Genomic DNA, 70,794 nt, shown 5'->3' with positions numbered 1-70,794 from the left:
TTTTTCTGGCCATAACCCTCCAGCACAGGTGAGCCTTCCTTTCTTCCTGTTTTCCATACAGAGATTGAGAAGGAATGGAAGAGGCCGTTTTTTCCTCACGCATCCATTGATTCCAGCATACGAGTTATGCCAACATCGAGACGATGCGCGGAAGCGGTTATGAGAAGATGCCCCTATAGAGAGACGCTGGCCAGCTATCTCTCTATGGGTGAGATGTCCTCTTTTAAGACTTCCTCCTTGACATCTCGCTCTAATGCCAGGGCATGCGCAGCAGCAACAGGTCGGGCTGTCGCTTCATTGCACACGATGGTGATGCTCCAAGCATATCAGGCTGACATGCTGAAAGACCTGGATAAAGGAGGTCCAGGTCTGAGCCCGAACAACCCAGGGGTCCTGACCCGTCTCGATTTGAGGATCAGAGACGGGCACAGAAGGCTAGTGTCGCAGCTCACGCTCCTCCCCCGCCCGTTTGAGGATCAGAGACTGGCTCAGAAGGCTAGTGTCGCGGCTCGCGCTCCTCCCCCGCCCGTGGGTAGGGGTAGGAAGAATCGCGGGTCAAAGGAAGGTACTGTAGGTAAAAGACCTAAGGGATGTGATCCAGACAGGGCTTCAGCGCTTTTGTCTGGATCAGAGTGAAACCTCAGTATCCACTCATTTCCTTCGGGGGTGTATAACCCTTCTGCTAGCTTCCTTTGCAGTGTTTCCCGGGACCTGTGTGTTTCTGTCCCTTTCTATGGTAGGTCCTCGGTGAGCACCCCCTCTGCTGGATTCAGAAACCGGGTGCTCGACTTGCAGTGTTTATCTCACTCGTCGATATATGTCCAGACGGTACAATAAGCCGGGTTTTCGGCTTCATACTTCCTGGATCATGCGGCCAGATCACAGGCTTCTGCGGGAGCCATCTTGATCATCAGGCCACGGCAGTTGGTTTAGACCCCGGTACCTTGGGCTCCACTCATCTAGTGTGTCTCTTTCGACACACTCTGGAAGCATCGCTCCCCTCACCATTGAGGGTTATTGTGAGCATGGTGCTTTCTTTCGAGCATTTAATTATCTCTGAAGAGTTGGATTCCTCGCTCCATGGGCTGTTCTCGTGGTAGTGTTGAGCAGTTCTCCCCTTTTATCAAAGGGTTACCTGGAATGAGAACACTATTTCTCTGAATTCGGAGTTCTCTCATGTGAAGTTGAGGTCTCTGTTTTCCAGAGCACCTGGAACCAGCAACATCAGGTGAATTAGGCCCTTCCTCTGCCTCTCTGATGCGCTGAGTGTTTGGCTAGCTTGCAGTCTGCTTACTCTTCTGATTCTCAATCGTGCTGTAGGTCGAGCCCCCTGTAAGAAATTATAGTCTGCCTCGACCCAGCTTCCACTCCAAATTGTGTATTAAACTATGCTCCTTTCTCTACAAAGAGCTTAATTATCATATAGATAGTTCTTTCCGATCTTAATCATATGTAAATAGTACCTCCGGAGCGATAATTTGTCACTTATAGCGTGGGAGCAGCAGCAGGCCGTCAAGAACCATCTGCTGACCAAAAGGGTACATGAAATAACTGCTATGGATTCTGTTTAATCTTATCACCTTAACATTTGGTTGTTCCCACTTGAGTCCACCGAAGATGTGGGAACGGAAGGCTATCACTTTCATTGTCATCCGCAATTTACATTTAAAACGAAACTTAATTTACATGTTGAGCGGGAAGATGAATGTAATACAGTATAAAATTATTGAGCTTAGCATGTTCGGGGTTCATTCTGACTCTGCTGAATCCGAAGTGCTGCCTGTACTTTGTCACTACTATTCTGTAATAAAAGTTATTCTTCATCAAGATCTTCGACGTCTTTTTCTTACACCCCTCTCATTGAGAGCTGGGCTTGTGCTCCCTCAGCTAAGGTAAACTACTGCTAGCCATTCCAGCATTGGAACATGCTGTAGGTAGAGCTCCATTCTCGACTGAGAACTGGGTTTGTTGCTCCCTCAGCTAAGTAAATTATTGCTAGCTGTTCCAGCTTTGGAACATGCTGCAGGTTGAGCCTCCTCTCGTTTGAGAACTAGGGGTGTTGCTCCCTCAGCTAAGTAACTGCTAGCTGTTCAACCTTTGGAACATGCTGTAGGTTGAGATCCCTCTCGATTGAGAGCTGGATGTTTGCTCCCTCAGCTACAGATTTACTGCTAGCCACTCCAGCATTATAAGTCTTAAGATCGAGTTGATGACTTCTCAAACATAGCGTTTTGGGATGCACCATTTCCATCTATGGGCTGCTCTTTCAGAGTGCCACAAGAACCCCTTAGAACGGTATTGTTTAAAATCCATGTTATGGTAAGTGTGCATGTGAAGTCTTTGTACACTTTCTAAAATCCTGTATGGTAAGAGCTACACGCAGCAGCTTCATGCTCTTTCTGAGTGGTTTAAATCCCCGGTTCCGCCTTGGGCACCACTCCACCTATGTATCCTCTGGATACCTACTTTAACAGGGAGTTGCTACTAGGGGTCTGTTGAGACAGTTCCTTCAGCATATACAGAGAAACGTGCGGTAGCCCCTGTGTGACAGGCCAAGACTAGTATGATTCTAGACTCTTGGTCGTATTCCCTTAAAGGAACCTATTCCTGATTCCAAGCCTTGAGCTCTACCCCGGGCCCAGGAGTTCTGGCCCTAACAGGTACGTTTTTTGGGGTATTTAGCCTAGGCCTTTGGCCGTAGGGAATAATGTCACTGACAGCCGTCTAACGGTCCAGGGGTAACTCCCATGGCAATATGGTAGAGTTGGTACTTTGTGCTTGTCATGGTTTCTTGCATGCACTCCCCTCAGCATGGCGGTGTGGGTATACCGTTCCCCATAGCGACCCCTAGAGGATGCAGTTCGAAGTTCCCATGAAAGGGAAAGTCTCAGGTTACGTATGTAACCATGGCTCCCTGAATAGGGAACGAGACACTGCGTCCTCTAGGTTTCCTGCCATGCTGCAGACGCAAGCTTCAAACGAAGAAGTGGATGATGTGTTCTCCCGGCGCCTATTTATACTATAGTCGCACCGGTAGTGACGTCATGGCTGTTGCCGGCCAACGTGTTGTTGGTGTTTTTTCAATGTATGCTTCAGACACGGGTCACGACGAGGCGTTCCCCATAGCGACCCCTAGGGGACGCAGTGTCTCGTTCCCTACTCGGGGAACTATGGTTACATAAGTAACCTGAGACCTTAGCCATCAGTCTCCTTGCTTACATTGAGCATACCAGCTTATTTCTGGTTCAAACACATATGGCTTAATTAAACCAATATTTCCACTTGCCATTGCCATTGTATCGCGTTTACTACAGTTCAGTTAGTATATCAGGAGGCGCTGGCTCATGGCTGGCTGGTGTGTGACTGAGTGGAGGCGGGGCTAATTTGCATATTAATAGATCCGCGTATAGTAAATGAGGCAAGGGTGTATAGTTACATTCAAGCTATTTTAAGGCATGAGAAAATTATTTACACAAGAAAAAACATTTAAATATGTCATTTAGATGATGAAAGATGAGTTTTAAAGGATAACATTTTTGACTACATGGGGACTTTAAAATAAAAATCTATGCAGCTTTATATCGTAAATTATGAAAGTGCGTATCAATACCACAAGTTTCTGTTTCTATTTGGCGTTCTATTTATATGCATAAATTGACTTTGGTGTGCATATGATACGCAATGGTTAGGATTAGGGGTGTGGGGTTTTTCCGTTAATGATGACTATGTGGACGGCTCAAAGGAATAAGTGCGGACCTCAGTGCTAGAGCCCCAGTGCCCCACCGACGGAAATGAAAAAACACGATTTTCTCCATTCAGTTAACTAATTAAAAAATCGATTGCAGTTTTCAGACACCAATTTCTTCTCGTTTTAATAGTTCGTTTGAGGCGGTTTCTATCGAGTTATTTTAATGACAAATGTCCAGAGCGCATATTGCCTATGCGAGCGCGCATCAAATGCGTGAGCGCAAATCTTTCTGCTTGTAGGTGGATTCCCATTCATTCACTCTCACAGAAAACGGACACGCTTTCTATCGATCAGACATTACATGTGTGCGCTCAAAAAATATCTCCTCTCCTGAGTTTAATAAACGCAACCTGGAGTGCATCCACTGGCAGAAACATACATTGAGGCATATACCAACTAATGTAAATCAGTATTTACATAGCATAACAGCAGTAGTCTAAATGTATCTGTTTCGCACGTCTCAACAATACATTATGAAAATAAAAAGAAGCAGTTTTTTTGTGATCAGATCAACTGGTAAACTCCTGGAAAGTCTAAGGATCCAGTAAACAAAAAAAAAAAAAAAAAATATATATATATATATATATATATATATATCCGCAAGCTATTTGTCTTAAAATCATGAGTGTTTTATACTGGATGCTGGCTGTAGGTGTTTTAGATTATGCAGTAGTCAGTGGTTTAGTAAATCTGCATCAGTCAGGTCAAGGTAGCTCATTTAGTGGTCTTTTGGCATCCCCCTGTGTTCCTGTTTGGTATTGCAGATTGACTTGTTAAATTTTTTTTTATTAAAAGTGCTGTAAACTACTAAATGTAATGTAGAAATGTTCGTTTTCTGTGAAGCTGCTTCGCAGCAGTGTATCATGAAAAGTGCTACACAAATAAATGTGAATTGAATTGCAAACAGTTATTAATTAATTTATTTATTTATTTTGGCACTATATACATTCATTGCAAATTATGAAAATTAAAAAGTACTTCTTTTTTTTGTAGTTTGTATTTATTTATTTTTGGGTGGGGGCGTGGGGTTGAGTACCACCACTTCTTTTTTTCTACTACAAGCATTGACTGTGTATCATATGCACGCCAAACACGTGCGTATCATATGCATGCCAAAGTCAATTTCTGCGAATAAATCGCATGCCAAATAGAAACAGAAAATCGTGCTATACACACTTTCATGAGATTGGGCTTATTTGTTTTTTTTTTAATGTCATATCTGTCACACGTTCTTAGCAGCTCACAATTATTTGTTGTACCATAAATGTAACAAAAAGTTTTTAACAAAGGTAATCAAATGACCTGTGTTTGATGATACTTGTCTTTATTTACTTTGATTTATGGAGTAATTTGGATTTCTTAACCTAATAAATTAAAAGGATTTATGTTAAAATAACACAGAGCAATAACATATATTTTTACATCTATGCAAATGCATATGCAATATTTGTAACTTAAATAAGTAATAATAAAATAAACAGACAGTTATTTAACAATATGTTAAGGAGTATTAATATTTGTACAGTCTTACAGTTACAACTGGCCCTTTGATGGCAGCCATAATGTTGAAGTGGCCCTCAGTGAAAATGAGTTTGACACTCCTGAAGGATCCAGTACAAGGTTTACAGTATTAAAGATTTTTATTAGAGGTAAGTTTTGCATAGACAGTATAATGATAATAGTTACAATGAAATCATTGTTATTATTATTTTAGAGACAATTGTCATTCTGCTATGACATCTAGCTCAAAGGTTTGCAGTATTATATTAGAAATTATTATTATAATTCTGACAGGAAATATTATAGTGATTATAAGCGTAATGAAATTATAATAATCTGCATAAAACATCACTCAAAATAGGTTCCCTCAAAAATGTTTGCGAAGTGTAATCGTTCAGTGAGGCTTTATTTTGAAGCAACCCCTGCCTGCTTTTGTTATTATTAATGAAACAACTGAAATGTTCTTCCATAAAGGTATTCCAACTCTTCCTCTAAATCAGCCACACTCATGTACTCAATATTGGAGTTATTGTCATTGATTCCAATGGCTCCCTGTGAGTCTGAACATCTGTTATTGTTGTCTAAGCAGCAGTATGCAGTCCAGAAATGACTAGGAATATTCACTCTATTGTTTATGTTATTAGTGCCTGGTACCACCCCTGTCACAATGTATACTGGTTGTAAATGGCATTTCCTTTCCAGATGTTGTGCCATCAATTTTTCTACATTCCACCATAAAACACTGTTAAAATTATCAGCTTGTGGAGCAGCATTGGTGAGAGTGAAGGTGGCATAAGCACAGCTCTGTGAGTTTGCCAGGTAGACTGGTGCCAGATGACCTCTGTGGTATCCAGAGCGGTAATAGTCTCTATTAAGAGCTTGACGGTTTCCACGTACTTGTATATCCACAGACCCCTTAGATGCCATGTTTGGTCCTCCATTATTATCATCAATCTGCAATATTATATCAAGAGAAAGATATGTTTGAGAATGCTAAAAATAAGAAAAGGAAAAAGCAAAAAAACAAAAGTACATTCCAGTTCATAGGCAGCATTCATCCTTCAGCTTTTCTTGCTACACAACATACTTGTGTTAACACAAACATGCTACACCAGCAAACTCTTTTACTTTGGAATCATTCATCTATCTACGTTATTTAATTCTCTGTTTATTAAACGAAGTGCTTATGTGTATGGTTTTCTAAATTAAGCCATGTCTTTTTTCGTCAAGCCTTCAAATGTCGATTTGACTTACAGCACTTCACTCAAGAAATTCACTGCAATACAGACTCTTCTTGATTTTATTACTAAAGCTCTACTCTAGTATTGTCATGGTATTATTAGGATGGATTGTGTGTTTCAGTAATGGATGGTAAAATACTTTCACTATGTACTATAAATTTTGTATTGGTGTAAACTAGAGTGTAAACAGAATTAATTTAGATAATAATATAATAATGTTTATTATTAAATAATAATGTTTCACTTACTTGAGGTTCAATGTACCAACTAGCTTGTCTTTTACAGTGCATTATTCCTTCAAACTTGTAGGCTGAGTACACAGGGATCTTGTTGTCAGTGTCATAAAATGTGGCATAATAATCAACATTATTTTGCATTTGGCAGATCTGTCTGTACTGTAGTCCAGGAAATCTTGTAGGTGATCTTCCATTTGCAAAAAAAGGGCCACATTCACTCTCAAAATTCTGCACAACCCTGGCAGAACCACCGGAGAGAAGCGACAGCATCAGCACACGAAGAAGCAGCAGCATGATGAAGAGGAGGAGATGATGAATTATCAAGTTCTCTGCAGGTACAACAAGCACATGTGATACTTTTTATTTTTTGTAATTGCGAAGCTTATATATATTATATGATTTATATTATAAAATATTACTCAAATATTTTTTTATAATATATAAATCACATATAAACACTTACCTAAAATGTATAGCAGTGCAAGTCCAAGATCCAAGTCCAAGATATTAACCTATTCAAGAAACAATGATGTGTGAATGTAAGAAACTGTTATGATATCTTCTATGTAAGTAAATGTCTACTATTAATTACTCAACAAATAATAAAGAATAAAATCTAAAAGACCAAAGGCAGCTCTATAAATATTACAGTACATACCGACACCAAAGGCAAAGAAACACTGGTGTTGTAGTGAGATGGGCAAGTATTTCTAACCTCCCGGTATCATTCAATATATGAACACTTTTAAAATAATGAGGCACACAAACTTGATCCACAGTGTATCTCCCAATAGCTACAATACATATTTAAACTAATTTCCTTATGTCCACTTAACAAGTGTGTTTGATTAGGAAAATAAACATTTAAAGTAAACAATATATGACTTTTGTTACAGGATACAGAATATCACAATCAATTGTGGCCCTCTTCACCCAAATCCACTTGACATTTTTTTGCCAGGTGAATGATCATGGTCTCTATTTTGCCAGAATGACTCACTGGCACCCAAGTCAGTCCACATGGTGACCATTTTCTAGTCATATAGATCCTGTTAACTTGAATGAGGAAAATAATTATCTTAAGGTGTTTTCCAAGCTTAAGTTTTGATAGCATAGGACACTAAGCAAACTCTTCCTGTTCTTCCTGTATCACATTTTCTAAGTTGAATTTGTGCCTAAATTTGTTTTACAGTCCAGTAAGATCTCACAACTACTGGTAATTTTCTTAAAGGAGTGAATACAAACAAATGCAGAAAGTGTTTAACATTTCTCTCTATTGTGTTGCAGTTTTCTGTCACCTTACTGGGAAAATCAACATCAAGCTTTTTAGTATGTGATACAATGTTTCCAGCAATGGTTTTTTTCAGTGTAAATACATTTATGTTGCAATAATATTACAGTGATTGAATGTAGAACAAGTTTCTGAACATCTAATGTGTCTCAATAAACACAGAAAAGCCCCCAAAAACTTTATAACGTACTTAATAAATAATGAATTGTTAGGTACAACGTATCTATTTTTTTCATGTTGAATTTTGCTGTTAATAAGGTGGGTGCAGGTTTGGTGGTATGGTTAGGTTTAAGGGGTATAGGTAGGGTCAACAGTGTAATTCTAGATGTCACTACAGAAATTAATTACAGATGTAATTACAGGACGGTATTTTCAAATATAAATGTATATATTTATATTTACATAAATACAACATGTATGTACACAAGTGCACTGTATCAAATGATTCATTTAATATCTCAGTGAACCCATCAGGCTAAAAGTTAGTCCAGAAAATGTGCATAAACAACATTTTTGAGCAAAAAGATCAGATGATGCTCCTGACAACTTTCCTACAGCTGCCATATATTGAGCATTATGTTTTTTTTTCTTTTCATCGAGATATTTGTCTAATCTTTATACTGTATCTGGACATATATGCCCTTGATGATTCTCATGAAGTAATAAAAAATAAAATCAATCTTTATTTCATATTAGTGGAATATTTGATGCACTTAATTTATACACTTCATAATTGCATAATTATTACAGTCAAATATATTTTACTGATTTAATTCAGCTGATAATTACAATCATTAACTCAAAAATAATATTAATAATTAAAATGTGAGATAATGTTTTTGCTTTTGTTGGATTTGTAGAGCTATCAAACAACTGAAAAGATGAATTATAAAGGTTTGTCAAATCTCTTATCTCATGTTCAGTTTTTCTTCGGGAGCAATGTCCTCATTCGTTCTTGTCAGGATGTCTACTGTGAGGTGCGAGGAACGCAGAGACATAGGAGTAGCAGGAATAACAGTCTTTAATGAACAAACCAAGGGGTAACACAAGGCAGGCAGCAGACACACCTAGCACCAATAGATGTATAACACCGGACAAAGGAATCATGGGGCAGACAACACTATAAATACTAGCCTAAACGAGGGGTAATTAACGGGACACAGGTTAATCAAATGACTAATCAACGAGAGGGAGAAATTGGGTCATGGGGAGCACATGGGGAGAACACAGACAGTCCATGGGCGTGACATATCGCCCCCCTCACGGAAGGTGCGTCCTCGCGCCGCAGGAACAACATAGGGAGGGACGGGTAGGACCTTAAATTTGATAATAGAAAATGGATCACTTGACAGCCCTAAATAAAATGTAAAAGGCCAAAGAAAAAATTACTCCGACGAATAAATAAACAAACAAACAAACAATCTGTTATTGCCCAGAGAGAAAAAAACATTAATTGAACATAAACGGAGAGCCGTGGGAACGGAGCGAGGCCGGTGGAGTAATTGATAATGAGCGACACCTGCACCACTCACGGGCCTCGAGTCCTACGGAGGAGCTCCGGAAGGATAAAAGGAGGAGCTACGACTGGATTGTGTTTTGTGTGCGGCAGTCGTCCGCGAGGGGCTGCCGCTTTACTTTCATTTTGTGTTGGTTTATTTTATTAAAGTGTTTAAATGTTCGCCGGTTCCCGCCTCCTTCTTCCTGAACTACGAACTGTGTTACGGGGGCCAAAAAACTTAATTTTTTCAATCAAAAAACAAAAACAAAACAAAAAACATCTTTATTTAATATATTATGCACTCCATTTATACATATTATAATTGTTTCAATTATTACAGTCGAACATCTAAGAATTTAAAGAATTCTTGAAAAACTGGACTTCATGTTAGTACACCTTTTCAAAGCATGAGCATGATTTTCTTCATGATTCCGCTAACAATTATAATAATTGAGTCAGAAGTAACAATAACAACAAAGAAAACATTTGATAAAGTTTCTCTTTCAGACAATAGCTCACTGATGCTTTATTTTGAAAGAGCTTATTTTCATTTTCTAATTCACTTTGTTTCTTCGGTGGGAGTTTTGTAGAGTTATCAAACAACTCAAATGAATCAACATTATAAAGCGTTGCCAACTCTGTCTCTAAATCCTTCACAGTTTTGTTTTTGGGAGTATCTTTCTTGTTCTCTCCAATAAACCCGCTTGAGATCTGACATCTGTTATTGTTGTCTAAGCAGCAGAATGCAGTCCAGAAATGACTAGGCACTTTCACTCTATTGTTTATGTTATCAGTACCAGGTACCACCCCTGTCACAATGTAAACAGAATACTTCTTCGGTAGACATTGATCGGACAGTTCTTCTGCAATTTTTTTTTCTAGTACCCTCCACTGACCTCGGTTAAAAGAGGGGTTTTGTGGAGCAGCATTGGTGAGAGTGAAGGTGGCATAAGCACAGCTCTGTGACTGTGCCTGGTAGACTGGTGCCAGATGACCTTTGTCGTAACGAGAATTCTCATAGTCTCCATTGAGAGCTTGATAGTCTCCAAGTCCTTGTATTTTCACATCTTTCTCGAATTTCATGTTTGGTGATGCATTATTGTCAGCACACGAAGAAGCAGCAGCATGATGAAGAGGATGGATCAAGTTCTCTGCAAGATCAAGAGCCACAATACATATTTTACATATAGCAATAGCATATATTTTGTAATATTTAAAATCACATATAAATAGCATAACTGTACTTACCTCAAAATTTAGAGCAAGAGCAAGTAGCTATTAACCTATTCAATGAAGAGAAAATAATGTGATAATGTAAATAACATAACACCTTCAGTTTAGTAATTAAACACAGGATCTAATATAATACTGGAAACTAATATTAAACAATAAAAAACAAAATACCTGGTCATGCAGGTTTGCACTTAACAACAGAAAAATCCGGTACTTATCTCATTTGAAGGCTGGACAACAGCAGTGCTCTTCTGGCCAGCATTCAGCCAGCATGACTAGGCTTCTGCACACAGCCACAACGTAGCACTGCGTCTGGTCTTCAACCAATGAGCAGGTCTATGTTCATGGTCTCACTTTAAGCATTAAACAACATCCAATATTTATCAGAGTTACGGTCTTGTAATTAGAAGAAAACCTTTTCCCACCATTTTCACTTAGTATAAATATGTGCATCAAACGTGCATCGAGGACTGACACGGAAGAGAAGAAATTTTTGAATAGTCTTTTTTTTTTTTTTCTTTGCGCACAAAAAGTATTGTCATAGCTTCATAAAATTACGGTTGAACCACTGATGTCACATGGACTATTTTAACGATGTACTTACTACCTTTCTGTGCCTTGAACGTGGTAGTTGTGTTGCTGTCTATGCATGGTCAGAAAGCTCTCAGATTTCATCAAAAATATTTTAATTTGTGTTCTGAAGATGAACGAAGGTCTTAAAGGTTTGAAACGACATGAGGGTGAGTAATTAATGACATTTTGCGATATAAAATTTCACAATATTTAACTATATTAATCTGTGAATGCTTTATTTGTAAGACTTAAAGGCTTTATATAAAAACTCATGCATGTCTTTTCCTTGATGTTGAACTGATTGAACCCAGTTTTGTGAACCATATTAACCTATTCACTGTAAAGATGACTCAAAAGAACATTATGCTCACCAATCAGACATCTCAAATGATCTAATGAACTCTCACTCTTCTATTACCTGTGAGAAAACAACAGATGTCTGATCATCTAAAGGTCCAACAAAGTGGTTGTAAAAGCTGAACTGCTCATTAGGTTCAGACGGCCTGTGCCTAAACTCTGGCTATAGCATCTCAAACTAAGAGATAGAGAATATTTTAGTGAACACAAAGCATGAAGATATGAACAAGGTTTTATTTTGGCACATTTCATCCTGGTAAAGAGTTTGTTTACACCACCTTTTTACTGGGAAACGATGACCTTATTAAAAGTTGTGATTGTCCATTTAGCTCAATGATCTTTTAAGTCCAAACACATGGTTTTCCTGGAATCCTTTCACCAGATTGTTAATTTTTTTTTTTATTAAATAAACAAAAGGAGAACCCCTACAATGCATAATTCTGACCTCTCTCTCTCTCACAAAGTAGCACAGGTCAAGCATTACCCAGGTTAATCCAACACATGATTTCCATTTTCTGATGTGATTTTGTTTTTCCAACACGTGATTTTCATGTCACTGTTTCATGGGCTCTTCAGCGACACGGCTTTTGAACAGTGTGATCTCGTCCAGATGGCAAAGTGGCATACCTCTGATAACATGAGCCAGATCCTCGTGCAGTAAAGGGTAAATCACCACACTGAGGGCTGGACGAGATATTGAAAAACTGCAGGAGGAAGAGAAAGGACAGGTAAATATTTGACATACACCAGGTTACAGGAAATTATTCACTCACTAAGAAAGTCTTTATTATTAAGAATTCATTAAAGCAACTAACCTGTCTAGCAGGGTTTTCTGCAGTGTTTTACAGGCCACCAGGGTACCACCCATGAACATGTGGCACATGATGACGTCAGCGCAGCTCTGCATGAAGGACGCCACAGCGGCGGGCTGGAAGGTCCCATGTCGAGAAACTAAACACAGACGCCGCAGCTGGTGACACTGACTGAGTGCTTCAAAAAACGCAGCATTCGCATTAAAGTAGGGCTGCTCCAGCCTGCAGTTTTACACATATACAAACAGTAAATAAAAGCATGAGTTATAGGGCTAAAATAGTCTGCTAAAAATTATTATTAATAAATGTATTATTATTATTACTTACACTACCAGTCAAACGTTTTTGAACAGTAATGTTTTTAATGTTTTTAAAGAATTCTCTTTTGCTCACCAAGCCTGCATTTATTTGATCCAAAATACAGCCAAAGCAGTAATACTGTGAAATATGTTTACTATTTAAAATAACTGCTTTCTGTTTGAATACATTTTAAAATGTTATTTATTCCAGTGATCAAAACAAAATGTTCAGCATCATTACTCCAGTCTTCAGTGTTACATGATCCTTCAGAAATCATTCTAATATGCTGATTTGCTGTTCAAGAAACATTATTATCATCAATAATTACATATACAATTATTACAAATATTACAATAACAGTCGAGTACATTTTTTCAGGATTGAATTCAGATTGAATTGAATTTTCAGGACAGAATTTGATAACTAGAAAGATCCAAAAATCAGCATTTATCTGAAATAAAAAAGCTTATTTTTTATTAAAGCAGGATGTACAGCAATTCTGTCATTATGATGCTGCCCCCTACTGGTGAGTTACAGTTTTAACATGAAATTATTTGTGGCATGGTTAGTGATTTAAAAAAATAAATAAATAAATAAATATATATATATATATAGATTGTTAACTACATTTTGTGCATGGAGTGTGCAGTGGCGTGTGCGTTCACCTTATGTCCATGAGTTGTGTACAGTAGGAAAGAGCCTCCAGCAGAGCCTGTGTGTAGTTCATGGTCTTTAAAGATCCAAGATTTGCCAGCGATAACGAACGAAGGTCCTTGCACCCCTGAACCAGCTCAATCAGTCCTGTCCCCTTCAGAACTCCCGGTAAGTGAGCGAGGGTGAGCTTGCGCAAAAATTTCATCCCTCCCAAAGCAGCTAACTCACCATCTCCGACATTGTAGGACCAGGGACACGCGGCAGGGTCTTTGCGGATGGCTGGCTCATTCCGCGGCATTGCAGAGGAAAACCCTGCGCCAATCAGCTCCAGCTCCACTAGATGCGGGCAACCTTGAAGCAGAGGCTGAATGCACAAGCCTCTATCCTGCCGCTCTTCTCCCTGACCCACAGTGACCTCGGTTGTTGGTCGATATGTGGGCACACCAATGCGGCTGCTCTTTTTAAGCCCGAGGAGTAGTGATCTTGAGAAGAGGTCTGTGTGGGGGTCTTGAATGTTCACAGGTGCTGGAGGGGACTGTGCCAAGGCACACACCGGAAGTGCCAAAGAGCACAATGCAGCAAGATGCCCTAAAGTGTCACACAAGTGTCCATCCTGCCCAGCGGGAAGAGCATGGTGGTAGTGCGTGGCAGATAAATTAAGGTGAATAAGATGCGGGCAACATTCAGTAAGTGCTTTGACGCTCTCTGCATCCATCTCCTCCTCACCCTTCCCACAGTTTTCGGCGAGAGGTCCTCGGCCACAGCCGCGCAAGTTGAGACTCCGTAAGGGTGTGAGGTCACGACCCGCACTAAGGAGCACATGTAGAGGGTTGAACCCTGGAGATGAACAGCGTGAGACATTTAGGTAAGAGGGGCAGCCATGCGCCAAGACCCGCCCAAGTATAGCACCATCCAACCACGTACGTGGAAGCTGGAGAGCGCTAACGGTGTTTCCCACCGTCGACGCCATGCTCTCCATTAACGCCGTCATTGCAACCGGCCTTGGAGGCGCGGGGCCCGGCACAGACAGTACCAGTCCCGTAAGACCCTCTGGGACTCTCATACTGAAAACAGCTAAGTAGAGAGACAACAGAGTGCGATTGACTTCACCAGGCGCCAGGCGTGCGGAGAACCAACGCAGGTTCTGATAATGCGGCACGCTGCTCTGGCCCACCATCAGCTGCGCGCAACCGCCCGCTTCCCTCCAGCCCTCGCTGGCCTCTAGATAGAGGTGCAGGCAGCATAGGGCACTGCAGCACGGCACCACGCCATACGAGGGAGTCAACAATGTCTGCTTGAGCTCCTGCAGTCGTGCCAAAGCAGACTTACCCTCGGCGCTCAGCTGATGGAGGTCAAACCCCGGCCCCACATCCAATGCCAGTGAGCGTAGAGAACGAAGAGAGGTCAGCAGATGCGAGAGGCGAACTGAAGTCAATCGACAGCCTGAAAGGTCTAGGCTGACCAGAGCCTTACAGCGGGTGACCTGATCCACCATAGAGCCGGCCAACCAGTAGCAGCCGCTCAGGTTTAAAGTCTGGACGTCGCCGGAAAGGTTCTTCAAGAGCTGCTTCACAGCATTGTCGTTTGCCTGTGAATAGGAAGCAATGCAAAGGTAAGATTTTCAGATCTTGGTTCCCAATTCTGTTTGTCAGCCTTTCAAAACAGGTAAAATTATCCATCTAGCTGCGTGGTAGCTCTAACTCAGTGGTAGAGCATTGCGTTAGCAGCGCAAAAGGTTGTGGGTTCAATTCCCAGGGAACACACATACTGGTAAAATATGTATAGACTGAATGCACTGTAAAATGCATAAATTACTATTAATTAATTAAATTAAATGCCAGGTATGCCATCATTTTCCAGCAAAAGTGTTTATGAACTTATGGTGTCTTAATTATACTCTCCTATATAATTATAAAATTATAATATATGATAACAGTATAATTCCTAGTAATTATTGGATTTTTTTCGATGTACATTTGTTGTACATGGAAAAAAATGTAATTATGTGTGGAAAAATTTACAAAAATAATTAACATGTTTATTAATTGTATAGTAAATGCTATTAATTGTATAATAACTAATAACTTTTTCATTATTATAATATATTAATTGTTGAAATATATATTAAATAAACATACAAATTATACATTTAAAAATCAGCAAAGCAATATTATAAATGTAAAAATAAATGTTCACAAATTCACAAAAAAATTACATTTATGATTCAATCAATGTATGATTTTGATTTAACAATGAAAATGCTGGCAGGACAAGCTGAAAAATACTGGCCCAAACATGCAAGAACTGTTGAACCCTGATCAGGCATCAAAACATTTTAATGCACAATAGACAAGATAGATAACTGTTCAGAAGTTCTGGAAACTCAAAAGGAATATAATGTTTTAGGGAAAAATGTATCCCTTCACCCTAATCAAACCGTTGTTTGTCAGAAATACTTTTAAGTTCATGAGAGACCGTGAGTGAGTGCGTGTGAGTGAGTGTGTGCGTGCGTGCGAGTGTGTGAGTGAGCGAGTGAGCGAGCGAGTGAGTGTGTGTGAGTGTGAGAGTGTGTGTGCGTGTGTGCGTGCGTGCGAGCGTGCGAGCGTGCGAGTGAGCGAGTGAGTGTGTGAGTGAGTGAGTGAGTGAGTGAGTGAGCGAGTGAGCGAGTGTGAGTGAGTGTGAGTGAGTGAGTGAGTGAGTGAGTGTGAGTGAGTGTGTGCGTGTGTGCGTGCGTGCGAGCGTGTGAGTGTGCGAGTGAGTGAGTGTGAGTGAGTTGAGTGAGTGAGTGAGTGAGTGAGTGAGTGAGTGAGTGAGTGTGTGCTTACTGTGTATTCTTTATGAAGGTGTACATGGGCTCTCAAGCTCTTGTCCAGACAGAGAGTTCGAAGTTTCCGGCACACTTGACTCACATTGAGCATCAAGTCATGGCTTGGAATGAACCGCAGAATATTCAGTAAAATCTCATCTGAGAAGTCTGAGATAGTGACAGAGGTCTGGGAAATGCTGTCTGAGCAGCACAGAGCCTGGAGAGCAGCAAGAAGAAACAGTTATTCATACATAGCACTAATTTGACTGGATTGGATTTTTTTTCACCAACAGTTCATTAACCAGGGTGTTCATTGTTTACTAAACATGAAGGTGAAGTCCTACATCCTCAGCTTCTAAGTAATGTTATTACAATACAGATGTGGTAATCATCACTACTGTCAAAACAAATGCCAAAAATGACAGAAAGCTTTCTGAACGCTAGTCAGTTTATTCTACGATCTATACGCTTGCTAGCAGTATGTACATTATTTTAAACTATTTTACAGAAGTAAAAACGACAGTAATATAGTATTAGGACAGGAATTATAAATATCATGTTCTGCTAATCTGTTCTTTACGAAGACTGAATATCTTCGTGTTCAAATTTTAAAAATAAATGTATCCTAATCGTTTCAAAACGTTGTTTGCTAAATAAAATAATCTTTGCAGGCAACAAAATGTAGAAGCTAACTAGCATGAATGATCAGCTCTCAGATGTAACTTACCGTTTCAATTTGATTATCCATGACGCTTTAGGGAAATCTGTTTGGATATGTACTGCAATGATATACAAAAACAAATGGTTGCCATCTTAACAAATATATAATAATTTATCCATTGAAAGTGTGACTGCCACTGTAGGCAGACACATAGCGGCAGCAAGATGGAGCACCAACGGAACGTTTGATAGACGTACCTACTTCCGGGACGATGCATCTAGTAAAAAGGTCCCCGGGTGTGGCCTTTTTTTATTTTTATTTATTTAACTTTCAGAGAACATTAAATGCCATTTAACATCAAATAAGTCAAACAGAAGTGAGGGATCCCCGAGTGTGTCTAAACATGAAACACCGAATAGACAAAAATACATTTATATCATTTTAGTATTCAATCTTATAACGATAATTATGAAGATAAATTAAATTCATAGAGCTGATTAGAACGAAATATATGAATAATGAGAGTATATATGAGTATATAGACTCGGTATCATACAAATAGGACATTCACAAATTGACTTGAGTTGGAAACAGTTTAGTAATGCATAATAGTTCACATCAACGTGTGGATGTACATTTTTGTCCATATGCAGCAAAATAAAAAATTTGCTCTCACTTCAGGTTTCATGGACACTGCTCTACAAGCTTTTCTGAGAGTATAGCTGTCTATAGTTAGTACATAGGATGTTATTTGTCCTTCACCTCAAAGAAAAGAAAAACTCACTTTATAAAATCTAATTTTTAACTTACGATTTGCTACAATGTGGTGTACCTTTAGAAAGGCAAAACATTAAACCAGATAAAGGCATACAAATTTAACTCCATGAAACATGTCCAAGACCACTTGGTTCAAACCATTTGTAAATGTTTAACTTAAGACAATACAAGCAACATTAAAGTCATTTGACTTTCATTTAAATCCTACGAAAACTAAAGGACTTGAATGTTTATTTGTAGCATCCCGGACCATCCCTCAAGTTTCTAATAGTCTTGTTATAAAAAGTACTTGCAATGTGGCATTAACTGCAGAACAAGATGCTACTAAATAGAGGCTTTTGACACTGCTGTATCCAGGCTTGAACAAAGGCCATCTTATTGTCAGTTTGGTCCAATAGACACCAGCTGGTAACAGAGGCAAAAACTATAGCATATTGCCTTATTAAAGGGATCATATGATGCGATTTCAAGTGTTCCTTTCTCTTTGGAGTGTTACAAGCAGTTTGTGAATGGAGAAGATCCCTAAAGTTGCAAAGACTAAAGTCTCAAAGCCAAAGAGATGCTTTACTCGTCCACGCCTTCCTAAAATGCCCCATTTAAACATGCCCCCACATGTCTAAGTAACTGTGTGGGAAGATTTGCATAACACTGCCCAAATGTTCACACAAAGAAAGGTGTAACTTTGAGTCTCGCTGTAGTATTGTTGCCGCTGCCATGTCGTGGAGACGCTGTGATTCGTTGTGAAAGCTAAACTACTTTGGTTGGCCTGCCAAGAGGAAACAACTAGAAATCAGTGGTTAAGTTGTATTTACAACACTTTCCCAGAAGTTCAAACCAAATATTCAGATGTGTGCAATGCATTTTACGGAGGACTGGACTGTTTCCTGGGAAAGTAGTCAGCAAATAATAATGCTGACTCACAGCCTGTAAGTAGCGTTCATATTTAAAGGATTTACCACTGATGATTCAAACAGGAGTTGAGCAGTGTAGAGTAGCAGCTTGTTTGTCATTTCTCAGATCACAAATACAGACATTTACGCACCGAGAAAGTGCTTCGACAACTGAAGACAGAGACAGTGTGTGGTTTTACATGTGCACGTTTTATTTGGGTTTACTTGTCAGTGTACAGAGACACCCTGGCTTACATACGCAAGGGATGTCCCTCATTCACATACCCTAGGGGAGTCCAGCAAGATCTTCACGTTTAAAAGGTAAAGCTTTCCCCGTCATTGCAACAATAACAAACTGGGCCAAGTTTAAGGCTGAAGTACAAAAAAAAAAAAAAAAACTGAGTACATAATTTATAAACACTATAACAAAGGTCATGTATGCCCACAGTGATGAGGGCGAAGTGGTAGAAGCTTCTTGAATGACTAAAAGAAGAAATGTACATTGAAGTCCTCTCGGGGAAAGCTCTTCCCCCTGTAAGACAACTACCTCCCTTTCCAGTTTTCGCATCCTGAGTCAATGCGCCATACAGAGCAGAAGCCATGCTGATGTCATCTTGTTCGAGAGGTTTAGATTGGTCGTTCGATTGAATCCTACTGCATGGCCATTTATGGTGGCAACAGTTTGGTTTAGAAGCACTTCCTGTGGACGATGGAAGGGCCAGACTCATCGTACTCCTGCTTGCTGATCCACATCTGCTGGAAGGTGGACAGGGAGGCCAGGATGGAGCCACCAATCCAGACAGAGTATTTGCGCTCAGGGGGAGCAATGATCTACAAGAGAAGAGACATGTTAGCTCACCTTAATAACTGCAAGCTACTAGAAGCAACAACAACAACAACAACAAAAAACCCTAAAGGTGCATCACCTTGATCTTCATGGTGGAAGGAGCAAGGGAGGTGATCTCCTTCTGCATACGGTCAGCAATGCCAGGGTACATGGTGGTACCTCCAGACAGCACGGTGTTGGCATACAGGTCTTTACGGATGTCCACATCACACTTCATGATGGAGTTGAAGGTAGTTTCATGGATACCGCAAGATTCCATACCTGTATGAAGGAAACAAAAGGTTAATCTCAGTGAATTCCGCAATACGGAGCACAAAACCCTTTGCATTTTAATGCACAGCATAACTCACCCAGGAAGGAAGGCTGGAAGAGAGCCTCAGGGCAACGGAAACGCTCATTGCCGATGGTGATGACCTGCCCATCAGGCAGCTCGTAGCTCTTCTCCAGGGAGGAAGAGGAGGCAGCGGTTCCCATCTCCTGCTCAAAGTCGAGGGCCACGTAGCACAGCTTCTCCTTGATGTCACGGACAATTTCTCTCTCGGCCGTGGTGGTGAAGCTGTAGCCACGCTCGGTCAGGATCTTCATCAGGTAGTCTGTCAAGTCACGACCAGCCAGATCCAAACGCAGGATGGCGTGGGGAAGAGCATAACCCTCGTAGATGGGCACGGTGTGGGTCACACCATCACCGGAATCCATCACGATACCGGTTGTACGACCAGAAGCGTACAGGGAGAGCACAGCCTGGATGGCCACATACATGGCAGGGGTGTTGAAGGTCTCAAACATGATCTGTAGAAACAAATTCATAGAATCAGATATCTCTTGAAGTTTCCAGAGAACACACATTTAAACTAAAAGGCACTGCATGGTTAAGGGAGCAAAGCCTCCTTGGCACACCATGCTAGAACTTCTCACACTCAAGATGGGGTTAGAAAAGTAAAGTGTTAGAGAAGCTACCATGCAGGAAATACATTTCAAAAAGGGATAAACCTTTTGAACCTCCTATCAGGATATCATGGCAGAGGACAGAGAGCCTGAGAGGAAAGGGACAGAAAGGAAGTGAATAAAGAGGAAAGGGACAAGAGCAGTAGGATTCATATGATGATTTGACAAACGCACCTGTGTCATCTTCTCCCTGTTGGCTTTGGGATTGAGGGGAGCCTCTGTCAGCAGGACAGGGTGCTCCTCAGGGGCAACACGCAGCTCATTGTAGAAAGTGTGGTGCCAGATCTTCTCCATATCATCCCAGTTGGTCACAATACCGTGCTCAATAGGATATTTAAGGGTCAGGATACCCCTCTTGCTCTGAGCCTCATCTCCCACATAGGAGTCCTTCTGTCCCATGCCAACCATCACTCCCTGGACGAAAGAGTTTAAAAAGATTAGGCACCAAGCCACTCAGCAATGAGGATATACAAAGAACAAGTAATACTCAGAATCTATATGTAAAATGGTTTTAAAAGACCATTAGGATTCAGAAAACTTCAATTAGCCCTGCATTAACAGTAGCCGATAAACTTACTGAATGGTGATGCTACGGTCTTTTGTAGAGCTCGCTTTAAAAGCAACTTCATAATTGATGAACTTGCCAAACTGACACTTATTGAACCGAATTAAAATCAACATTGAACTACATTTAGCTGTAGAGTTGCTGTACACCTGAAGTGGTGGTTTAAGTTCTTCAAAATTAACACTTTGCGGTATATTATGGTGAAGCTGCTTTGCAAATCTGTTTTGTAATAAATACCATGCAAGTATAACTTCACATTCAAAAGAATAAACGGTAACGTTAATATTAATAACAATATCTTCTAGGCTTTTGATGACAGACGTTTAATAAACTCGTCAGGGAATTAAAAAGTTACTAAGTTATATACCTGATGCCTGGGTCGGCCAACAATGGAGGGGAAGACAGCACGAGGGGCATCATCTCCAGCAAAACCGGCTTTGCACATACCGGAGCCGTTGTCAACGACCAGGGCAGCGATTTCCTCATCCATGGCTGTAAAAAAAAATAAAAACAAAAACTGATAATGCAATCGGTAGTATCCCTCTTGTGGTGGCTGACGCTTTTGACGACTGGCCAGTAGGCGGCGCAAAGGCGCAGGGATGAAACCAAGCGGTTTGAGACAAAGGAAGTGGTCCGGCAGTTTCACTATTGCCTTATATGGCAATAAGTTCGAGCAGCTCGATGCCGCCGATTCAGCGCGTGGAATCAGACCAACGGACGCGACCACTCCCCGTTTCAAAGGCCGAGATAAGCGCTTTACCAGACGAACACCGTCATGATCCCAATGCTTGCAAAATTAACCTTTATGAGGCGCAGGCGTTTCAGCACATGTGTGCTGCAATCCTATTTAGTGACTGAACGACAAGCCGGTTAAATTCCATTACAGCTTAACTTCACAGTCTTGAATAAGAAACGTTAAGACTTCTCTTGAACGGATCAAACGGCTCAGATGGAAGAGATGCCGATCACGGTGTTATAGTGGCCACACCCACCATTCAAACTGCGAACACCGAGGACACTAACGTTACTCCAATAAATCCACAATTAACTGCATTATATCAACCAATTAAAGCACTTCACACCCAAAAGAATAGATTAAGCCCCTCGGTTTACAGAAGAAAAAAAAAAGCTTTAACGTTAAATTCGTCCAGCTAAGAAAGCTAAAGGTTGATACCACCGAGAGGTTAAAAAAAAAAAAAAAAAAAAAAAAAGAAAAGAAAAACGTGTAACTCAACGTCAGCCTTCAAAATTAGAGCTGTAAAACCCACAGTAAAATTACACTGTTTACTCCAATTGCATTCAGAATTAAAACTCAAGTCGCATACCAATATATAAATTCTTCGTAACTTCAGCAATAATAAACTAACTTTCAACCAGCGTCATTTGAAATACCAATATAATACTGAATACCATTTATTAGTAATATAAAGCCAGTCTCACCTGTGTATTAGTAGGTTATTGTGAACAAGGGGTATGAAGATCTTCTCAGTGTGCACTGGAAACTCACAATACTGTGCGTGAGGTGGGTCACAGTTATATACCCGGCGCTGCGGCCGGCTCCTTCCATATAAGGTAAACTTTCGGCATCGCGCAATCTGATTGGCCAGCCGTCGTCCACTTGGCGAGTTCCAAGCTAGTTGCTTGAAATTCAAGTTCTGAATTGAAATAATGTATGGCAAGGCTAATCAAGCAGGCAAATTTATTTGAAAAAGAAAGACAGGAAAATTAATTTAATTCCACATAGCCATATATATGTATTACTGAGTAAAAATATTTTAATTTAGCATGGGACGCAGTGACATTATCTTGCGATTCAGTGTAGAATGCTGGACTGCTAAGGTTGTGGCTTTTTCCTTTGCTATACATTTTACACAGCGACTGAATAGATCGCTTACTAGTTCACTGGACCTCTAGCAATGGATCAAATACATTTAAATAAGCCTTTGATCAGGTTGCAGAAACGACAGAGAACACTGCAGCCTACTGCGACATACTGTTCTCGTTTTAATACGTTTTTAAAAATCATTATACATGATTTGTATTTTAATGTATGTCATGCGCTATAAATGACCATAATGCATTAGTCTATAAGCGAGTCATCATTATTGGTAAAACAGAGCATTATTTGATCATATAGACTGAGCTGCTTACTTTCCAATTTATTTTTGACAATCTAGTTCAAAGCGATTCTTTCAGCATTAGTTCATAAAAGGACATTTATTGTTCTATGCAAGTAACTCATTTTATTTGGACAGTTTATATTAGATGAACTACGTGGGCGTGGCTCCCATTTAAAGTACAGATATTTCTCATGACCGTTGTAAATTCAACTGTAAAACAGTATTAAATCGTATTAATCTGTCATCTGTTGCACGTAATCTCAGGTCGCTTTCGTGCACAATGCTTTGGATCAGTTTGCAATGCTGTGAATGTAAAAAGCTTGCAGGCTACGGATGCTTCAGGAGTCATTCAGAAATGAATGAAATGTTGACGATTTCTTATTCAGACCTATGTGTCCTGTATACATCGTGGCTCGGAAGTGTATAAGATCAACTAATTTATTTAATATTTTAGCTTATCGGGTTGTCTGCAAAGCAAGGGATACAAAACAATGGCATGCTGCTAGCCTGAACCGGACACTTCCTGTCAACCCGGCGTTTGCGTAATACGTCATAACCGATTACGTGTCACGCTGCTGCATTAGACCATGCATGCATTAGAGTAGAACAATCTTGTGGTTGGGAGTGCTCACATGTTACATGCTTTGTTACTTTGCATTAAAAAAAAGTATATTCATATTTCAAATAGCAGTATGCATCTTAAGTGTTTTCTAAATGTTAAATGCGGCCGTTTTGAAACCCAAATTTCCCTGGGTAGCTATAGTTAACATTCAGCATTTAAAGTAAAACTGTGATAACGTGGTATTAGCCTCAAATGTAATCAAAAATATATATTTTTATCATTCTGAAATCTTCTTATACTACTTAAATGAGACCCCATATTCATTTACTATGATGTTACAGTGGAATCTTTGTGAGTTTATAGGCTAGGCTATATTTAGTTCCATAAGTGATAATCACTATTATATGTGTGCTGCCTTCAGCATGGGCAATCTGAGACAGGTGGCAACATGTCTTGACTGGGGTGCTTTGCATTGACTTATAAATGTGGAATTGAAAAGACAACAAAATTGTGTTTTATGTTTTTGAACTATTCAGGAGCCAGTTATATTGAAGCATCGGTGTGTCACTGCAGTGAAGCATTTGGTCAACAGTCTAGAGTGTGATTTATCAAGTGACGAAAGTGGCTTGTCATTAAGAGATGGCTGGAATGATTCTTCTAACAGTAGTGGCACCCATACACCCCCCCAACCCAACCAAGCATATGCCTATAGGCATGCAACTTTATTAATATTGAGTTTTGACTATGTACCGGTTTCCACAGTGAACTCAACAGTGTAATCTTAATATTATACTATAGCTCAATGAGCCATAAAGGATAGATAAGCTTAGTCAGAGAGGTGAATGAGTCATTGTTATAGTCTATTGCTACATCATTTTTCACGAAGTGCTTCAAATTCCTAATGTATGGAATAGGTACATCATTCAGTCTCTACGGGGTGTGTGAGTATCAGCTTGATGTTTAGGGTGTGAGAGTCTGTGACTCCACTGGTTGTAACATATGTGCGTGTTTATGGTGTTTTATCTGTTTTGAAATCCGCATTGTTTCTCTCATCAGCAGAATACTGTAGCCCTTATAAGGATGTTTCAAACAGAAAGAGGAAGAGGAAGAGAGTTAGACGACTTAAAGTCTTACACCCACAGCACATTGTGACAATTCTGAGAGGAAGTCGCAGGAGCCTATATCAGAAAGGAAATATAAAGTAAGTCATTGACCCCCCCCCCCCAGTCTTTGAAGCATATTTCCTACATTATTTATTTGATTAATTTAGGCTACTCTTGGAAATAAGTGTAGCGTATAAACTGTGTGGTAAGCTTGTAAAGGGCGATTGTTCATTCATTTATTAGTTTAAGCAGCTGTTTTGACATATGTCCATGTTTATTGTGATGGAGTGTACCAACACACACACAGCAACCAGAAATGAAATGTTTTCTTCCATATTACCATTTACAGAGTTCAAACATGTCACACTGCCCAATATAAAGGAAATGAAATAACCTTTGTGTTGTGTATTGTTTACAGAGGCACTATGTTCAGGGCCCCTTTAAGAGATATTCAGCCAATCTCCTTATAAGGCAATCTCTGGATGCGTCACATGGTATAGTACTTTGGGCCAAGGCGAAGTCACATGACTCCTTAAAGTGGAAATTAGAACTTGTGATTGGGATTCTCTGCTTCTCTTCTCCTGTCATTGCATTTGTTCAGAAAGATTATTTTTCTTTTTAAAGCATTGTTGTGCCTCTTTACTGTATTTAACATAGGAGAATGGAAGTACACAATAAGATTAAATACAAAAACACTATAATTGGCCTATTGACTGTCTCCACCCATCAGACCTAAAGTACCCTATATGGAAACACTGCAGGTAACACACACTCACGCTAAAGATCTGATGGGATGGACTTGTGGATGCTGGGGACAGGTAGACTCCCAATATGGAAATATAATCAAAATGACTAAGGTTGACAGAAAGGATCTATGCATGTTTGGTTGTGTGAGTAAACTACATGACATATGCCGTGATGTAGCCTAACCCCAATGTTTGTTTTCCACAGGTACAAACCTTTCCCAGGTGTTTTCCGTGTATGGCAATGGGTCAGTCCTGCTTAATCCTTCTCAGAGCAGTTCAGAGTTCAGTGCTTTGCATTTAGTTGAGATTCGTGGTAGAAGCCAACTTTATGTTACCTAATTAGGATGCTACTGGAGAGTGTAACAAGCAAGGAAGTCTCATACGGAACTCTCATGAAATGCAATATGATTTATACTCAGAATAAGTTCTCTTATTGTACATACTAAATAAGGAAAAGAGGGTGGTAGCTCAAGTGGTTGTCATTTCAGGAATGTATATGTGTTCGAACATGCACAAACTCAGGCACATTTAAAAAAAAAAAAGATTCAATTTCTCTTTTCACATGGCTGCAGTGGAAATTCTCCATTTGAGCACTTACACTTAAAAATAAAGGTGCTTCACGATGCCATAGAAGAACCTTTTTGTCTAAATGGTTCCATAAAGAACCTTTAACATCTGAAGAACCTTTCTGTTTCATAAAAGGTTCTTTGTGGCGAAATAAGGTTCTTCAGATTATAAAAAGGTAAGAAATAGATGGTTCTTTGACTTTGACTGAACGGTTCTTTGTGAAACCAAAAATGGTTCTTCTATGGCATCGCTGTGAAGAACCTTTTAAGCACCTTTATTTTTAAGAGTGTATAAGTATGTTATGTATACCGTTTTTTTTTAGCAGAACAGAATTTTATTTAAATAATTCATAATTATTCATTATTTTAATTTAAAAAAACGATTTATTCAGCAAGGACATTAAATTGGTGAAATGTGACAGTAAGGACATTATGTTAAAAGATTTATCTTTCAACACTGTTCTTTTGAACTTTCTGTTTATCAAAAGACTTTTGAAAAAATTCCAATTCCATTTTTGTTTCCACGAACATTTTAAGCAGCACAACTATTTTTCAATAATAATCTGAGATTATGGGTATTTTGAATTGTAATAATATTTCACAGGTTTTTTGATTAAATAAATGCAGACTTCACCTAAAATCTCACCAAACCAAACCTTATAAATTCATAAAAAGTATGTTTTTCATGTGCAAATGAAAATAATCTTTAATCATATTTTCTAGGGACAAACTGCAAAAAGAGTTTCAACAACTACAAAATCAGCATAGAGAGCTGTTGAGTCTGAGCAACACTCATAGATCATGCACAATTTTATGCAAGATGTAATACTTTCATGACACACAGATGGGTTCTGTTTTTAAGTGTTCGAGATGCCTTGACTTTTTGGAATACCTGCCTTATCATGGGCACAAATCCCCAACAGACAACAGGATGGAGCAGTCCAGATGTTACCATGTTTTTGGCTTTCAATCTTTCAGGTCTTTGGACAAAGAAGGAGATGCAACATGTGTCACGCGAGCTGATAAATGTTAAGCCGACAATAGCAGTCTTAACCTCAAAGTGAGAAATATCAGGAAATATGCCATGTACATCAACAATATTTCAACTGATATCTTCTGCTACTTATTTTTGAGGTAATTGGGGAGAAAAAACTAAATCTAGCTTGCAGCATTATATATTTTAGGATGTTATTTTCACTTAATGGTTTCATTAGTTGGGTTTGACAGATGAACCTCATTAAATCCAGAGATTTGCACATTGTACATCATTTACGCTACTTCATTAGCACACAGTGATTATGAGTGTATCTCCGTCAATGCTGATTTTCAACTGACAGAGCAGTCTGGAAGCCCGGAAGGAGGTTGACAATGTGTAGCTCTGGGACACAGAGGAGTTTAGCTCATTAAGACAGTAAATGAAGCTTGATTAATCCCTTGTATATGAATGCAACCTCATAGCTAAACATATAGTGTTATTTATCAGTGTATTTTTACATTTTACATTTCATGTTGATTTTATTTGTAACTTGAATTTTAACTCTGGAATTATAACTCATGTGATATAATTATATATCTCTTGATTACTCACTATGTGTGTGCATGTGCAAAAATGAAAATGAGAGCATATGAGTAGAGATTTAATTTCCATCAAACAGTCAGCAGAAAAGGACTTGATCAATATCCTGTCCTTTACAAGAGGAAGAGGAAAGCTGCTGTTTGCCCTGAAAATAACCTGAGCAAGTTCCTGCTTCCTTCATCATTTCCTTATTTCAGCTGAGCAGAGGATTTGTTTGGGGAACATCTACACTCTTAAAAATAAAGGTGCTTCAAAAGGTTCTTCACAGCGATGCCATAGAACCATTTTTGGCTCCACAAAGAACCATTCAGTCAAAGGTTCTTTAAAGAACCATCTCTTTCTTACCGTTTTATAATCTGAAGAACCTTTTTTCACCACAAAGAACCTTTTGTGAAACAGAAAGGTTCTTCAGATGTTAAAGGTCCTTTATGGAACCATTTAGATAAAAAGGTTCTTCTATGGCATCGTGAAGCACCTTTATTTTTAAGAGTGTATGTGCATTATTTGATGGTATAAATCCAAAGCATGAGCAGTCTGTTCTCAAGCAGACACAAAATACACAGATCCATGACATATAGTACTCTACATTAAAAGTAACTGCTGATAGATTTCCTGTGTGTAGGTACTTATTTTATACTCTTGTATTTTCTATATTCTTATGGTAATAAAATAATTACTTGTGAGGCTCCTAAACAAGTAATTTCAAAAATGTAAATGCACTGAAGTTGCTGATTTGTCATATTATTTGTGATTTTGTCTACACAACAATACTATGTTTCTCTTCTAAACTTAATTTCTTTGATTTTGATTATTGCAATTCTCTAAAATGTGCAGTATATATTAAATTATGTTTTAGATGAATGTGAAGCAATCAGCAATCAGCAATCAAAAATTATTTTTCAGCTCGTTCAGTTGATGCCTAAAACTGCCTAAAACTATAGGCAGGGATTTGTAGTTTTCAGTATACTTTGCATGGGAGCTGATTGGGACTAAATCAGCCAATTTAATCACTGAGAAAACTTATTACAGAGTTGCCTTTTACGTATTCCCATATAATATTATCATCACTTTACTGGGGGCATTTGAACCTGCACAGAGCACATGATGAGCGCCCCCTTCTGGCCTTCATCCTGCAGCAACCTTAGCTTAGCTTTCCCAGAAGGATTCTCATACTGACCATGCTCACGCCTTCAGTGGAAAGCTACAGGTTGATAGCTGTTGCAGAAGGTCTCTTCAGTGTCCCTTTCACCCCGATCTTACAGTTTTAAACTTCAAAGACCACACTTTACATGCAGGGCTGCGTTTCCCAAAAGCTTCGTAAGCCTAAGAAGTTCGTAAAACGATCGTACGACTGATCTTAATAGATCAGGGCTGCGTTTCTCGATAACGATTGATCTTAGCACTTAAGAGCGTTTTCTACGAGTCATTTTACGATCGTTCGTTATTGTTTCACGTGCGTTTCCCAAGAATGCACTAAACACAATCGCAAGTAGTCGTGCTTTAAGTGCTGCTTAGGAGTCGCTATCCGTTTGTCAAGTGCTGAAATGTCACCTTATAGAATGGCTCGTAATTGTAGTACACGCGCGTTTATTGAAATGTTAACCTAATGCTGCGTTCCAGACAACTCGGATATAATAATAATTATATTATATTATATATTAACAATTATATATTATATTAAATTTATACGTATAATATTATACATTACATAATAATATACAATATACTTTATACAAAAATATATATTATAGTATATAATATCCATATAGAGACGTTATTTCCGGGTCCAATACATTGGTTTTCGTGCAGGTCAGTAAAGTCATTGACAGTATTCAGTTACAGTGTTGGGAAGGTTACTTTTGAAATGTAATAGGTTATAGATTACAAGTTACCCTATTTAAAATGTAATAAATTGTAACTATTTCAATTACTTTATTAAAGTAATGTAACTACATTCCATGTGATTACTTTTTGATACTTTTCTAAATTTAAATTTCTAATTTTCTCTAAATGTTTCTATATTGTTAATCATTTTAAAACATCTAAAGCAGGCAGGGTTAACAGTAGCCTACTCAACACTGATTACTGTCAAAATCCTTCATCACTCATAAGTAACTGTAATGTAATTACACATTTTTCTTAGTAACTGTACAGATTTACATTTATTTTGTAATTTAATAATGTAACAACCCTTCAATTACATATAAATATAGGCTACTTAAGTGCTGCAAGTTGCTCAAAAACACTCTTAAGTTCAATTTGTATTTATAATATATATATATATATATATATATATATATATATATATATATATATATTGAAACTATAACAGATTTCCATTCTAATGCACATTACAAGTGTCCTAAGATATTACATTGTTCATATTTAATAACATAAATGTGTACTTCTTTTCACAAGGGAAGGCACTTTAATTTAGGATATCGCTCTACTCTTCCCATAGCAACAGCAGCGAGATGACGTGGGAAGGTAGCGGTTCAAAATCTTTGCATTTTATTAGGATAGAAATCAAGTGTTGCGAACAGCTATCAAGATCAATGATGCTCCTGAGAGTGAAATAAACAGCAAGACGCCTAAAAAGTTTACATACAACCTACATATCAGCATCACACACACACACTCTCTCTCTCTCTCTCTCTCACACACACACACACACACACACACGCTCTCTCTCTCTCTCTCTCTCTCTCTCACACACACACACACACACACACACGCTCTCTCTCTCTCTCTCTCTCTCTCTCACACACACACACACACACACACACGCTCTCTCTCTCTCTCTCTCTCTCTCTCACACACACACACACACACACACACGCTCTCTCTCTCTCTCTCTCTCTCTCTCACACACACACACACACACACACACGCTCTCTCTCTCTCTCTCTCTCTCTCTCACACACACACACACACACACACACGCTCTCTCTCTCTCTCTCTCTCTCTCTCACACACACACACACACACACACACGCTCTCTCTCTCTCTCTCTCTCTCTCTCACACACACACACACACACACACACGCTCTCTCTCTCTCTCTCTCTCTCTCTCACACACACACACACACACACACACGCTCTCTCTCTCTCTCTCTCTCTCTCTCACACACACACACACACACACACACGCTCTCTCTCTCTCTCTCTCTCTCTCTCACACACACACACACACACACACACGCTCTCTCTCTCTCTCTCTCTCTCTCTCACACACACACACACACACACACACGCTCTCTCTCTCTCTCTCTCTCTCTCTCACACACACACACACACACACACACGCTCTCTCTCTCTCTCTCTCTCTCTCTCACACACACACACACACACACACACGCTCTCTCTCTCTCTCTCTCTCTCTCTCACACACACACACACACACACACACGCTCTCTCTCTCTCTCTCTCTCTCTCTCACACACACACACACACACACACACGCTCTCTCTCTCTCTCTCTCTCTCTCTCACACACACACACACACACACACACGCTCTCTCTCTCTCTCTCTCTCTCTCTCACACACACACACACACACACACACGCTCTCTCTCTCTCTCTCTCTCTCTCTCACACACACACACACACACACACACGCTCTCTCTCTCTCTCTCTCTCTCTCTCACACACACACACACACACACACACGCTCTCTCTCTCTCTCTCTCTCTCTCTCACACACACACACACACACACACACGCTCTCTCTCTCTCTCTCTCTCTCTCTCACACACACACACACACACACACACGCTCTCTCTCTCTCTCTCTCTCTCTCTCACACACACACACACACACACACACGCTCTCTCTCTCTCTCTCTCTCTCTCTCACACACACACACACACACACACACACTCAAGCCATCACACTCGTCACACCCGCTCCTCGGAACCGCTGCTCACCGATTCTCACCGAACCGTAACATCCAAACAGCTCCAGCATGTCTTCGGAAGGATTGGGCGAGACTTTGGTGATTCGCTTCGGGCTGATAAACGCCGACAACAAATACCTGACAGCGGAGACGTTCGGTTTTAAAATCAACGCCTCTGCGAGCTCCATGAAGAAAAAGCAGGTGTGGACCCTGGAGCAGTCCGGTGACCACGGAGACTCCAACGCCGTGTTCATCAAAAGCCACCTGGGTCGCTACCTCGCCACCGACAAGGACGGCAACGTGACGGCGGACAGCGAGCCGCCCGGCCCGGACTGTCGGTTCCTCGTGATCGCCCACGACGACGGCCGGTGGTCCCTGCAGTCCGAGCCCCACTCGCGCTACCTGGGCGGGACCGAGGACCGGATCGCGTGCTTTGCGCAAAGCATCTCGCCTGCGGAGAAATGGAACGTGCACCTAGCCGTCCATCCTCAGGTGAACGTGTACAGCATCGCGCGCAAGCGGTACGCGCACCTGTGTGCCGACAAGAGCGAGCTCGCCGTGGACCGCGACGTGCCGTGGGGCGTGGACTCGCTGCTCACGCTCGTCTACCTGGATCACCGGTATCACCTGCAGACCGCCGACAACCGCTTCCTCACGTGCAGCGGTGCCCTGACGGCCAAACCGGGCACGGGCACCGGGTTCACGCTGGAATTTCGCGCGGGGAAGGTGGCTTTCCGGGACGCCACGGGCAAATACATCGCGCCCACGGGCCCCACCGGGACCATGAAGTCTGGCAAGAGCGCGCGCGTCGGCAAATTTGAGCTGTTTGTCCTCGAGCAAAGTCACGGGCAAGTGGTGCTTACCGCCAGCAACGAGAGAAACATCTCCATGCGCCAGGGTGAGATGTGTGACTGCAGCATGCTGATTAATAAATAACGCTGTTAATAACGGTTATGCACCACATTTGGGCGAAAATAGGGTGAGTTTAAGTGAAATGGGCCACTTTTGGATTTGGTAAATCATTTTGAGTTTAGTAGCCACTAAATGAAAGAAATTAATTTATTTAAAAAAAAAAACCCTTTACCCCAAACTTTTGAGTGGTAGTGTATATTGTGTATATTGCTACAAAAGATATGAATAAATGCTGTTCTAATATTAAGCAGCACAACTGTTTTTAATATTCATAATAAATCAGCATATTAGAATGATTTCTGAAATTCAGTTTTGCCACCACTGAAATAAATTATATTTCAAAATATATTAAAATGGAAAACATTATTTTGAATTCTAATTTGAATATTTCACAATATTACTGTTTTTACTGTATTTTTGATCAAATAAATGCAGCCTTGATGAGCGAAATAGACCTTTAAAAAACATCAAAAGTTTTTCTAATCCCAAATTTATGAAGGGTAATGTTGTTTAAGGGACCAAATAAATTAAGAGCTCCTGAATGTAACAGATGCACATTTCACTTTTGTAGTACAGCTTTATGAAGAAAAACAGTACATGTTCACAATATATTTTGTTTAACTTCACTCACTAGTCTTTTGGCTGAAAACAAACTCTGATTGAATTACTATTTTTTAGGGGTTGATTTATCAGCCAATCAGGATGAGGAGTCTGATCAGGAGGTGTTTCAGATGGAGATGGACAGGGAGACAAAGCGCTGTACCTTCCGATCTTGCAATGGGAAGTATTGGAGTCTCACCCCAAGTGGAGCGATCCAATGCTCTGCCTCCACTAAGTAAGAACAATTAACTGTACTTAACTAAGTTAGGAAAATGTCACATAGACGTAATAGGCACAGGGTAGAAAAGTAGATTAGCCAGTTTGAAAGATATTTGTGGAGTGAACCATATGGCAAGAGGAATGAATAAAGGCAATAGGGAATACAAATATAACAGCTCACCTTGGATAGATGTTTGTTTGCATGGTCATCTGTTTACTCAGGTTGTTCGACAATTATATATCTATAAAGACTGTACATATAGTACACAAAAAGTACACAAGCTCAATTGTGCTCAATAAGACCAGAAATGTACATTACTAAATGTGATTAGTTTTCATGTTGATTCTTAAGAAACTGACTGTTTATCCCAGATCCCCCAGTTGTTTCTTTGACCTTGAGTGGAAAGGGTCCAAAGTCGCACTGAAGGCCAGTAATGGTAAATACGTGGCAGCCAAAAAGAACGGACAGCTGGCGGCTGCTGTGGACTCCGCAGGTTTGTGTCTGAATGGCTAATTACAATTTTTGTCGTGCTTGTGTAAATCAATAGCACCACACCTATCTTTCACATGTACAGTGTGCTGTAGCCGGTGTTGCTTTGTTTAACAGGTGAGCAGGAGGAGTTTGTGTTGAAGCTTATCAACAGGCCATTGATTGTGCTGCGTGGGGAACACGGCTTTATTGGTTGCCGCAAACAAGGAACTGGAACACTTGATTCCAACCGCTCATCCTATGATGTCTTCCAGTTAGAGTACAACAGCAATGCTTACAGCCTCAGAGGTGAGTGATAGTGCTACTACAATTCATGAAGATTTACTAACAGTTTTGATAGGATGTAAATAATTACTTAGGGTCCTACGAAATCTGTTGACACTTTTTTTCCTGTTTTATTTTTCCCAAATTCGGATTTTCCATTTACATTTTTCTGGATTTTATTTTAATGTTTAAATGATAAACAATAAAATAAAATGTAAATTATTTTAATGTTTAAATGTATTCACAAATTCTGTTTTCTCATGTCATTGAAACCTGTATGACTTCTGTGGAGCATAAATGACAAAATTTTGAAGAATATTGGAGCCATTCAGTTTTTACTGAATGGAAAAAGAAAACTTTAAGAAAACTTTATTTTTTCATATATCTTTTCTAAAGATTTTTTTTCTTAAATACATTTTTAGGTCCCTGTTTAATTTTTTATTTTACATTTTTTAAGAATCTGTTTAATTTTTTCCCCTAATTTCTGTTATAATTTTTCTGGATTCCTTTTTTTTGTCTGGAATTTATTTTAATGTTTAAATTACATTTTTTGTAATCAAAAAGCCTATAATATCTGTTTTAAATTTTCCCAAATTCTGGGCCATTAAGATTTTAATCCTAGAAATGTTTTAAATATCTTTTCTAAGATACATAAATAAATTAATATAAATAAATAAATACTTTTTTAGGGCCCTATGAAATCTGTTTAGTTTTTTTATCCTTTTTTTCATTTTCGTGCAATCCAATTTAATGGTTTATTAAAATGTTAATAATCAAAATGCATGTGTAATCACGTAAATGTATAAAACTTTAACAACATAATGATTTATTAACATTTATTCAATAATACAGCCCTAAAAATGTTTTTTTCTCTCTCTCAGAAATTCTGTGTTGTCTGTTACTTTCTATTTCTCTCATTTCTCTGGTCAGACTCAGTGGGGAAGTACTGGACGGTGGAGGCAGATGGCTCTGTGATCAGCAGCAGTGACACACCTGTCTATTTCCTCTTTGAGTTCTGTGATTATAATAAAGTGGCCATTAAGACAAAGGAGGGCAAGTATCTTAAGGGAGACCATGCTGGGGTGCTCAAAGCCAGCGGTCAGGGGATTGCTGATGCAACATTGTGGGAATACTGAGAAACATTCAGCAGTCTACACACACAAACAAACATGTGTGTTCTCTAAACCTATACTTAAACATAACACATTCTCTACAGCATAAGCACATGATAACATACAGTCCATATCACACAACATACAAAAATATCTCAACATAATCTAATGGATCAAGGCACAAAAACACATTTGAATGTATAAGTATAAGCAAATGCACAAATTAGCTTAAACTTTAAAACTCATTAAATTAAATAGTTCAGACAAAATTATGAATTCTGGCATGATTTACTCATCCTCATATTATTGAAACCTGTACGACGTTTTTTCTGTGCCGCATAAAAGACAATATTTTGAAGAACACTGGGGTGCAAACCCCCAAAAAAGCATTGGACCCTTTTGATTCTCATTTTATGAACAAAAATACAATTGAAGTCAAAGGGAGCCAAAACTGTTTGGTTATCAGCGCTCTACAAAATATCTTCTTTTGTGTTCATCAGAAGAAAGAAATGGATACAGGTTTGGAACAACGTAAGGGAGAATAAATGATGACAGAATTTTCATTTTTGGCTGAACTGTCCCTTTAAGAGAAGCACAAGTTGATGGTGTACTGATAAAATATTTGTAAAAACTGGATAATTGTCACACAAACTGTTGATGTTCTTTGCTCAAACTCAAGATAGCAGTAACACTTTACAATAAGCTTTCATTTGTTAACATATAGTTAACATGAACTACAACACTTCTACAGTATTTATTAATCTTAGTTAGTTAATTTTAACATTTACTAATGCATTTTTAAAATCATAATATGTATGTATTAACATTAGTTAATGCACTGTGAACTAACAAACGAACAGTAACTGTAATAACTTTTTAATGACTAACATTAACATTGATTAATAAATGTTAAATAAACATTATTTCATGTTATTTAATACATCAACTAATGTTAATAAATGTGACCTTATGTAAAGTGTTACCAAGATAACTGTTTAATGGAATGAAATCTTGCAAAAATATGTTAACCAATTTAATGCACATCATGTAGGCTCATTCAAGTCACTGTCATTGCCTCTCAAATGCTTTCATGGCCTTATTTCGCTCCTTATACCTGTTTCAAGGAAATTTAGAATCTAAATGTGCTATTACATAATGGTCAATAATTTGCTTATGCAAAATGGGCATACAGCCGTGTCTCATAAGCCGAGCCTTCGGCCATAGGGTTTGTTTCTGCTCCCAAAAACATTTTTAGAGTGAACTGGCTTCTGTAATGAGGCCAGGTTTTAAATAGCTACACTGGAGAAAGATGCTTGTTCACATCAGAGAGATTCAGATTTCCTTACACGCACATACACAGGCACACAAAGTCATTTGTTTGTCAAATTGTTACTTGTGGGGTTTGTGGCTATTTTGGGTAACATGACTTGTATTCAGCATTATTCTGACTTCTGGAACAACAGTGTGTTTTAGCTTATTGATGATAACATGTTGATTTGCACTTTTTCGGCTAAAGCTTTTTCATGTGAATGTGTTGAAAGAAAAAGACAAAGTGTTTGTGCCTTCCTTAGTGGGATAATATCTCCTAAGGTGTGAAAATGCAGTTTTTTGAAATTCATTTTTGAAATTCTCATTATGTGCCATTTGCAACTGGACATGACAATGAAATAAACAGAAAATGTCATAAAGTAAAAAGTGTGCTTTCAGTTTTTCTAAGAGAAGCAGGTTCATCTCACGTAGTAGCCTAAGTTAACCGATGATAAAAAAATTTTTAACTAGAATTTGACATTTTCTAAGTAAATGTGAGTAGATTTTGTTTCTTCTTGCTGGCTCTTTGTCTCTCTTCTCTATTCCTTAAAGCTACAGTCCGTCACTTTTTTGAGTTCAAAATTTACAAAATGTATGTAATAAGCGAGTACACCATGAATCCATTTTCCAAACTATAAATTATGGATTTATAATAAGTGTTTATACTCGGACTATTTAGACTGGTTCGGGTAGGTACCGCTGCGGAGTAGCCTGGTACCTGCGTGATTCGCCATAGACATAAACAGAGAGAAGTAGCTCCGGCTACAATGTTCTTCCGCAAGACGCACGCACTTCTGTTTATTAACCGCTAGAGCGCCCAAAGTTACTTTAGCAGCTTTAACTATTTTCCTCTTAATTCTCTCCACCTCGACCTTGAACGCTTTCCAAGATTTTTTGCGCTGACAGTGTGGCTCTGAATGAAACCCAAGAAGACTGCACTACACACACACACACAACACACATAAGGATTTACTAATATCTAACAGATGTGACTATTCTATGTGGCAATAACAAAGAAATGTCTGCAGCTGCTTTCTGTGGGTTTTAGAGACTACAGCAACAACTGGAGAACAAATTCTATGATGGAGAGATTTCACTTCAAATTGTGTTGTAGATAAACAAAGAGAGATGAGCTGAGAATTTATTTTTCGCAATATGAAAATATCCAGAAAACAAATGCCTTGCATGGTTTATGATTTTATTAATGTGATAAACAAATATAGATCAAAATATATGAAAAATGAATTTGAAAGTATGAACTTTTTGGTTAAATAAAGTAAAATCTATGACCTTGTATTTTTGAAGTACGTGCCTTCCATGTGCACAGAATTGAGAACTTAAATTACATTTAATATATTTGCATTTACATGTCACAAAGGTTATATGTCAGTAACTATAAAGTTGGGTTAATAGTCCAATTGCACAAAGTTGAAACATTTAGTCACTTTACCTTTCGTTTATCATTTTATCTAATCATTTTACTAAATCTAGCAGAAAAGCATTTAAATAGTTGATAATAAATTTTAGATGCAGATATGTCGCACTCAACATGGGTTTTTTACAGAGCATTTCATATTTCCAAAAATGTATCAGTGTCAAACCCAGAAAGCCTAGATTAAAAATGTGAATGAAATGTGAATTAAACATACAGAAATGGACATGGTGTAACAAAATAAGAATTTTATGAAATTACATAATGTGTGTACGAGTGAATCTGTTATGAAGAACATGCACATTATTTCCAGCGGTTGATCCTGCGCAACTGTATGTATGCAAACGTCATGCACACCAGTATAATGCCCAGAAGAGCCACCTGGTTCTGCCAGAAGCCCCACACACTGTAGTCGATCCCCTGAGACTGCAGATACATCTCTCCTGTTAGTCTGACCATGAGAAAGAAATCAAATACTGGCAAGTCAAAAACGTAATTGATGAATGGCTCAAAGAATATATTTTGTGTGAGGGGTGGAAATCTTTTGTAGCACGTCTGTACTAATCAATTTAATGCATGTCTTCTGAATAAAAGTATTGAAGAAAAAATCGAATCTAACTGACCCCAAGCTTTTGAACGGTAGTGTGTGTGTCTGTCATGATGCAAGAGGTCGAGTTATAAAATGTGTGACCTTAACTGAACTGTGATTACACTTTATCTACAGTTTGAGTAACTTACGTCGCATTGCCACTGTAGAAGACCTGCCCTTTCATTTCATTTATAGTCACAGCCTACAAAAGAACAAAACACAATAATCAGCACTTTTTAAACAATCTGATAAAGATGTATTAAAAAAACCATATGATGCACTCTTTGAATTTAACAACATTTTTTGCATTGCATTCTTGTCCTCCTCCTTACATCTAGTCCATATTTGAAGATGCTGGCCCACTTGAGCCAGGACAGCCAGTTGAGCATGGAGTTGAGATTCACCAGGAACCCTCCAAACACCTGCAACAAAGACACCGAAAGAAAGAGCGAATAAGAAAGAGAGAATGGTACAAGAAAGGAACTAGAACATACTGGTGATATTAGTGCGTATGTTTGAATTCTGACCATCATGAAGACAAAAGGCAAGGCAATGAGGACGTTGGCCATGGCGAATGTGCTCACGCTGGCACTGACAAGGAAGGCCAAGCTGACTCCTGCCAGACTGACCATGGACATGGTCAATGCAAAACACAGGAAGGTCGGGAATGATGGATTCAACCCTGTTCACAAATATATACAGTATGTACACTTACTGTGCATATTCATTTTATTTAGTATAGAATACATGCTACTGATAGTTTTAAATGATGTGCCACATGTTTAGCATACTAATAATGTATTATGTGTGCTGCTAACCCATCATATAGTAAGAAATGCTGGAGAAGATGAAAATCGGCACAATGCGATTTGGTAACAGATCCACAAACACCTTGGACAGGAAATACACAGATGTACGGTAATATCCCCCAGAGTTCTCGTGCCTAAAACACACGCATATAAACAGACTTACTTGGTTTTGTAAAAGAAAAATGAATGAAAGGGAGTTTATTTTCATACATACAGCATCTGGACACATAATGTTGTTACTGTTAACCAAAACTAAAGCTAAAACTACGAAAAATCCTTTTTTGTTAGTTGAAATAAATCTGAAATCAACAAACTTTGCAACAAACTGAAGTAAAATAAGTTTAAGTACTAAAACTACTGATACTGAAATAAAAAATAAATTAAAGCTAAATATTAAAAATCAATACAAATAAGCACATAACAAAGTTAATAAAAACTCAAATTAAAATAAAAAATATATATATTTTTAAATATAAAAATAAAAGCTAAAAGCAAAAAATATTTATAAATACTATAATATTACATAAATAATATTAAAATAACACTTAGAGATAAACACACTTAAAAGCATAACTGTATGAACTGTAAAACTGCTTTTAAACCATCTGTATTGAATGAAGTGCTATAAAAACAAGCGTGACTTGTCTTGACATACCGTAATTGCTAATATTATACTCACACAAAGATTGCTCTTTCATTAATGAAGAGTTCAACTGCTGATAGGTTGCCAAACACCATGTTGATGATGAGAAAGAAGAATGCTCCAATCCTGCACACACACACACACACACACACACACACACACACACATACTTGTTTTTGCTACATTGTGAGGAGTCTTGACTAGGAGGTTACATGTGGGGACAGCAATTTCTAAATACACACACACACACACACACACACACAAATTGTAATGAAGAATGGATGGATTGATGGATGGATGCATGGATCTGTCAGTACCTGTTCTGCAAGGCTTCAGGAAGAGTTAAAGGCATCTGGTAGTAGATGAGTCCAATCAGCAGAGCACAGAGAATGTTCATTGCCATCTGAGCATATGAGGTCTGAGGATTCCTGACAACGTTCAGCATTGTCCTCCAGCATACCACCTTTAACTGCATACAAACACACATGCATGATTTCATGTAAGTACACACATATACATACACACAAAAAAACGAAGACAAGGTTTATGGCTCACTGCTCATTTCACCCATAGCTGACCTGATAACAGATATGAGCTAAAGTTGAACAGCAGGTCAATATTGTACTGGTTAATCATTTACTGAACACACATGCAAAAATATTTTTTTCTTATGAAACAAACCTGGTAGAAAAATGATGTGGCATAGGATGCTGCCTTGCTCTTGGCTTCAGATGAGGGATCTGATGGTTCAGTGATACATTTCAACTCCTCTTTGACAGCATCACAGTAGTGAGACTCCCTGTAAATATCAGCCAATGACTTCTCTAAGGAACAGAGAGAAACTTTTGAACCATGTGACTGAACAATACCACGAAACATTTACTACTTTATGTAAGTCGATGCCTTAGTTTAATTTCTATGTGTTCATATTTGCATGTCTGTGAATGTGTATCACCTGTTGGCATTGAAGAAAGGGCCTCCCCATTTGTTATGTCCAGAAAGAAATCTGCAGGGTTGTTGAAAGCCTCACATGTGTAACCTTATCAACAGAGGAGAAAATAATAATGAATATGAATAATTAATTTAATAATGTCTAAAAACAAGACAGATAATTAAATATTCTTTTTCTATTATATAGCAAGAAAATGTAGTGAAGATACTAGCCACTGACTGAATATTTTATGTAATACTGTAGTATTTTATGTTTGCAGAAGCAAAAAGGCTACTCATGTGTTGTTTTGATTTTATTTAACTCTGGCAACCCCGGCGCCTTTTTTTTATAATGCATTATGTGAACTAAATGTTAAATGTTGTTTAGTGTAGCAAATAATAGAAAATTGTTTCTTTGTTGTTGAACAAAAATTAAAATAATATAAATAAATAAATACTATATATGCTGTATTACTATATTTATACCACAGTGTTTATATGGTATTTCAAAGAATACCATCTTTCTAGTGTCCAAAAACAGTGATGTTTTTGTAAGTTGGATGAGATCACTCAGATATAAAGTTTTCCTTTCATTCATATTCATATCACCAGCATATCAAATATATGTATATATTTTACCCAGACTCTGGAAATAGTCCATGGCTTTGCCGGCAGCGCCAGCATAAACGGTTTCTCCCTTATGGAGCAGTGTCAGGTGATCAAAGAGCCTGAAGATTGAGTAACGTGGCTGGTGGATAGAGAAAATGATAGTTCTACCACCCCGTGACAACCTGAATGACCAGAAGAGAGAAAGAGGACAGTTGAAGCGATAAGACAAACTGACATGAACTTAAAGGAATACTCCACCCCAAAATGAAAATGTTGTCATTAATCACTTACCCCCATGTCGTTCCAAACCCGTTAAATCTTCGTTCGTCTTCGGAACACAATTTAAGATATTTTGGATGAAAACCGGGAGGCTTGTGACTGTCCAATTGACTGCCAAGTAAATTACTCTGTCAAGGTCCAGAAAAGTATGAAAGACATGTCGTCAGAATAGTCCGTCTGCCATCACTGGTTCAACCGTAACGTTATGAAGCGATGAGAATACTTTTTGTGTGCGAAGAAAACAAAAATAATGACTTTATTGTTGACAGTGTCTGTCAACAATAAAGTTGTTATTTTTGTTTTCTTTGCATACAAAAAGTATTCTCGTCGCTTCATAGCGTTACGGTTGAACCACTGATGGCAGACGGACTATTCTGACGACATGTCTTTCATACTTTTCTGGACCTTGACATTGTAATTTACTTGGCAGTCAATGGGACAGTCACAAGCCTCCCGGTTTTCATCCAAAATATTTTAAATTGTGTTCCGAAGACGAACAAAGCTTTAATGGGTTTGGAACGACATGGGGGTAAGTGATTAATGACAACATTTTCATTTTGGGGGTGGAGTATCCCTTTAAAGATTTCAAGTGGTTACCAAACAAGCAGGTCATGTAGGCACTATATGAGGTACTTAATAAGCTGGGCGATGGAGGGTTATTAAAATAAGTTTGTACCTGTGTAAGAGAGCAATGATGCTGTTAGCTGTATTGGAGTCAAGGCCTGTGGTCGGTTCATCCAGGAACAGAAGAGTAGGAGATGTAATGAGCTCCATACCAATGCTACAGCGCTTTCTTTCTCCTCCTGATACACCTCTTATAAACTCTGTACCAATCTTGAAGAAAGATATATCTATTTAACACATTTCGATTAGTGCTGTCAATCAATAACAAAAAGTTTTTTTTGCATAACATTCAAATTTGTAATCATAAATACAGTTTTACATTGAATCTCCAAATTAATGTAAAAACTATATACAGAAGACAGTATATTTTACATTTTTGTTTAAAAGCATCTATATATAAGTACTATGTATAATGGCATGGAATTATGTACCAATGTCTGAGGATACAATGCGTAAATATAGCCATTCAACATTACAGTAAAACTTTATTATTTCTGTTTCTATCAATATAACTATAAGTTTATTTTGCACATTAATTTTCATAATAAATAAGAAAATTACTAGTCAAAACTTTTGGTAATATTTTGATATTTTTTATGTATTAAACAGAAAATATTAATCACAGAAATTAACATGTTACTGTATTTTTGACAGCCTTTATTTAAATGACATGTACCGTATTTCATTTTTAGGTCAAAAGATTTTTGAATTATTAATACCATGAATACCTTGTCATAAAAATACCTTTATAAAAGATATTTGTAACCTTGTGACTAATTTTTCTGAACAGACATTTTTCAATTATAAATAATTTTAATAATTGATCATTTTAAAACAAAAATGTATTACTTCACTACTCCTTATTCATTTTAAAACAATTAAAACTAAATTAAAAACAAGACTATACCAAATTAATAACTTTTTTCCTTTTCTCCTGCAATCTCGGTACAGTTACATTTTTGAGTATATGCCCCACAAAAATTATCAAAATGAATGAGTGGTTTATTCAAGACAATGTTTATATAAATAGTTTTTTTTAAACTGCATTAAAAGAGCCGGACCTAAAAAGCATCAGTAGCATTTGGGACTAACCTTGGTGTCTGCGCAGTCCTCTAATCCCAGCTCCTGAATGATGCTCTTCACTTTTTTATCCTTATCAGCAGTGGAATACTGTTTCCTAGGCAACCGCAGATTTCCAGAGAATAAAAGATTCTCCCGCACAGTCAGAGTGCCCATCAGGATATCATCCTACAGAAGGACACAGACAGACAGACACAGATCAAAGAAAATGTCAAGAATTAAACCAACTAAATGAATGTGTTTGATTTTGAGCTAAGCAAAAGGCTCTTGAACAGGAGACAAAAATAACTCTATTCCACAATAATCTTCCCTGCATTAACACTTACATGTGCATCACAACAGAGAAGAATATTCCTTTATCCTCACGACAGACATACTACTGATTGTAAAATTCTGCATTCTCACCTGTACGACATAGGCAGACATGAGACGGAGGTCAGAGGTCACGACCTTGTTGTCAACCAGAACTTGACCTGAACGCAAACCGTGAGGATCCTTCCTTCCAGCGATCACATCTAACAGCCTTCACACAACAAAAGTAAAGGTTAGAAATTGAGTGTAGTTGCCAGCTCTTCATCAGTTGTAACCTTTCAGTCTGTTGATTCTGTGAGCGTCTTACGATGTTTTGCCGCTTCCTGTTGCTCCCATGATTGCATTCAGGCCGGTTTTCATGATTCCACTAAAACGGGAAATAGCAAAACAGTCAAAACAGCAAAACAGTGCACTGTAAAAATGTTTATCAAATAACCTAAAAATGTGCTCTATGTGGCAACATCTAAATTAAATCAATTGTATTTTTAATATGCCTGAACCGTTAAGAAAGAAAGAAAGAAAGAAAGAAAGAAAGATACTAACATACACAAAAACTATGGAGAATTACAATTTCAGTTCTTCTTTTTTATTTTAATCTCTAAACATCTAAACTCTGAACAAATATTTTAGCATTAGGTCACAAAACATTTCTTTTCCAGATATAAAAAACACTAAAACACATAGAAGGACAGTGATATACACACGCATATAAAATGGATCTGGGTTGCTTATCTTAAAGATAAGTGTTATCTGTATCAAAATGACGTGAACTCAAATTTGACTGCATATAGCAGTGTGTTTATGTGCTGTAGAAACAGTTAGAGCAGATTCTTCATAAGAACTGACTTCAGTTCTTATGAAGAATCTGCTCTAACTGTTTCTACAGCACATAAACACACACTCGGAGACACTAACCTGACATTTTTTAGGATTTCTCGCTCAGGACCTCTCTTGCGGCACGGTCCACGGCTTTCTCTAATGCAATATTGAATATTCTGGTATGTCAGAGTTGGGCCCGGCACCTTTACACACACCTTTGTGCCATCGCTTTCCCCGGCAGGCAACATTTTTAACTCACTCACATCCATGGAGCCAGAGAGACTGAAGCAGAGAAGAGGAGAGAAAAAGTGACAAGCTTCCAGGTGGAATGAACATTTAAGAGTCTATTGATGCTCCACCCTTTCAGGACCTTATACTCCAGACGTGAATTACCCATATAACCAGAGGTCACTGCGCGCCTCCTGTCAAAGTCCTCACACGCCCCAGTTCTACGTAACACTTGCTGCTATGCAACTCCTGCACTTATGAAACAACATATAACATAGTTCAAAATATGTTAAATGTTTATACGTAATAGGAAAAATGTCACTAATTTTAATGTTAATGGTTTTCTAGCAACATAACATTTTGACTATCTACATGTTTAAAACTTTTTGTGAAATGCAATCAAAACCTCCTTAAATATCCTTTTTTCAACGTCAGTATACAATTCAGTATAGCTCATTGATGAGTTTAATTGAACTAAGACTACTATATCATATTTAAATTTCTAAATTATCCACAATCTACTACATGCCTTCTGTCATGTGATTGATAGTTTGTGGCACACATGTCTATTTGTTGTGAAATATTTACTTATTTGTTAACAATAAACATTAACTGGACTGAAACAACTTGATTATCAATAATTTTTTTATTTATATATAAATAAAATATAATATTTATTTCCCTTTTAACATTTATATCCAGAGGCGGACAATAGTGAAGTATTTTTACTCTGCTTTAAAAGTGGATTTTTACTTTATCAGAGTGTTTATCTTTAGAAAACTTTTACTTCACAACATTCCAAAGCATAATATTGTACTTTTTAATTTAATACTTAATTACATTAGAAATCTAGTACTTTCTTACTTTTACTCAAGTAAGTTTTACTTGAGTACAAGAAAGTACTACATTTGTAATGTTAAGTAGCCTATTAAAGGTAAAAAAACAACAACAACAACAACTTTTATTTATGAAATGTAGTGCAGTAAAAAGTATGACATTATGCTTTGGAATGAAGTGAAGTAAAAGTTTTCCAAAGAAAAACACTGATAAAGTACAGATACTTTTTAATTTACTTGAGTAAAGTAAAAATACTTCACTTCTGTCCAGATCTGTTTATATCTTTAATCATCATTGTATTGCATCGCATTAGGCCTATGTTTTGCCCCCAACAATAACATCGACAGAGATTATGTTATACAGATCTCATCAGAATTTCATCTTACTTTTATTTTTATCTGCAACTACATCAAGTTGCATATGTTTGCTCAGTTTGGGCCTCTGAATAAAATCAAGTGTGAACCTCATATTCTCCATCATACAATACTATCCATAAAAGTGTGATGTATCAAACATTTAAGTTTAATTTAAAAATGTGTGACTATTATTTCATACGTCAGTTTTTACAGGATTAAATAAAAGCGTAGAGTGACCCTATCATGTTTTTTTAGAGGGAATGATCTAGTCTTGTGTTTATACATAAAAAGAGAGGTGTTTTAAAATATGCCACCGTGAAATTGTATTTTCTCTGAATTCGTTTGCTACCTGTCAAGACGTCTGTGACTTTAAATGGCTTTAGTGCTGAAAGATGCATTGGTGTACTTGTGTAATGACGCCCTCTGTAGGCCAAAGAAGGTCATTGCAACAGGCTGTATAAATTATAATCAAAATCCCTTCTTTGTTTAACAGACGCCTACTGTAATGAACAGTAGAGCAACAGGAAAATATTTTGTAAAGGATACTCGCTGCATGAATAGGGACTCATTATGGACTTGCGCAATCTTGCGTTCCCATTCAGGCTACTTGAGGCTCAAGTATTTGGTGTGGCTACTGGAGCGGCAGTTCACATAAACAGGGGCGGTGTCTTCATTCATTGTCGCTCCGTGACGGATGACAGACAGTTGACGCATCTAATGAACAGTTGAGCCGTTGACAACCAACCACGCCCCCTGCGTTTCTGTAGCCAATCGGCGTCGTGCATAATTCAAGAGGGCGGGGTTTGAGTCTCGGCAACGTTAAGTTGTTTTCTTCGACTGTGTGGCGGAGAAGTGCAAGCACCGTTCGCGATGCAGACGTAAACTAACAGCTGTCGATGAGGCCGCCGCCGACAATCGACCACGGCCGGGTTTAATCACCACGGATAACTTTTTAAGCTAACGTTAGAACATTACAGCAACGGTTTAAGTGTTTTTGTAGCCATGGAGGAGAAGAAAAAGGAGGAGGGGGAAGCGGAGATTCAGGAACACGGACCCGAGCACTGGTTCTCCAAATGGGAGCGGCAGTGCCTAGCCGAGGCCGAGCAAGAGGAACCGAGCGAGGAGGAGACCGAGCAGAGCCAACAAAAACTCTGGCATCTCTTCCAGAACTCCGCCACCGCCGTCGCACAACTGTATAAAGGTGCGAAATATGTAATAAAAAGTCACTGAGAGCTAGCCTTAGCTGGCTAGCTGACACTGCCAAACAAAGGACACTAACGCATAAGCTCAACGGATAGCCACCAAACTAAATCTAATGCGACCTAATTAAGATGCCGAGGAGCTGTTTTACAATAAAGTACATATTTAGGGCTCAATTAAGATTATTTCGGCCCCTTATTTGACTGTTTTGAAGGTCGGTGGCGTTTACAGATTAGCATTGATTGCTAAGTGGCAGACGAGCAGCGTAAACTGAGACACAGATCAGTTTCTGTGAGGACACTATCCAGAAATGTCACCGGTTACCCGTCTTTATTTATTGATAAAACTAGTTACAGTACATTTAAACGTTTTTCACGATATTTTAAGGGTGTATAAAGCGTCACCCAGCTGGTTGTCTACCAGCAAAACAAAATGGCGAAGTGCAGGGAGGAGTTCATCTGATGAAAATAACTCGATTTGTGATCGAAAACTCCTCTGTTATGAACTCCGACGTCGTGTATGTTGAGAAAAAGATCTAGGAATACAAACTATATGAACTGATGAAAACGTGTGATTATTCTTTAACAATAATAATACTATGCGAAACAAAATGGCGAAGGCAGGATTAGCAGGCTAAGTTTAAAGATTGTGAGTTGTTGTGCTAGAGTTTGTTTTGTTCATATTTGTTATTAAATAGATAAAACACTATACAACCGGTTTAATTTGCGAGTACACGTATTCATACACAAAGTTGTGGTTTGGACGACCCGGTACAATCAGATACACTAAAGATACACTAAAGCTACTCAACAAAATGGCGTAGAGTCATCTTGCTACATATCAAATTTAGACGTCGTGTAATTAATGGCTGTGTCTCAAAACATAGAGAGCTGCTTATGTAGACCACACTTATGGTCATCATAGACGCTTTTAGAACATTCCAAGCGCGCTTATGCTGCCCAAAAGTGCTGTTTAAAGTAGGTAGCTCACTATCTCATGACACACAGCCGGTGTGAGAGGCTGTTAAGGTACTAAATATAAAGCTGATGTTGGTTTAGTTGTCTTGGGTGTTTTCTTGACCGACTTTAAACACAGTGGCTAAACGTATATGTCTCATTAAGACGACAAATTATGTATCTACACTTGCAATGTAAACATTTCCTGTCTGTTCACTCCCTCAGATAGAGTATGTCAACAACAGGGGCTTTCCTTATGGGTTCCCTTTCAAAATGCTGCAACTGCTGTCACTAACCTATACAAAGGTAAGCTGAGAATTTTTTAACACTGTTGCATTTTAGGTGACAGTTTGTGGTTCGTTGTTAATTGGACTGTAGTTTACTGTAATCATTTTGTTTTGTTTGTGAACATATTGCTGTTTTCAAATGAGTCTTTTTATCACACTCATCTTTCGTTCACTTAAAGTCATTCCTGCTTTTAAACACAACAAGCCTATTCACATTAAGGCCCTGTCCACACGGAGACGTGTTTAGCTGTATACACATACATTTTGTATCGTGTAGGCGTTTCGTCCACACGGATCCGGCGTTTTGGGTGAGTGAAACCGATATTTTTTTGAAACTGGGTCCCAGAGTGGATAAATCTGATAACGCTGCAGCGTTTTTGTGTGGACAGCCAATCCGTATATTTTCTGAAACGATGACGTCATCAGCCCACGTCTCGCCCCTAGTCAGACACCGCTACGTAACAGCAACAAAAACAAACACTGAATGGTTGACTTTTTATTAACTAACATAACACAGATTAATAAATGTATTGTTCCATGTTCGTTTGTATACCGCGTGCAAGGTTTATGTGCATAGTCCAAGTCGTCTTCTCTGTTTTTAGTGTATCTGTGGCAGAATTAAGGGGCGGTCACACTGCACTTTTCGTTCCATTGACTTCCATTCATACGCATGCGAATGTGTAAGACCGGAAACGCAAGCTCATGTGAAAAGTGTTGCTGCGTTCCAAAGTTCAAGTCTGGTGAACTCTGACCTGCGAATTCGCATCACGTGAAGACGTGCGATCAGTAGAAGATCGATACGTCACTGCGTGACCTCTCTGTGCAGAAATTCAAAAATGGAGGAAGCGCTAATTTTAGCCGTAGTGCAGCATCCTATTTTATATAATACATCTTTAAACGATTATAAAAATCTAATTAAAAAAAGAAGCTGCATGGTTCAGGAACAGGAACAATGTCAACAATTCTGTGTTTTTCTGTCAATATGGGGTGCTGTGTGTACATTGAGGAAAACAAATGATTTTAAACTTAAATGATTTTAGCAAATGTTTGCAATATAACAGAGTGAAAAATTTAAGGGGGTCTGAATACTTTCCGTACCCACTGTGTGTGTGTGTATATATATATATATATAGAGAGAGAGAGTACAATATAATTACTATACATAAGTGTATTATTATTAAATTACTTAATGTTGTTCGTTATTTTATATTTATATTTTCAGAATCATTTTTAAATTAATTTTGCACACCTCAAGAACTTATAAAACTTAAAGCACATCACTTAAAAATGTAATATATATGTACAGTCAAACCAAATTTGTTCAGACACCTTGAACATTTCATTCATTAATACAGTTTATTCACTATAGTTTAAATAATGGTAATAAAATGACAGAGCCGAAAGTACTCCTTGTGGCGATTCTCATCCAGCCGAAGCTCCTGAATTAAAGAATGGAACTCTCCCCGCTCATTCCGAGTCTGTAGAATAGAGTGAACCCACAGCCTTCTCCTTTCCAGACGCTTTCTACGCCATCACAAAAGACACAGTACTAGCACATCGGAATCCATGTTGTGATAACTGAGGGGAAACCTTGGCGCGTGATGTCATATCCTGCTCCTGCCCATATTCGCAACTGCGTCTGAAAACATTTTGCACGTTCAAAGTCTAGTGTGACCGCCCCTTTACAGCGCCACATACGGATCTGGCATGTATACTACATCGTTTTATGTTGGTTTTGTGGTTTCGTGTGGACGCAGATATTTCTTGAGACGAGGGGGAAAGAAAAGATCAGATAGGGAAAGCTCTGGCTTCATGTGGACGTAGCCTAAGAAAAATAACTATTAGTGTCCACACCAATACATACCATACCAGTGTCAGGACCAGCGGTAACATTCTGTTTATTATAAGCACACTTTTCAGTTGTCGCCTGTCGCTTTAACTGCTTGAGCTTTTTAAAGTCAGGTAGATCCTAAATGGGCAAATGTTTTTCATTCATCATCTGGAGATAAAAAAATAGTTCTGAAAGTGATTTCAGTGGTATCGTTCCTCAACATTTTATTGTTCTATTTGTGGTCTTCTGTGTTCTCATAAAATTAGAATGATTATTTTAGAACTTAAAATTATAACTTCGTAGTTGTTACAGCTGTCATCATTGGTGTGAATTAGCCTTAAAGGTGCTATATGTAAGTTTTTGACTCTACTAAAGCATAAAAATGTTTGCAGATATTTAAGAAACATGCTAAGTTAACATGCTTGTTTATCTGAAAAACAATGCTACAGTCAGTTATTCTCCTTTGAAAATGTGCGTTCCGAGCCGGAATGTCGGTTTCTGTTTTGGCTTGTGAAACTAGGCCCTTTCGCACCACTTTAATTCCAGAACTAAATGTACGGTACTAAAGTACTGGGACGATTTTGAACGAACTATTTCCCAGTACCATTTTAAGGGTTGCATTCGCACAGACAGTGTGTACTGGGAAGTGACGTAAGCCGGTCGACAGCGACGTCATTTGTGCACAGCGTTCAACAACAGAAACAAAAGAACAACAACATTAACAACAGGAGGATGGAGGATGCTGTGATCGGAGCGGTGTTTTTGTTGTGTCTCGTGGGTTTCACAATAATGGACATGGAAAGTCGACATATACGTAAAGCGATTGAAAGAACGGAAAGGAGGACTAAGAATCTCCAACGACAACTGGCAGTGCTACATTTGCTACAAGTGCCTGCACTTCAGCGTCCGTCCATCTATCGCTGTTCTCCATACTCGTGAAATAAGTTGACATGCTTACAGTATGTTTACACGGAGTTTTAAATCATGGCGGGTGAGGGCGTTTTCATACGCGTTTGGCCAGTCAATGTCTACTTACGTCACGATTAGTACCAGTTGTGCTGGTTAGACCCTGCTCCGGAGTAGGAGCTAATTTAGTTCTCAAAAAAGGCAGTCCGGTACTAAAATCGCTCCCAGTTCCAGCGGTGTGAACACGTCAAAAAGTGGGCAGTTCCACAATTGGTTCTGGTACTATGAAAAGGTTCCTGCGGTGTGAAAGGCCCTACTGCCAGTTTACCCAATTGTATTTTGGCACCCCGGGTTGCCAGTTGTTGGAAAACACAGTGCATTTCATTCATCGTCAAGTGCACTCGTTCCTGTTAGTGTCGTCAATCTGGCAACCTGCGTGTGCTTCAAGTCTGAGGAGGAGGGGCTGGGTGAAAAATACCCTCCTATATTGGACTGCAATATCTAGTTCAACCACTCGGTGTCAATCCTACATGCAGCACCTTTAACTGTAGCACAAACCAATAGCTTTGGCAAGGCAGCTTATTCGTGAATAAGTAGCTAGCGAACGATGTGCTGTTTGTTCAGTTTGTTTGTCCGTCATGTGAATCAATCTCGGTTACAACAAAATAGAATAAGTGTGAAAGGGTTGTTTTCTAAAACAGAAACAGTGTTTTCTAATAAATCAGTTAAGTGAGCAATTCAGACAGAATCTGAATTCTCTTTTCAGACAGAATCTTTCTGATTGTTATAGAGACAGTCTTATTCACAGCCTAGAGTAGTGGTGTTGTATTAGATTGCAGTTACGAGACCTTAAACTCATCACCGACATGTGTACGGTATTGTCTGTTAGCAAAACTTAAGTCATCATTCAGACGTTTGTCTGTTTGGTTGGGGTAATGAGAGCTGATGTTGTGGGGAGGTTGTCAGATGTGTCATGTGGATGATTTGACTCTAGGACCTGTGAGGAACAGGGAGTGTTTGTTTATTCAGTTTACTGGAGATCACTGCCTACATATGACTGATTTAGCAAGTTATCCATTGTGAGAAGTTTTCGAAGCATATAGGACGTGATCAGTTCAAGTTTTGACTGCCTGCTCACTATGTTCTGTATTTATTAGGGCTGTGTATCACCAGCAAAGTCACGATACAGGACTGCACTGAATTTTACCTCAGAAGAATTTAGTAAAACAGCTGTTTATTAAACTCTGCATACTATAGTAGGGCTGTGCGATTTGGGGGAAAATATCAAATTGGGATTTTTTTTTTGACGGGTATTGCAATTTGATTTGCTGTTTTAAATTTGCAAAGTCAAGCTTCAGCTCAATATTGTCAATAATGTGCAGCACCGTATGGGTATCATTACCCTGCTGAAAAAAAACAATAGAAACCATTACAGAAATTCTTATAGTCTCCATTAAACCATTACAAAATTCCTTTTTGTTTTGGGCATTATTCCAATAGGAATTACTGTTGTTCTATCGGTTGCCATCTGCCAGATTACATCCCACCAATAGAATCCATCAAATAGACACCATTGTAGTTTACATTAAAACCAAACAAATTACCATTATTACCCTGAAATCCATTAAATTTGTTATTGTGTTTTGGGAGGGGTTCTATTGTTTGTTTGTTTTTCTTCAGCAGGCAAGATTATAATGGTATAACTACTTTTACAGAATTAACTTAATTTCACAGAAAATATTTGTTTATTTTTTCTAAATAAAGAACCGTATTTCTTAAGTCAATTATTAAAGTGTTACATTGATTTATTCATTTTAAGAGCAAGTGGAAAATGTGCTGAATGTTTCATTTCATCCAAGTGAAATTAGCAAGCAGTTAGACTGAATTTACATTCGTTTTAAAAGCGGAGCCAGGCGCGAGTCGACACAGGTTGCGCGCGTGCGTCAAGCCTCATCCATCTGTGACTCAGCTCTTGCAAATTACCTTTTTTTGTTCGTTGTCTGTCATTTCGAAGCTTAAGTTGCATACGGTTTTCTTTAGTTTTAATTTGCCTAACCATCGATCTGACTCAGTAGACGCCATAATCCCACTCTGTCTCTTTCCCGTCCCGCGTTCCAGGTTTTTTTCCCTTTTTTTTAATGGTGGGTGTTTACGCAGATGGCTAGAGCAGTGCTGATTGGGGAGAACGGAGGTGCGCTCACTCTTGCCCAGGGCAAGTAAGATTGCAACTCAAGGCTGGCAGTCATGCATATGCTCTGGAACAGAGTAATATCGCGTCCACATCGTGGGCTTTGCGATTAGGAAATCGCAACGTCTCAAATCGCGATTTCGATTAATCGCACCACCCTATACTATAGTGCCATTTCTAACTATTGGCAGAGCAGGCAGTTGACCTCTGCGTTATGAAGGGCCTCCATAACTGTACCACAGTACAATATAGGTAGTGGCATAAGTTTCATGTTTACATTGTGCACTACCCTCCAGGTACAATATTCTGATTGTTTGCATCTTGTTTTTTAAGCCCATAAATAATGTACTCGTTCTAATAAATTTATATTGTAATGTACTTATTCTAATATATTAAAATCATCTTAACATTGCTGGTAGGTTGTCATTGCACAAATCAACACACCCTCTACGTTTAAAAAAAATACACATTTAGTCACTAGATCACACTGCGTGTGCTCAGACAAACTTTTTAGCGCTGCCCCGCGATTTGATCAATTCAAATTTAAATTTTTAAAATGGTGTTCTTGTATTCAAATAGCGTTATCGATACTGAGACAGCTGTATCGATACTCGTATCATCAAATCTCTGTGACGATACATCGTCAAATCGATGTATCGAACACAGCACTAGTATTTATCAATCAAAAGTTTAGTGTGGAAGTTCACAGTTTGAACTTTGACTGAACCAGAAATTGTTCGGTTCAAGTCTGTATTTTCTAAACCCCCCTCATTTTTCTTATAAACACCGTGGTGAGATTTTATCTCCTCTAGTCTTGAATCATTTCATGCACCCTATCTCAAGATTGTAAGCATATAATTCATTTCAACCTGGTTCCAGCCTGGCAATGGAAACCCTGTCAATTGAAACTCATCTTCATGCCTGCCAGTTATGGTTGAGCCGAATTATTTGTTGCCTATTATGGATTGAAAATAATATATTGAAGAAATGTGGCTGCTGTTTCTGAGGAGATGATGCTGCTGTTTCTGGCAGAATGAAAATGAATGGTGTTGCGCAATTGCTTTGGAAGTTGATGTAACATTTACGTAATTATTGTTATTAAAAGCTTCCTATTTTAATTATCAGCAATAATTTACCTGCTGTTCTGTTTCTTCACAAAATCGTTGCTCTCTGCTTAATGCCGTATAACAATTTCTGAAATGAAAAGCCTTATTAGAATTTTTAAATGAGATTGAATTGTTGGGAATAAAACACTAGGAGACATTGATGCAGCTGGGCTGATTCCATACATACAGAAATACTCATGCCAATTTTTTTTTCTTCCAGAGAGTGTTGATGCCCATCAGCGGAGTTATGAGCTGGGTATTCAGATCGGTCATCAGAGACGAAACAAAGATGTCCTGGCATGGGTGAAGAAAAGGAGGCGGACTATTCGGCGTGAGGATCTTATCAGCTTCCTCTGTGGTAAAGCCCCACCGCCACGTAGCTCCAGGGCTCCGCCAAGACTTGCAATGGTGTCGCCAAGCCGACCCACGTCCTCGGAGACAAGTTCATCTGTAGAAACAGACCTGCAGCCTTTCAGGGAGGCCATTGCTCTGCATGGTGAGTGTGCTATATATGATAGAATTGCTATATATGATAGATAGATCGATTGATCGATAGATATAGATATGAATATATGTATGTATGTATGTATAGATCTCAAACCCCTCATTTGTATTGAACAGAAAAGAAACATGTCTCAAGTCATTCTTTGAAGCGTATAATATAGTAATATAAAGTGCTTCCTTTGGACAATGTGCGATGTACACTTTTTCACTGCATCTCACTCTGTAGCCTCTAGTATTGTTCAAATATTTTTTTTTCATAGAAATAGTACGGAACATCACAGCAAAATGTCACTGACAAAGGTTTTCCGAGCACACAAACTAGACTCGCTAGCCCTGCACATGACATTCAGGCAAATATATATGTATTGAGGCCACAAATTACTAATTTGTTCCTTCATTTTATTAATTTACTCCCTGGTTTTGATTTAGTCGGGGCCACAAATGAAGAATTTGTTCCCACGACTTAATTCAAATTGCTGGGAATTAATTTATATGTATGTGATGTGCAGGGTTCTGTAGTTTCTGACTATTTTCAACAACAATTTTTGATTAGATGTTGCAAATTTGAATATATAGTGGTAGCATCTTGCCTTTTGTTGTCTTGATTAGGGGTTGTGAAATGTATGTTAAGTCATCTGTATTTCATATTTGTTTTCCTACCTGTGTGTGTTGAAGGTCTAAGCGGAGCCATGGCGAGTATCAGTATGCGCTCCGGAGCCCCAGGTTCACCTACACACCTGAGTGCCAGCTCCGCCCCCAGTCGCCGCCGAAACGGTCTCCACGATGTGGACCTCAACACTTTCATTGCCGAGGAGATGGCGCTCCACCTCGACAATGGAACTCGGAAACGAAGCTCCGCCCAGTGCAATGATGTCATAACAGACTCGCCCACTCACAAACGCAATAGGATGATCTGAGCTCTTAAGAAAAAGAAAATGACAACAACAACAACTGCGAAATACGTGAATAAAATGCCACTCCTCAGTCATCCTCCCATCTTTATTCAGACCAGGAAATAAAAGCAGCCAATAACAGTGCTCACCACAGCCCAGCACATTCTCTGATTGGTCTACAGAGCCCAGTTGAGGTGATCGGAGGGAGACAGTGTTCAGTGCAGAGGCCTAAGTGCCCTTCCATAGGATCCTGTCGACAAACACACAACCGTCATTCACTATATTGCTGCGTGAGTTGATTGTGTGTGTGTGTGTGTGTGTGTAAGGTTGTGTTATGGCTGAACTGAGATGCGATCGAAACAGGAAACGAGAAAACATTTTTGTGTGCATGTTCGCAACATAATGAGCAGTGTCTGTGTGATTGCGTGTGTGTACAAGTACTTGATGCGTGTGAGTGAACGGCTGATGAGTTTTGTTTGTGTGGTACCTGCCCCTTCCTCCAGCACCTGTCACTGCCCCAGCTCTCAATTACCACGCTGCGGCTTTGAAAAGCAACAAAAGTTTTATTTTAATATTATTGACAATGTTATTCATGATTTTTTTCTTTGTTTGCCTTCTCTTAATTCTGCTCTAGCAGCAGGCACAAGTGCTGTGATAGCCATACGTCCGCTGTCATGCACATCTCTCAATCACTCTTGTTTTTCTTCAATAATTTCCCTTCATTCTTCCTGAGCATCCATCTTTTTTCACTCGTCCTCTTTCGTCACTCTTTTCCCCAGCACCTTTGTCTCCAGTGTAACATTATGTAATGTAAATACATGTAGGTGCTGACATAGACTTGTGGTACATATTGTAAAAAAAGCTGTGCAGAGACCATTGAATTGTTAATGTACAATAATGATTCTTGCATTAAAGAAATCAAGCTTTTAACTTCCTCTCTTTCTGCTACCTTTGTCATCTGAGTCACATTTGTGACCAAATAGGATTTTATCCTTAAACTAGATTAAAATGATAATATATTGAATGCACATTCTGTTGAATCAAAAGTACAATCTGTTACTGTTCCTTTGACAATCTGTGAAGAACAGCTGCCAACAGCAACGCTTTCAAAATGATTGCTTGTGCCCATGTGTTCAGCTGTGTTTGAACACTCCGTGAATGTGCCTCCATAGGCTGGAGATGCTATATGGCCTCACAATACTAGCTACAATCCAACAATTTTTTTTGTTACATTTCGTGTCCCAACATCCTGGAAATATAAAGGGCAGTTAATGGGGTTTCATAGAACTTGAAAGTGCAAAGAAATAAGTTGTGTGGACAGAACTGGAAGAATCGAATGTCAAATCGGTGACAATTCTCAAATGTTTTTTTTTTTTTTTTTTTTTTTTTTTTTTTAAAGAGCTGTTGAAATGTGTTTGGCAGGTGTCATGTCAAGCTGTGTCAACCGTGTGACGTGCTATACTCCATCCTAAACCATTTTAAATTGCTTTTTTTTTTTTTTTTAGAAGAATACTTTTAATAATTGTGACATACAGAACCACAGTACCATTAAAATAGTAATAACTTAAAATGGTGACAAGTCACCTAAGAAAAACACTCCCTTATACAATTAATTTATATAGGCTTAAAGGGATAGTTCACCCAAAAATGACAATAGTCATCATTTACAGCTTTTAGAAACTCTGCATTTCTTCTCTTACAGCACACACACAAAATAATTTTTTTAAGTATGTTCATTGCCAAATGAACTTTTTTTTTGTGAAAAATGGGTGGGAAAAGGATATTTCTCTCATTTTATGTTTCACACAAGAAAATCATTTAGTTTTGGAAAAACATTTTAGTGCGTAAAAATTTATTTCAGGGTAAACTGTCGCTTTAAGTTTTGTAACTTTTAGATTTTATACTCATCTTCTAAATTTATTGTTTAATAAATGCTATAATATGTCTACAATGACAATTATTTCACAGAATGAGTTTCAAAAAGCTGCTTCATGAACTTAACAGAAAAAGATCCCATATTAATGTAATATAAATATACAGTAGTCACAAAAATTAAACTATGGTATTATTTGTTTACCATATAATTTTTGCCACCAGTGCCATAAAAAGTAGGCTAATTAAAATGACAAAGATTTTGAAATCTACTAGATTTCCTATCCATGCAGTGGCAATGACTAAAGATTTCAAAATTATTCTAAACTATTAAGCATACTTGTGCACTATATTCGTTACTTAATACATTAATTAGAATTTACTTTTTTTTTTTTTAATTCTGTATAAAAATGATATTTTCTATGTTTTCTGGAGTCATAAGATTGGCTAGACAGTCAAAATGCTGCTGACTGAAAATCATGATATCCAGTCCGGAACATTCCAGTGAATCGGTTCACAAAACGGGATGGGCGATACCACTTATTTTGTTTTCGATACAATACCGATATTTTTCAAGGCAGTATCGTCGATATCGATACCGATTTGATACTTCTGAACTAAACTTTGAAATTATGACATTTATTAAATTATTAAGAGTAAAATGGGTAATGATAAGCACTTAACTTTGTTTAAACGCATTTTTAACATTCAATACGCCTTAATTGTAACTTATTAGTTTATTTTTTGGTTTACACATGGTTCAAATATGTTTTTTGTTTACACATGATTCGAATCTACAAATACTAGAGTTGAACTATGGTCACTTTAGTAAAACCATGGTTAATTTTCATAAGAGACTGCCAGTGACCGGCTGTTGCATGCATTGCTATTAACATTACAGAATAGAACATGATCTATATTATCTTTCAACGTTCGATTTAAATAATAACTGTAATTGCACAAACTATGTAGGCTACTATTTCAGTTTGTTTATTGTGAAATAACTCTGTCCTTCTGTCCTCTGATAAGCATTGTTCAGGGCTGCCGTTCCCAAAAGCTTTAATGCTTTCTTATGATACTTTTGGGGAAAGTATCTGTTTGCATTTGTTTGAATGCACACACTTCACATGTAGAAGTGAGTGAACGCTCTCTGTGATGGATTGGTTCTGTCTTGCAACATTTGCGTGTGTTCAGATGAGCAGGAAAATAGTTCTATCCTACACAATCATTTACTAACATAGGTTATTCGTCCAATTAAATGGCTAATTTTTTTGTTAAATAAACAAAATCACTGGTAACTAAAACACACCTTAGTTTTGATATCTTCTGTGGCGTAATGCCGAGCAGTCACCGCTAGGGGGCAGCCGTTAACAACACAAAGAAGCGTGACGACGAGAGCATGGGAAATCAAATCCGTCAAAACCACCAAATTGCTCTTGCTGATCGCGTCTTGTCGACAGATTGTGTGTAAATGAGATAAGAGCATCTTTTGAAAGTAGTTTTGTCGTAAAAAGGTCAATACAAGGTGGTTTTCTGTCTCTCTGATTAGAAATAAGAGAGGGAGGGGGACATTTCTGTTTTTAAATTGGGTAGAGATTATGAGTAAAAATATTTTTAACCCTTATCCTTATCCAGTAGAAGAAAAAAAAGAAAAAAAGAAAAGGTCATGAGGCTGTCAAATGTTGTGAACAACTGGGGGCTGGTAGTCAAATACGTTGAGAACTGTATGTGGAGTGGAATAGCATAATATCTCAAGGAAAAAGTTATGTTTGAGTCATAAAAACTGTGTATATATGGCACAGGCTGAAGGCTGCTGGTGATTTATAAGGGATGATTCTAAGATTTTGTGACTCAGAATTATATTACTTTACAGTAACAGTTCTCACAAAAATGTAAAAATCTGCCATATTAATTTACTCTCCCTTATGTTGTTGATGTTAATTAGAATATTCATGCAGATATTTTCCATAAAACAACAATTTGTTGCGACCACATCTGTTCAGCACCTAATGATGCCAAAAAACAGCATAAAAAGATGATATGGTCATGTAAACTACATTTGTGGTGCTTGATAGTCACTATATTACCCTGTTGAAAAAAAACAGCATAGGCTGGTTAGGTATGTTTTGAAGCATGGAAGCTGGTTTATCCTGGCCCTGAACAGCTTCTGCTCAGGACTAGCTTCTAACCAGCTTAAACCAGTTCATGACCAACTAAGGACCAGCTTATAAAACCAGTTTCCATGCTTCAAAGCATACCTAACCAGCATATATATGCTGGTTGTTTTAACAGGGTAACTTTTCTTTTCTTTTAATCTTTATTAGCATCTATGATTCTACAAAGAACCTAACTTCCATGGAAACGTCCATTGCACAAGTGAAAAAGTGTCTTTAGATTTTTAAAATGCTCTACATGCTAAAGTCTTGAATAAACATGCACAGATTTTTGCCATGATTTGCGGTCTGGATGAGTCAACGCTTGTTCCCGAAAGTAAGAGCCAGCCTGCAAATAAGGATGGGGCTGTCAGAGGTGACACATTTTGCAGAAAATCATGCAGTATATGATTGACATAAAATCAGTTCCAATTTTAAAGGTTGTGAAGTATATTCCTGCCTTAAAGGAATAGTTCACAGAAAAATGAAGATTTACTCAGAATTTACTCACCCTCACCCTCAGGCCATCCAAGATGTAGGCGATTTTGTTAATTCATCGCAACACATTTGGAGAAATTTACCATTGCATCACCAATGGATCCTCTGCAGTAAATGGGTGCCATCGGAATGAGAGTCTAAACAACTGATAAACACATAAGTAATCCACATGACTCCAGCCCTTCAGTTAATATCTTGTGAAGTGAAAAGCTGCATGATTGTAAGAAACAAATCCATCATTAAGGTGTTTTAACTTTAAACTTGCTTCTGCCAAAATTTGAGTCTATAATCCATAATAATGCTTCCGCCAGTGAAAAAGTCCATCCCTCGTAGTCATCGCACATTAAAATGTACAGACATATTTGTTTAGAAATGTTAGGACTTTTTTTAAAAATTGTATATAGTGCTTGATCTGTGTATATTTCTCTTTTGATTCAGATGGGATGACATTTCACTGGAAAAAGCAATATAATAGATTATAGACTTGTTTGAAGTTAAAAATATTTTAATGGATTTGTTTCTTACAAACATGCAGTTTTTCACTTCACAAGACATTAATTGATGGACTGGAGTGGTGTGAATTACTTGTGGATTATTGTGATGTTTTTATCAGCAGCTTGGACTCTCATTCTGACGGCACCCATTCACTGCAGAGGATTCACTGAGAAAATTATGTAATGCTAAATTTCTGCAAATCTGTTTTGATGATTAAACAAACTCATTTACATCTTAGATGGCCTGAGGGGGAGTACACTTTCAGCAAATTTTTACTTTTGGGTGAACTATTCCTTTAAGAAAAAAATGGTTCTTAAGAACTGCTCAGTGAAAGGTTCTCTGGGGAATTTAAATGGTTCTACTAAGAGAGTGACATGAAGATTCTGTCTGTGCCTTTTTTGAGGGGAAAAAAACCCCATACAGGTTTGGAATGACATGAGGGTGAGTAAACAATGACACCATTTAAATTTTTGAGCGACCTTTCTCTTCAGTCTAATGAGGTTTGATGTTTTTAAGTTTAACGACTAGTAAGGGGAAGATTCAGTGTGAAATGACCTGTGAGATAACATGTCGCTGTTTTCAGTAAACACAAACTATCATGTAATCACTGACTTTTAGGGTGCTGACAGCTAAATTCAATGCTGATTAGATGAAAGACAAGAGGGCTGAAGCCCCCCTAAATAGGCTCTTTAATTGCCTATGTGATATATTATCAAACAAAGGCTCTTGTGCAAATTCAGGTGTCCTTATTAGAGCAGAAATTGCCAGATTAGAAGTAATCACCAAAGGCGCACATATAAGGCTGTGCCAACCCTCATGATGTTTGATCTGTTTTAATCAAATTCAAATCCAAATGGCTGGAATTAGGCATTCAGATTCTGCAATAATTAGAGAGTACTTTGAAAGATGAGGACATGCAGCACCAACATTGTCTATTCCCATTTGCCGATTAAGACTACCTGATGGACAGAATAAAAACGGCTGACATCAGGGGCTGCGGAAGGATTCGAAAAGCAGAGGGGGGACACATCAAAGCACGGATCTTTGAAAAGTAATGATTATCTCCCAAAAGCACTGACAATGAACATTCTCAGTTTCCAAAAGTGAGGGGGACATGTCTCCTCTAGTTATAATGATCACCAGGCTCCTGCCAAAGCCTGCAATCTGGAGGAAACAGGAAACACTCTGCTGCATTCGGAAGATTTCCCTCCTTAGATGTAGAGGTTTGCATATCTTTTTTGGCATTTCTGCTTCTCATTTGGTATGAATGGGAGCGATCGGGATATTTTTGAAAGGGGTTTGTGAAATTCAGCCAAACAGCTGGTCCTGGGGAGATGCTGGTGATACTCAGCATGAGCCTTCTAGGAAGGAAGACAACTTTTCAAATGATATTCTCCGTCGGAGCCGTGACGCAGCTGGATTTGCACGTGCTCAACGGGACACTGGTTTGAGTTTGCCCTGCGCCGTGTCCTGATCGAATTCCCGCTGGCTCTCCCTTCATGCTGCTGTCTGCTATCTTTGGTTCCTGCATATATTAAAGGAAAAAATGGATCAATAACCTATAGGGATTGTGAAGATGAAGAAACTGAAATCTTTCAAAATCTAATTTAAAACATGGATGCTTAGAAATGCAATCTAGAAATGCAGACTCAATCTTTTTGTTGGTTCTGTATTCACGTTGGTTTCATGTTTTTGAAAAACCTGCGAAGTTTTACTTTAATGGCTGTGAAATTGCAAGTGAGACATCTACTAATAGCCAAGCAAAAATAATTTTACAAAAGTTAAAAGTATTTGTATATCATAAACTAACTTTGCCAAAAGCCAAATGATCAGTCAGAAGGGTCTATTTCTCATCTGTGCTTCACTCAAAATAATTTTTCATCAGAAAATTCATGTTTAAAAAACATGTTTATCATGGAAGAGATGTATTGTCTGAGTTGCAATTTTCAATATTTTTTTGAGATTCACTCAAAAAAATTGTCATGTCTTTTCATTAATTCTTAATTCTTGCATTTCAAATACTAACTTCATGCATGAAATAAAGGAATAAACAAGAACTAAAAGATTTAATAAAGTTTCTAACCTCTAAAATGCTATAAATGTATTTTATAATGCAAGCTGAGGATTTATTCCTCAGGGTTTAATGATGCAATAAACTGGTAAATGATAGATGGATGAATGGATGGACAGAAAGTACTTTGCTATACACTAACACTGTACTACAAGTACTAAACTAATGGCCAGTGCATTAGTATGTAGGCTAATGGACAAGACCCAAATGTATGTTCATGACGCTGCGTATGTGTCTCAAATAAGTGTATGAGAACTTATGTGTGTATCTTTCATAAATACATTTATGAAGCCTTGGATGCATGTAGGTGTGGGAATTTGTGTGTGTCTTACATAAATATATAATTACATGTCAAAGTGTGTGTGTTCATGTATGTGCACAGGGAGCAGGGAGTCCATCATAAATATGTGAATATATGACTAAAATGAGTGTGCATGGCATGATGAATTATGTACATAGTGGGTGTCAAAATGAATAAATATCACTCTGTTAACAGTTCATGACCTCTCCATGGCTATTTGTCTCTGTCTGTGTGTGTGTGATTGTTAATGGGATGTTAGATCAGACTTCAAGAAGTCAATAAAGAATCTCACAAGATGTTTTATTGTAGCCCATTAAGTAAATGTGTGTGAACATTTGGCAGCTAGCGTGAGACCGAAAATGACATGAGCTGGCACTCATTACAGAGAGTGAACAGACAAAAAAATATTGATCAAATTAAATCAGCCATTATTCCCATTAAATTATGTTAGCTTGTTGGAGACGTGGCCCGGCGGGTAGTAAATGGCTTCTAATGTGCGGGTCATGCGTCGCTGAATCTAGAACTTAAATCACGTCTTGACCCTCCCTGCAATGTACTACCAAATTTACAACAAAAAAAGTATTAAAAACTGCATTTTTGTATCATAATGGCATAGCTCGGAGTCTAGTTGCTGTCACAACTGCGGCAAATGCTCATTTTATTTCTATATACTAACTAGCGGCACAGATGCTGTTTTCTCAGAGTGCTAGGAATCCCAGCATGCACTGGGGCATGAATAAATAATACAGTTGCATTGTTTGACCGTTTGCCAGTTTTATTTGCATAGTTGTGTTCTCTGTTGATGTCAGGCTGAGTTTGTTCCTCAATTAAAATGATCAGCTGATTGTTTTCCTTTTTGTGTTTCATCTATATGTTTGTGTGTGGCATTTCAAGGTTTTGATGAGTTGTTTTGTTTCATGAATGCTCATGTGTCATGTCAATGATTTAAAACAGCAAGTGCTTTCCTCCGTAAAATTCATTAAGGGAAGTAAAAATAGACATGAATGTGACAATTGCTGCATATAATAGTACAGAGCATTGAAACCTCAAGCAAATGATCTGAGGCTTCAATGGACTAGTGATATTTTGCTAATATTATAGCATTTAATACTAGAAAAGAATTAGCTTTTATTATTATATTTACAATTTTAATTTTTTCCCCCATGTGTATATATATTTTTATATAATGAAAATGATTTCATTTAAAATGTTTTATTTCAGTTATCATTTCTTTTTCATGGTTTTATCTCTAGTTAACAACTATAACCCTGGTTCTCAAACAGGCGCCTCAGCAACAGAAAAATAAAAAATAAATAAAAATGTATATTGCGTTTTATTTTATTTCAGTTGATTTTTTATTTAATTTCAAGTAACAAATGTTGGAGTGTTTTTATGGTTTTAATTTTTGTGAATTTGTCTCAAATCTAGATTTTATTTCAGATGTACTGCAAATAACGAAAACAATTTTTAGTTTTACATTTAGTAATTTAGCAGACGCCTTTATCCAAAGCAACTTACAAATGAGGACAATGGAAGCAATCAAAATCAACAAAACAGCAATGATATACAAGTGCTATAACAAGTCTCAGTTAGCTTAACACAGTACACGTAGCAGTTTTTAAAAAATTATATAATAAATAATAAGAAAACAGATAGAATAGAAAAAGAATAGAGCAAGCTAGTGTTAGAAGTGATAGTGTAAGTTTTTGTTAACAATAACAACACTGGACTCTAGACAACACATTTAGACAAATGCATGACATCTGCTACATTATTTTAAACCAACAAAATAATCATTACATCAGAAATACACTTGGCTCAATAATCTGGGTGCCACGTGCTTCAGTCTGAACGAGCATCACACTTCTGCCTATAGATCAGTTCGACTTCTACAGTGGTGCGTTGTTTGGGATTGGCAGCGTTCATTCTTCTGGTTAGCGACAGAAGAGGCCTGCTGGTCTCTACACCCTCTTCCAACTGCCATCAAGTTGCATGCTACTCCCACGCACTCTCAGGCTCTTTGTTTTTTCCATCCGAATGTCTCCAAAACCCCAAAGCAATCCCAAACCCCTTAATATATGTTTAATGAGTTAGCAAGACTGAACAACCTCTAACTATAGTACAGTAATTGCCCACTGCCAATTAAAGGAGGACAGGCTCCCCTCGGGTCTGATTCCTCACTAGGTTTCTGCTCGTCACGCTTCTCTATGGGAATCATTCCTCCCACAGGTCGCTTAAAGGTACCCTCCGGCATTCTCTGAGGGTTTCAGACCCAGCATTCTGTGAAGTTGCTCTCTGACAAGATCCATTTGAAGATGCATCGCAGTAGGAAGAAATTTAATAATGCATGCAGTTGAATTGTTGGAAACCATCAGTGTAAGCTGCTGTACAGGACTAGACATCCGGCTGAGAAGGTGAAAGATCTATGATGGAGATGGAAAGCTGCTCATCTAGCATAACAGCGCTAACTAAAGGTGGCCTCCAACCGGCTGTCTCGAAACAACTCCATTTATGCTAGGGGATGTCAGACATCCAAAATGTTTTCGCTGAAATCTCGCCGTTCTGTCGGAGGTAACTAAACGACTGCCTCTGACATTTCTGTCCATTTGCCTGTCGCACGGAGTTCGCCAAAATGTGAATGGGAGCACGGCGTGAGCATAAACAACTGTAATTCATGGAGTGACTTTATGCTGTGAATGTGTGTGATTATGTATTTGTCCCTTCGGGCTGTTAAATGTTTGTGCGCAGCTTCAGTGAGAAGACGATTTACATTTAATAAATAGACTGCTCTGCCTCGACTTTTTTATTTTATTAGTCATTTAAAGTAGGAAATATCCCAGAAAAACACTCTGTGGATGACAAATGGTGGTTGTGATTTATGACTGTGTTTATTGAAGAAATGGTTTAAATGAGATCACAGCATGACACAGTAACATCGACGCATAGCAACCGTGGCTCAACCAATGATGTGAATTTGGGGCAGGGCAATCTGTTTTCTGACCAATGGCAGGCAGGGAGAGTGTTCAGGAAAGCTTTTGGAAAACAATCATTATGTTTGCTGTTCTTCTTTGTGATGTGAACTGAGATCCATACTGTTTTTGTGCCAAATAAATAGTCATCTTATTAAATTCTTTATATAATCATAACATGATTTGTATATAAACCTATACAACTACGAGTTGGGGTCTGTAAGATGTCTCAGCCTCAGACGTCACGCCCACGGACCGCTGGTTGAACGTCTGATGTATACGGCACACTTAGCTGGAAACACTTCAGGAGTTTTGAAGTCGTCATCGGTTAAGTTATATATGATTTGACATGTGTGTCGCATTCTTTAACATTCCGCCTGGAAACAAAGATGCCATGATGCCAAAACCCCTCATGGAAGAAGAAAGCTGTAGCACAACTAAACACAACAACAGTTGACCAGTGTGCTTTACACCAATACACGAGAAAATAAATATTATATATATATATATATATATATATATATAGAATTAAGAAAATCATAAAAGCAAAAACACACAGTGCAATACATTTCATTACTGACCAGATGCCAGTTCAAAAAGATACATTTTTAACCTAGATTTAAAAACAGATATGGTTGGAGCAAATCTAATAATGGAGGATAGTGCATTCAATGGCAGGCAGGGAGAGTGTTCAGGAAAGCTTTTGGAAAACAATCATTATGTTTGCTGTTCTTCTTTGTGATGTGAACTGAGATCCATACTGTTTTTGTGCCAAATAAATAGTCATCTTATTAAATTCTTTATATAATCATAACATGATTTGTATATAAACCTATACAACTACGAGTTGGGGTCTGTAAGATGTCTCAGCCTCAGACGTCACGCCCACGGACCGCTGGTTGAACGTCTGATGTATACGGCACACTTAGCTGGAAACACTTCAGGAGTTTTGAAGTCGTCATCGGTTAAGTTATATATGATTTGACATGTGTGTCGCATTCTTTAACATTCCGCCTGGAAACAAAGATGCCATGATGCCAAAACCCCTCATGGAAGAAGAAAGCTGTCATGTTTACAACTGTGACGATGAGCGCTTATCAGGATCAACTAAACGCTGGGTTTTCAAACATATGTGAAAAATTTAAAGTTCGCCATGCCCATAAACATGATGTGGCACAAAACGAAACGTGACTGGTTGCTTTACCTGTCAGTCATATGGCTTCTTGGGCAGGCCTTGGCCATTAAAAGCGGCCAAAGTTCCCAGACCTTCTGCCATCAGTCTGAAGGTCTGGCTACGCGATAGTTTTTGAAAGAAGTCTGTTATGCTCACCAAGGCTGCACTTATTTTATTAAAAATATAGTAAAAACATTAATATTGTGAAATAGTATGGCAATTTAGCATAATTTTTCTATTTAAATTTAGTTCCCTTTCATGGGAACTTCGAACTGCGTCCTCTAGGGGTCACTATGGGGAACGCCTCGTCATCAATGTCAATGTCAGTTTTATTTCTATAGCACAACTAAACACAACAACAGTTGACCAGTGTGCTTTACACCAATACACGAGAAAATAAATATTATATATATATATATATATATATATATATAGAATTAAGAAAATCATAAAAGCAAAAACACACAGTGCAATACATTTCATTACTGACCAGATGCCAGTTCAAAAAGATACATTTTTAACCTAGATTTAAAAACAGATATGGTTGGAGCAAATCTAATAATGGAGGATAGTGCATTCCACAATCTGGGAGCAGCTACTGAAAAGGCCCAGTCACCCCTACTTTTCAGCTTTGATTTCGGAATACGTAGCAATCTCTGATTAGACGACCGGAGAGACACAACTGGACGATGTTCTGTCAGTAAATCCGAAAGGTAAGGAGGGGCCAGACCATTTAAAGATTTAAATACTAAAAGAAGAATTTTAAAATCAACACGGTATCGTACAGGCAGCCAGTGCAAAGTGTGTAGCACTGAAGTAATGTGGTCCCGTTTTTTAGTACATGTCAGAAGTCTTGCCGCCGCATTTTGTACCATCTGTAACCGGGATAAAGCTGATTGGCTAATCCCGTAGTACAGCGAATTACAATAGTCTAGCCTCGATGTTAAAAATGCGTGAATTATTTTTTCAAAGTTGTTAAAAGATAATATAGGTTTTACTTTAGCTAAAAGACGAAGCTGGAAAAAGCAGGATTTGACCACTGAGTTTATCTGCTTGTCAAATTTTAAACCATCATCGAATACAAAACCCAAGTTTTTTACCCAAGGCTTTGCCGGAAGTGTTGAATTTCCTAGGGTTATTTGACTAAGAGAATCAGATGAGCCAAAAACTATGATTTCAGTTTTATTCTCATTAAAATTGAGGAAATTTAAAGATAACCAAGCTTTCACGTCAGATAGGCAGGCCCTAAGTGTTTCCAGCCCATCAGTATTAGGTTTTAAGGGTAAATATACTTGAGTGTCGTCTGCATAACAGTGAAACAACAACCCATATTTCCTGAAGATAGACCCTAATGGGAGGATATATAGCGTGAAAAGAATGGGAGCTAAAATGGATCCCTGTGGGACACCACAGGAAAGAACAGCAGCCTCCTACGAATATTCCCCAATATTTACACTGAACTTCCTATTTGAAAGATAAGATCTAAACCATTCAAGTGCAGGTCCTTTGATACCAACACAATGCTCCAAGCGAGCAAGAAGGATAGCATGATCTACCGTATCAAAAGCCGTGCTCAGATCTAGCAGCACAAGTACGGTACAATCCCCAGAATCGGCAGTTATTAACACATCATTTAGAACCTTCAGGAGTGCAGTCTCTGTTGAATGATATTTTTTAAAGTCTGATTGAAAAAGCTTGAATACCTTATTTTTATCTAGAAAACTCTGCAGTTGTTGCAGCACGGTCTTCTCTAAAATCTTTGAAATATAAGGTAAGTTAGAAACCGGTCTAAAATTAGCCAAAACATTTAAGTCTAAGTTTGGTTTCTTTAACAAAGGGCGAACTATAGCATGTTTTAAAGCTTCCGGTACCGTGTATGTTTCCAGACATCGATTTATTATGTTTAAAAGATAAAGCCCCACTGCATCGAAAACAAAAGAAATGGAGGAATGGCATCCATAGAGGAGCCTGACAGTTTTAATTGACCCACTATTTCTTGAAGATGGGAGAGAGAAATAGGTTCAAATTGCTGAAACTCCGCCTTACAAGCCGTAAAGATAAAAGGATCAAAAGAGGAACAAAATATCCCCAATCTAATGTCACTGATCTTATTCACAAAAAAATTAAGAAAATCATCACACAGGGTCTTTGATACAGCAGGATACTCATAAACACATGGATTAATAACCGCATTAAAAACAGTAAAAAGAGTTCTTGGTCTATGGTAATTTTTAGTAATAAGTTTCGTAAAATAACTAGATCTTGCTGCTCTTAAAGCCTTTTGATATTTTAACAATGAATCCCTTAATATTTCAAAAGAGACCTGAAGCTTATCTGTCTTCCATCTACGTTCTGCTCTTCTGCAAGACTGCCTCAGGGAGCGTATGTTAATCATCAATCCATGGGTCAACTCTTGGTTTAGATTTTAAGGTCTTTACAGGAGCCACTGCATTTAAAACATTCACAAATGTAGAATTGAACTCAGACAAAAGCTCCTCAGCACTTAATTCATACTAGGTTGCATCCATAGCGTGCATAGTATCGCAGAAAGCTAATGAAAAAACTATATTAGTAGCAGAGTTAATTAATCGTGATTTACGGACTTGCTTTTTGAGTTGCAAAGAGTTTGATGATATAGGAATAGAAAACATAACACATTTATGATCAGAAAACCCATTGTCCACTATCTCCAGATCATAAAGAGAAATTCCATATGATAACAAGATCAAGAGTATGACCACCCTGATGGGTAGGAACATTTACGTGATGATCTAAATCAAAAGCATTTATCAACGTAATAAACTCTTTAGCTAAAGGGTCTGTTGTGCAACATACATGTATATTAAAATCACCAAGAATTAACAATTTATCATACTTTGGAACAATTTCACCCAAAAAATCTGAAATCTCATTTAAGAAGTCTGCATCGTATTTAGGAGGGCGATATAGCAAGGCAATCAATAGTGGACTATTTAGTTCAAGTATAAACAGTTGCAGCTCAAAACTTCTGTATTTATTTTGTACTATTTGGCGATGAGAAAGTTTGTCTTTAAAAATAGAAAATAATCCACCGCCCCTGCCAGTTAAGCGAGGCGAATTTAAAAACAAACAGCTCGAGGGTAAAAGTTCTGAAAGAGGGCTTGAATCACCGATGGTGATTGCTGAGGCATCGAGAGGGAGGTATTGGGGGCGTTACGAGAACCTTCCTGTGTAAATGCTGTCTCGGGCAGTGCTCTCCTCACCTTTGAGGGTTGTATTTGAGCTTGCCTCTCCCGTTTGGCCCAGTACTTCCGGGTATCTGCAAACAGATGCTTGGAAAACTCTAAATCCAAATACTAATGTAAGTGCACACATTAAGCTTTGCGCACTTTTCTAAAAATCTACATAGGTGGTAAGTGTGCACGTTATGATTTGCGCACTTTCTAAAATCCACAT

The 70,794-nt window shown here is 38.2% G+C and overlaps 6 protein-coding genes across 7 annotated transcripts; 2 read left to right on the top strand and 4 right to left on the bottom strand.

Moving 5' to 3' along the window:
• Positions 1-5,645: 5,645 nt before the first annotated feature.
• Positions 5,646-7,022, bottom strand: LOC107564605 (endonuclease domain-containing 1 protein-like). Its single transcript, XM_016249727.1, has 2 exons — positions 6,738-7,022; positions 5,646-6,202 (listed from the first exon to the last, which is right to left on the bottom strand). Exons 1-2 carry the CDS (start codon positions 7,017-7,019, stop codon positions 5,690-5,692), a joined length of 795 nt encoding a protein of 264 aa, XP_016105213.1. The 5' UTR covers positions 7,020-7,022; the 3' UTR covers positions 5,646-5,689.
• A 4,880-nt stretch (positions 7,023-11,902) lies between these two features.
• Positions 11,903-17,150, bottom strand: fbxl18 (F-box and leucine-rich repeat protein 18). Of its 2 annotated transcripts, XM_016249685.1 has the most exons (5): positions 16,977-17,150; positions 16,269-16,466; positions 13,455-15,031; positions 12,493-12,711; positions 11,903-12,381 (listed from the first exon to the last, which is right to left on the bottom strand). In XM_016249685.1, the coding sequence occupies exons 1-5, from the start codon at positions 16,995-16,997 to the stop codon at positions 12,231-12,233; spliced, it is 2,166 nt and encodes a 721-aa protein (XP_016105171.1). In that variant the 5' UTR covers positions 16,998-17,150; the 3' UTR covers positions 11,903-12,230. The 2 variants fall into 2 exon arrangements, with proteins under 2 accessions (XP_016105171.1, XP_016105177.1); XM_016249691.1 differs by lacking the exon at positions 11,903-12,381 and having other exon boundaries at positions 12,499-12,628.
• Positions 17,151-18,766: 1,616 nt separating this feature from the next.
• Positions 18,767-22,471, bottom strand: LOC107564595 (actin, cytoplasmic 1). Its single transcript, XM_016249717.1, has 6 exons — positions 22,375-22,471; positions 21,302-21,426; positions 20,544-20,783; positions 19,775-20,213; positions 19,504-19,685; positions 18,767-19,408 (listed from the first exon to the last, which is right to left on the bottom strand). The coding sequence occupies exons 2-6, from the start codon at positions 21,422-21,424 to the stop codon at positions 19,265-19,267; spliced, it is 1,128 nt and encodes a 375-aa protein (XP_016105203.1). The 5' UTR covers positions 21,425-21,426; positions 22,375-22,471; the 3' UTR covers positions 18,767-19,264.
• Positions 22,472-31,478: 9,007 nt separating this feature from the next.
• LOC107564588 (fascin-like) lies at positions 31,479-35,543 on the top strand. The gene is made up of 5 exons (XM_016249706.1): positions 31,479-32,401; positions 33,094-33,250; positions 33,607-33,728; positions 33,842-34,012; positions 34,919-35,543. The coding sequence occupies exons 1-5, from the start codon at positions 31,573-31,575 to the stop codon at positions 35,122-35,124; spliced, it is 1,485 nt and encodes a 494-aa protein (XP_016105192.1). The 5' UTR covers positions 31,479-31,572; the 3' UTR covers positions 35,125-35,543.
• A 2,600-nt stretch (positions 35,544-38,143) lies between these two features.
• abcg2b (ATP-binding cassette, sub-family G (WHITE), member 2b) lies at positions 38,144-45,107 on the bottom strand. Its single transcript, XM_016249741.1, has 15 exons — positions 44,631-45,107; positions 44,023-44,082; positions 43,809-43,926; positions 43,416-43,571; positions 42,376-42,533; positions 41,451-41,602; positions 40,837-40,920; positions 40,563-40,705; positions 40,199-40,350; positions 39,918-40,007; positions 39,248-39,372; positions 38,957-39,111; positions 38,762-38,851; positions 38,579-38,631; positions 38,144-38,291 (listed from the first exon to the last, which is right to left on the bottom strand). Exons 1-15 carry the CDS (start codon positions 44,801-44,803, stop codon positions 38,144-38,146), a joined length of 1,857 nt encoding a protein of 618 aa, XP_016105227.1. The 5' UTR covers positions 44,804-45,107.
• Positions 45,108-46,774: 1,667 nt separating this feature from the next.
• LOC107564565 (UPF0472 protein C16orf72 homolog) lies at positions 46,775-56,757 on the top strand. Its single transcript, XM_016249673.1, has 4 exons — positions 46,775-47,156; positions 48,337-48,417; positions 54,650-54,925; positions 55,609-56,757. The coding sequence occupies exons 1-4, from the start codon at positions 46,958-46,960 to the stop codon at positions 55,848-55,850; spliced, it is 798 nt and encodes a 265-aa protein (XP_016105159.1). The 5' UTR covers positions 46,775-46,957; the 3' UTR covers positions 55,851-56,757.
• Positions 56,758-70,794: the final 14,037 nt, after the last annotated feature.

This window comes from Sinocyclocheilus grahami, unplaced genomic scaffold (genome assembly GCF_001515645.1).
Source record: "Sinocyclocheilus grahami isolate Dianchi unplaced genomic scaffold, SAMN03320097.WGS_v1.1 scaffold25.1, whole genome shotgun sequence".
NCBI lineage: Eukaryota > Metazoa > Chordata > Actinopteri > Cypriniformes > Cyprinidae > Sinocyclocheilus > Sinocyclocheilus grahami.
The sequence above is the reverse complement of the archived record's forward strand: the minus strand, read 5'-3'. Positions and strand labels throughout refer to the sequence as shown.

What these genes read in the sequence shown, in the direction of transcription:
- LOC107564605 (XM_016249727.1), bottom strand. Translation starts at nt 7,019, where the DNA reads ATGCTGCTGCTTCTTCGTGTGCTGATGCTGTCGCTTCTCTCCGGTGGT. An exon ending in GTTGGTACATTGAACCTCAA is followed by an intron (nt 6,203 to 6,737) that starts GTAAGTGAAACA and finishes ATAATATTGCAG; the next exon opens with ATTGATGATAATAATGGAGG.
- fbxl18 (XM_016249685.1), bottom strand. Translation starts at nt 16,997, where the DNA reads ATGGATAATCAAATTGAAACG. An exon ending in ACCTTCATAAAGAATACACA is followed by an intron (nt 15,032 to 16,268) that starts GTAAGCACACAC and finishes TCCTATTCACAG; the next exon opens with GCAAACGACAATGCTGTGAA. An exon ending in ACACAACTCATGGACATAAG is followed by an intron (nt 12,712 to 13,454) that starts GTGAACGCACAC and finishes GTAAAACTGCAG; the next exon opens with GCTGGAGCAGCCCTACTTTA.
- LOC107564595 (XM_016249717.1), bottom strand. Translation starts at nt 21,424, where the DNA reads ATGGATGAGGAAATCGCTGCCCTGGTCGTTGACAACGGCTCCGGTATG. An exon ending in ACAGGGAGAAGATGACACAG is followed by an intron (nt 20,214 to 20,543) that starts GTGCGTTTGTCA and finishes TTGTTTCTACAG; the next exon opens with ATCATGTTTGAGACCTTCAA. An exon ending in CTTCCAGCCTTCCTTCCTGG is followed by an intron (nt 19,686 to 19,774) that starts GTGAGTTATGCT and finishes TCCTTCATACAG; the next exon opens with GTATGGAATCTTGCGGTATC.
- LOC107564588 (XM_016249706.1), top strand. Translation starts at nt 31,573, where the DNA reads ATGTCTTCGGAAGGATTGGGCGAGACTTTGGTGATTCGCTTCGGGCTG. An exon ending in AAACATCTCCATGCGCCAGG is followed by an intron (nt 32,402 to 33,093) that starts GTGAGATGTGTG and finishes ACTATTTTTTAG; the next exon opens with GGGTTGATTTATCAGCCAAT. An exon ending in CAATGCTTACAGCCTCAGAG is followed by an intron (nt 34,013 to 34,918) that starts GTGAGTGATAGT and finishes TTCTCTGGTCAG; the next exon opens with ACTCAGTGGGGAAGTACTGG.
- abcg2b (XM_016249741.1), bottom strand. Translation starts at nt 44,803, where the DNA reads ATGGATGTGAGTGAGTTAAAAATGTTGCCTGCCGGGGAAAGCGATGGC. An exon ending in ACAGGAAGCGGCAAAACATC is followed by an intron (nt 43,927 to 44,022) that starts GTAAGACGCTCA and finishes TGTTGTGTGAAG; the next exon opens with GCTGTTAGATGTGATCGCTG. An exon ending in TGTCTGCCTATGTCGTACAG is followed by an intron (nt 43,572 to 43,808) that starts GTGAGAATGCAG and finishes GTCCTTCTGTAG; the next exon opens with GATGATATCCTGATGGGCAC.
- LOC107564565 (XM_016249673.1), top strand. Translation starts at nt 46,958, where the DNA reads ATGGAGGAGAAGAAAAAGGAGGAGGGGGAAGCGGAGATTCAGGAACAC. An exon ending in CGTCGCACAACTGTATAAAG is followed by an intron (nt 47,157 to 48,336) that starts GTGCGAAATATG and finishes TCACTCCCTCAG; the next exon opens with ATAGAGTATGTCAACAACAG. An exon ending in GGAGGCCATTGCTCTGCATG is followed by an intron (nt 54,926 to 55,608) that starts GTGAGTGTGCTA and finishes TGTGTGTTGAAG; the next exon opens with GTCTAAGCGGAGCCATGGCG.